Genomic DNA, 55,908 nt, shown 5'->3' on the forward strand with positions numbered 1-55,908 from the left:
TATAGAGGAAAACAGAGCCAAGAGTCAGAGAAAGACAGATTAAGAAAATATCATGTTGAGTATCTGGTCCATCTGAAGTTCTATCCATTTTTATGTTTAAATTAGTTCAGCAGGATTTCAGCAACTTACAACCAAAAGAATCCCAACCACTATGTCTCCTCAGGGATCAGAACCTAGGGTGGAGAAATGGTCACGTGTATTTGGAAAAATCCCCACAGATAATTCTGGTATACCCATTAAGAGTGGACAGGTTTTGGGGACAGGAAATGGGAATATTACTTTTTCTCATGAGACTATTTCTAGTTGAAATGATGCTAGTTGAGGAAACATGGCCAAAGTCACATCACTACAATACAATAAACCCCTTCTGAGCCTGATTCTGTCTTCTTTTAGAAGAAAAAATAATATACTTTTTAAAAAGTAAAGGCACACATCACTTAGTATGACTTTGCTGACAGAGACAGTGCATTGAATTTGCTTCATTTTATCATTCAGGGATATCTGGCTTTTATTGACACAAAAGCCAGACAGAAATTTGAAGAGCTATTTTTCACACAATGTTTTCTCCACAGATACAAGCACTGACCACGATCTAATAAGAGCAAGTTTATGAAAACATAAGCAATTTCCTAGAGGCCAAAATCCCTCTAGGTTCCTCAGTAAGAACACATGTATATCACAGACCATGACTCCAGCTGTCTTCCGTGCTGGAGCTGGGGATGCTGCTGTGGCGTCTGCTCACTTTCCCTTAGTCATCTGCCTGCCTCTCTCTTGGTGGGCTCAGCTGCCTCTAATGGCAGGATCACCTAGATTTTTGTCTCACCTCTTCTAGACATTTACAGACAACCTCAGCTCTCACAGGGATGAGGTGATGGTGTGTAGGCAGTTTTCTGCTTAACCTGATCAATGACTGCAGGTCCTACACAGTACACCACTTGTGAAATATTTCCCATCTTAACAGAATGGAGGGGTCAGATGCAGGCTGGCAGGGCAGGCTTGCTGACTGTGTGTACACAGGCAAGTTACTAACCTCATTGACAAAACGGAGGTGTTACAAAAGACTACCTCCTGGGAAAGTCAGAAGGCTTATAGTAAATCTACAAACCCACTCTGTGATGATCATTATTTACATTTTACAGATGAAACTGATTCACTTGCCCGAGGTCATAAAACTAGTAAGTATCCACATTGAGATGCAAATCCAGGTCTGCCTGAGTCTAAAATACATGCTGTAAACCACTATATCCATTGCTCCAAAGAAAGAAATATTGTGGACACCAAGAGGATAAACCTATAGGAAAAAAACAGGAAAACATGGGTCATGTTTCACTTCTCCTTTAGATCGCTATAGAAACTAGTTTCTCCTCTTTTATTTTTTTTTCATGTTGCAAATAAGAAATTTAGAAATCAGCCTGTGGTGCATAAATCCTTAAAGGATTTTTTTTTTTTTTTATATCACCTATCATAGTGCTTTGCACACAGTACGTGTTCAATCAGCATTCAATGAAATTGAGCTTATTGTGTCCATGGGTGTAAATAATAATCAATAACCTTAGGCTACTGGGGACACTCCAGGTTCCTAAGTGGAGTATCTATGTGGCAGTTTACAGGGTTCTGAATTTTTCATATATATTTAGTCTTTAAGCACTTCATAGCATGGTATCACTGCTGGATACAATCTGAATGAATCTTACTTAACTTTGCTTCTTAACCGACTATATGACTGTGAGCAAGTTACTTAGCTCTTTTAAGATTCCGCTTTCTTATTTGTTAAACAATACTATTATTATAGAATTACAGAGGATGGACTGATAATATAGATAAAGCACTTAATCTAGTGCTTCTGCCCGTGTCCTCCTGACTCATAGCAAGCGCTTAGTAAATGCCACCTATTATTATAATTAAGTTAAAATATTGAAGAATATTTCCTATGTTAAATTTTTTTGAATATGTGTGAGGAGATGGGATCAAGAGACTGAAGGACAGAAAACAGCTGTCCTGGTGATGTAGGACAGGGCAAATTTCCTGGAGTGGGGGGAGGTGGAGGGGACAAGCGCTGCACTGAGAGGAGAGGGTCCTTTGGCAAAGAGTATAGAAAGAAATCAACACACATGCCAAAGTTAGAGTCGAAAGGAAGGTTTATTGGAGAAGGGGTAACACTCCACAGACAGAATGTGTTCTCCTCTCAAAGGCAGAGAATGAGAGAGACTAAGAGAGACTCAGAGGGACAGAGAAAATAGAGAGAGACAGGACAGTGAGAGAGAGTAAAGGCACTGAGAGGGACCTAGAGAAAGACGGTGAGAGGGACCCCGAGTGTTCCAGAATTCAGTTTATATATCATTCTTTAGTTCCTATGAATTACAGTTTAAAGATTTTGTTTACCCATTTTCTTTGATATGGACATACAGTGAAGAAGGGGACAGGGAAGAGTATGTAGAGTCAAAAGGTAAGACTATGTAGCTGTGAAAAGCCTGCTTGCAGTTCCCAGCCTTTAACCTATAGGTCCCCCATGGTTTTAGCCATAAGGAATGAATGATTTTATGTGTAGGGCAGCCACTTAAAGACTCTGTTTTGCCTGTTTCCTCTTCACTGGCATGGGAAATGGATTGTTAGCAATCCTGGCAGAAATATTCCTTGGTTCTGCAGGTGTCCTCCTGGCCTGGCTGCAGAGCTGATCAGCATATTGCAGTCTCTGAATGTAGCTTGATTTAACACTTTAGTTCTCTTGCCTCTTCCCTACATTATTGGGATCTGGCACTGTTAAGAGGACTGATTTCTGGAACACAGTTTTGCTGGGAATTATTAAGAGCTTCATCTGAGATAATGCTACCTACCCCCTGAGTCATCTTTGAGTAGTGTTGACCATGGATGTGGATCCCTCTCTGGGTATAAAAATTTCAAAGGGCATAGACTTCCTGAAAGTGTGCTTATCCAGAATTCAGTCTGTTATAATTAGATTCATGAACTTCCAGGCATAAACATGATATTATAATGACAGCATAATGAAGCTGAGGTTGTGGGCAGGTTAGGGAAGTATCTTCTATGCACCCATCTGTGGCCAGATTAAACCAACTATAGATTATGGCCCTTCTGTCCTTTGTCTTTGGGGACCCAGGAGGGATTCCCTAACTACCAATAGGGTGTTCTTTGGGCAGTCTCTGTGCTGGGCCCCTATTCCTTTGTTCCACTGTCGCTCATGTCTGACTAGTTACCTAACAGTATCAAGCTTCTTGCCCTTTGGGTCTCCATAGATTAATTAAATTAGTTCACATCCTTTAGTTTTGTGGACCAGGTTTTAGGTAGATCTGCAGTGTGTTTTAATAAGGATTTACTCGGAAAATAAACTGTGTCTCTTTCACCTTCCACCCTACCCTGGTTACCCCTGGGAAGCAGATGGGCCTGGGCAGGCCTTTGTTGGGCCGAGATGTGGCTGCTTCTCATATATATATCTATATAGATATAGATATAGATATGCAAACAAAAAGGCTGAAGCTGCTAGGCTTAAAGCTATTTCATTTCTACTAACTTTATAAACTTTCTACAAAGTAGGACTGTTCTAAGGCATGGAGGGTGGGGTGAGATAGAAGAATCCTAGATGGCTAGGATATAGCTCTGACCCTCAGAGCTGTATAACTTGGTGGAAAGAGATGGATATATCAATTGCTAACCATAATGCAAGGCAGAACGAATTATGAGCCTTGTTCATGGTAAAAGTAATGAGCTGAGGAAGCCAGAGAAAGGAGAAATCCCATGTAAGTGGTTGGAGGTGAAGGACTAAGATTTTAAAAGGTAGAAGAGTAGGGAAAGCATTATAGGTGGCTGGAGCAACCTGGGCACAGAAGCGTATGCTTAGGTAAATAGGGATTGTCAAATTGTGTGGGTAACTAGGATGCGGGTGAAGCAGATGATGCAAGAATAGGAGGAAAAGTTGGGCCACATTTTGAATTCCACCTGCAGGACTTTATAGGGCCATTTTAGGTCTTCTTAGATTTGTGGTGTCCCTGGATGCCCCATGCCCTTGATAGCGATCATATTAAAATGCATCTACATCCCACAATAAGACTGATATATAACTGTAAGAACTAAGATAAATGACTTGAGTGCTCATTGACTAGTTCACTGTACCTATAGATGTGGTCCTAGGACCAGTGTCAGTCCAGGAAGAGTTTGGAATCAGTTTGGAGTGAGATAAGTATAGAATTTGATAGGAAACATTTAGAAACTTTTATAGCAGTTTCACATGGCCTCAATAACTGAACACGTGATCATTTCTTCTAGTAATTCGTTTTTATTCTAATTTTCAAAAATATTGGTCCACAATACAAATGGAAATACATTGGTCTAAAATATACTGGAGATATTTTTAATCTCTATGGTTCAAAATTTTTTTATACATTGGGAATTTCTTTTTAAGTTGAGAAGTTCTGATCTAGTTGAATAATATTACTTTTATAAGAAATTTGAGGTCAGAGATGATAGAGGAAGGAATTGATGAACTTGAAGATAGAATCATTGAAATGATATAGTCTGATTGACAGAGAGGAAAGAGATTGAAATATCTAATACTCACCATCATATCTACAATATAGTACATTGTGCCTTAATATTCTGATTTAGTAGAAGATAATTTTGTGGCAAGTACAGAAATCCGCTCAAACTAACCAAAAACAAAACAAAATGTGTGTGTGTGTGTGTGTGTGTGTGTGTGTGTGTGCGCGCGCGCGTGTGTGTGGTGGCGGGGGGATTGCTATTAGAAGGCTACAGAAGCACCTCAAGGAATTCAAAGACAGGAAGTGACATTGACTCTAATGAGAGATGGAACAGGAAATGGAATCAAGGCTGCTTCTCCTTCCTCTTCCCTCTCCCACCCGTTTTTCTCTTTCCCTCTGTAGTGGATGCTGTGTTGCACTGCCAAGATCCTTATTAGGAATACAGGATTTATTTTCCAGCTACTGCCAGAAGATGTGCTTCTGCTGTCTGCCCTCTTTGGCGGTATAAAGGCCAGGTCTCCTTGCTCTAATTTGGGACAACTGAGAAGAGATAATTGAGAAGGGACAACCTATTGGGTTGCTTTGATTGAAAATGTATCACAGCTCAGCTGCTTTCTTTGCCATATTCTACTCCCTTCTCCTTCCTTCCAGGTGTTACTCTCAAGGGTACTCCCTTATGAAGGTTTGTACATTAACTTCTCAGAGTCTGGTTCTCAGGTGGTCCAACCTGGGTCACCATACCTCTGAATCTTCTTTCTACTCTCCCTCCTTTACTTCCTTTTTATCCCGCCTTCTCTCCCCGTCTCCTGCCCTTCTTCCTTTCCTCTTTCCCTCCTTCTCCTTTTCTTCTTCCTTCTCTTTCTTTTCTCTCTCTCAGTCTCTCCCTCAGACTACATAGTTTCTCGCCCCTGCTTCTTTCTGAACTTCTACTTCATTCTCTTCTCACTTTTGAGCCTAACTTCCTCTGCTTTTCTGGTACATGGATCATCAGGGCTGCCTCCAAAATGGTGTCTTCAGCTCCTCCATCACCATTACTGTGGCTTATGTTGATGGTATCCCATCCATATGCCCTTTACTAGGCTTATGCATCCATCCTGCATCTGATGTGGGTGCTGTTTAATAAGAGCTCACTTTTGTACCCTTCTCTGGAGGATTGTCCTTAGCCAACTAGATCCTTCTCCACTGGAGATGACTGAGAAGTTACACCTCACAGTTTTTGGTCAATGACTGTCAGATGAGGGGGGATAATAGTCCATCCTCCTCACCTCAAGACAGAACACACTCTGTGGTACGATTGATGTTCTAGAGTTCCCCATGGGATTAGGCTAAAGCCAGACTTCTCCTGAAATGACATCTTGGCATAGCACTTTCCCTTGCCCTGTGTTCCTCTCCCTGCCTGTTAGATGTAGAGAGAGAACACTCCCTCTGTAAATACTGCTGCTTTAAGAGAACCTGATTTAAGATCATCACCTTACAAAATCTGGTGCCTGCAGCTAATGACATAGCCTCTGCTGTCCTAATTCCAAATGTCCAGAAGGAAGAACTGGATTGGCTTATGCTGAGCCCAGCCCAGCTTCTGGGTTGAACACCTGGATCAGGAGTTCACTCCAGGTCAGATCCATCTGTGATTAAAGAGGGGGCAGAGTTATACAGTATAAGGTAAATGAGGAGTACAGGGAGAGAGGGCAATTTGCAGAAAAGACTGGTCAGTTCCTGCAAAAGTGGACCCTACTATATGCCCTCCTCCTCATTCTTTTACAAATTTATTTTCTCAGTCAACCTGATCACTCCTCATCTCTCTCACATTTACAATCCCAGGTTTGAAATGAAGGGGGAAGTTTTGAAAGTTAACACCATATGATGGACAAAAGACAACCTAGTATCAGGAGGCCTGGATTGAGGCCTATTTCACATCTCTGAGTCTCAGGTTTAAGGTAAATTAGAGAGTTGGTTTGCTAACTTAAATCGTCAGTGCTTCTCTGAAAACAAACAGGGAAGAATCTAGGTTTTTAAACTCTGCATCCTTGAACTCAGCACAGTGCCTAGCACAGAGTAAGAATATTGATAACATATTGAAAACAGTATATAGCCTTTAAAAATGAAATGACAATGAATTACATTATGACAATATGGTAGAGTGTGACCCCAAAGAAGGTGATATTCTGGATGTAGAACCCATTGGCAATACCTAGCACTTGGTGAGTGCTGATTTGTGCCACTTCTGTGTTAATCACTTCAAGTGCTATTCCCATTACTTCTGTGGTGTGACAAGTCACCCCCAAACTTAGCTGTTTAAAATAACCATTTTATTATGCTTATGAATTCTATGGGTCAGGAATTTGGGCAGGACATCATGGGGATGACTTGTCTCTGCTCCATAATGTCCAGGGCCTCATCTGGGAAGATTAATGGCTGGTGGTGACTTGACAGCTGGGACCTGAAATCACCTGGAGGCGTCACTCACATGACTGATGATTAATGCTGGTTGTTGGCTGGGATCTCAGCTGGGGCTGTTGACCAGACCTTGGGCTTCCTCACAGAATGGTTGGCTTCAGGCTGGTAGGACTTCTTACATGACAGCTCAGGCTCCAAAAGTGGGTGTTCCAGTTCACAAGGCGGAAGCTTCATCCTTTTTATAACCCAGCCTCGAAAGTCAAACTGCATCATTTCCTCCACATTCTATTGGTTACAAGCCCATCCAAATTTACAAACAGGGTAATTAGGCACCACTTCTCCATGGGGTGGGGACAAGGCTCTCATAGAGCATGTGGGATAGGACATATTATGCCATATTTTGAAAGTTCGATCAGCCACATGTGCATTATCTCATTGAATTCTTCCACTGTCCTTGGAGTAGGCATTATTGTTCCTTTACAGATGAAGAAACTGAGGCTCAGTGAGCTTAAGTAACTTGTCTCTAGACAAAGCCAGTACACGACAAGGCTGGACTTAAACACAGTCTGTACAAAGCAGATGTTCTCCAGCAGCATATACGCTGCTTACAGGAAATGCAAACTGACAAAAGTAAGACATCGAAGGCCAGTTCCCCCTATGGGCAGGATCAGGAATGAGTAAGCCTTCTTCTTCTCCCCTATAACCCTGATGCCAGTTAATATCTTCCCCATATTGTAAAGGAGTCTGGTTCCTGTTCATAACTCCTTAAGGCATTGCTTCCCTGAATCTATGCAACTACTGTGTGTGTTTGATGCCAAAAGTTTGCCAGATATGTGCTGACATAAGGGTTGCTGTTTCCCTATTTACCCCTAACAAGTCATTTGGCAAAAGACTCTGGAGAACAATGAACTGGAGGGAGATCTGATCCCTTTTGTAAAGGCAGCACACAGAACCAATTTGTGCCGGGAATATCTTTTCTGCCATGATCCCCTTTTGAAATATATCTTCCCTAAAGTTCAAACAAGAACCACTTCTTATAGGAAGTCATCTCTGATGCTCCCTTGATACTTACAATTGGAACATTCAGATGATACTGGGTACTTACTGCTCACTCTGTTCTGTCCTGACCGCCAAATGAGTCTTCTATAGCCCCAGACGGCAAGGACCACGCCCTACTCTTCCTCAGGTCTCCTCCCTCCACCACAGGAATGATACCGTTTTTATTAAGTACTCAATAAATATTGACTGACTACATTAAAGGTCCTCATAAACATTGTTATATTATTACAGGAGGACAAATGTGCACCTTCAAAAGCATTTTTAAGAGCCTACTGTATCACAGGCATTGTGGTAGCTGCTAATGACCCTTGTAATCCAGGAGCAGGAATTTAGAAATTAAAATATGAGCCTCCTGGGCACTCTGCGGTGTGTAATAACATATCAAAATTGCTGTCTAGAAGTGAAGCATCCTTGGTTGGATTAAGAGGACTTCCTTTCCACTCCGTTTGAAGCAAGTACTATAAGGTTACAATCTCTATCAGCTGTCAGATGATTCTAGAGTCAGACATTTACAAAGTCACTGAATAGCACTTTTGGAATCCAAAATCTTGCCTTTAGCTTCTCCGATAAGTTGTCTGAATGATGGTTGTAGCTGGAGCTATCAGACAGAAAAGGATGGGTCTTACTGTTCTTTATCTCAAACTAGTCTTCTTGTAATAAGCAAATTTCTCTTCTCTTCTTTTAATTTGTCACCGCTTTACCTCAAAGTGTTCTTAAAAGCCACGACCTTTGGAAACACCTTTGAATGTTCAAAATCAGCTGATAAACCTGTTCATAAATTATGGAGAATTAATACCAGTGTTTCATCTTCACTCATTATTCACACCATAAATTCTTTATTCAAATATAATCCTATTGTATAACATTATTTCCTCAACACACCATCATCAAGGAAAAATAATTCCTGCAAATAATTACCTTTGGGTTATGAAAGAAAATGTAAACATTTTATTTGGCAGTTGTTTCTGAACACATGAATAAATAAATGGAAAAGTACATATTAATATTTCTTTTTGGAGTAACAGATATCATGAAACGCTTATTTACACATCTTCACTGCAAAGAACAGTTACACAATTCAATTTTGCCTTATAAAAGGTAAATTCCCACACCACTGGACTGGACAGTTAAGGATGGAGACACTGGTAGTGCTTGGTTCTAGCAGTCTCAATGTGTGAAAGGCATTCATTTGCAAGTGTGATAAGAAGAGTCATCATGCATTGAATTCATCCGGACCACATACTGTAGAAAGTTTCTGATGGCAGCCACAGAATTTGTGTGTCATGCGCTTAAGTCAACTATGACATGTTTGTAAATCTGTGTATTTCCCTTAAAACTGGAAGCAAAAAGAAAATTACGCTTATTAATGGACACACGTGTGAATGATCTTGGTGCCTGAACATTTAATTCCTGAAATTTCACAAATTTGGCTTTCTCTGCATCCCAGTTATACACTTGAGTAAAAGAATAATCACTTCCGAGAATTGCATATTGATAGTTATTGATCTGAAGAGGCTGGAACACCATGGATCCTCGTGATGGCATCCTCTGAATATCCTGAAACGAGGAGCCTCCCCATTTCATTACTTTGGAATCACCAATGAATCTTGTCAAGCAAATGTACACGTCACCTTTCACTGAGAAGTGCTTTACAGCATATACATCCTCCATGTTAGGGATGTCAGTTTGGTTAATGAATAATTGTGTTGCTTTGTTCCATTGATAAATTACAGGACGCTGGGAACTACTGGACAAGATTAAATGAGGCGTTCTGAGTGCCTGGGGTGTTCTGGCTATTTCTAGATATTCCACATCAGTGTCCCTGTACCAGGCATGTAAGGATTGATGGGAGTAGAATCCATTTCCATTCCATTTGTAAATGGTAGTAAAACCAGCTTTTGAACTGTCAGCAACAACAAAGTACCAGTTGTTTTCAATCTTGAATGTTTCAATGTCATTGGGTTTTCGGATTTTGAGAATTTCAATATCCTGGATCTTTATGAATTTATTTGCAAAACTGTCTCGCTTATAGATGTGAGAACCACCAAACAGCTGGGCCACGATAACATAGAGCTGAGTTTCAATGACTATAGGCTTGCATACTACTGTGGACGTGCCTGGGAAAAGACAAATGAGAAATTAGTTGGATGGCCATCCTCTTTTGGAGGGTGCAAACATGCAAGCTGAGGCCAGATAACTTCCACCAAAGTCAGCCTGAAATAAGAGATTTTCTTGTTTGATTAGGCAAAGCCAATCTCCAAGACCTAATGGCATCAGGAGCCTGAAGTTCTGTATCTTTTTGCTTCACGGAGCCTTGTCACCAACAATTGAGTTGTCATGTCATATCCAACCTGCACTAGATGTTTAAGGCACATGGTAACAGCCTGAATTTTCTTTAACTTGCAGCAAAAAAGCGTTGCTCTCCTGACATATCATGAGTTAATCATTGTAATTGTAGTGAAAATGGGTATTTATGGAGCACCTACTATGTGCTTTGCCAAACCATCTCATCAAAAATTTCTGACAAGCTTAAGAGATAAGTATTATTTCCCTTCCTTTTGCAGATGAGCAGACTGAAGCTTAGAGAGGTTAGGAGACAAAGTTAGGATTCAAACCCAGGCCTGCCAACATCGCTATGCTTTTCACCCAACCTGGGGTGGGGTGGTATTCCAGGACTTCCAGCTCAGGATAGGATCGTACAAGTTTCTAGAACAATCCCACAAAGTTTTGAGTGGTTTGTTCTAAGTATGAAATGCTTCTTGTTCTAGAATAACTGATTTTCCTCTGAGAAAGTGATGCCACTTGTTATTTTTCTGAAGCTTTAGGTCACTGGTGGCAGAAGAAAAGGGAAGGAAGAGCAATCCTTGAGAAAAGTGAAAGGGGTTCAGCCATAGGCGATGCTCCTGAATGTTACTTTGGGAAATCTCAGAGAACAATATGAGACCTGTTGGTGGCCTAGCTCAGTATACTTTTGGTAATAGTTTAATATTTATTAATCAATTTTGATATCCTAGAGGGAGCTTGGCTCTAGGAAATCCAAAGAAAGGCAGAGTAAATCTAGGTCCCAGGCCTTTCCCGACTGCAGCTTAGGGGCCTCTGGGGCAGTAAGTTCTGAATCCACTCTTTCTACTAATTGGCTCCACCCATAGGTAAAATTATTCTATTTATGAGCCTTTTCAGGACTCAACTGATTGTGTGACTTTGGGAAAACCATTTATCTTCTCAGGGATTTAGTTTTCTCTTTTGTACAATGAGGGTTGGGATTAAATCAGGAGTAGCCACTAGATTTCAGCCATGTACCCATGTGGATTGACTGACTGATTGTGACTGCCTGGAGAAATGTGTTGAGGAGGGTTCTTTGGCCACATCTGTACTCAGCAGGAAAGAGCACCGTGATAGATTAGTAAAGTCTATCTAGGGTGAGGGAGGGGATAGTGACCACATACGTGACATCTATTTGTCATCCTAGGCTAGCTGGTGCCCTCTGAAAGTCTGCAGATATATTCATTTCTCTTTTAAGTGCTCATCTAAAGATTCATTCAAAGCAATTGATAAACTGTACACAGGTAAGAAGAAGCTGATTTAGACTGCACAAGGTTCTGCAGCAATCCATTGGAAACTGAAGGGGGTTTAGGGAGAAAGGGAAGTATAGCCTTCCTCTTTGAGAAAGAAGGAATTTAGAAGGGTCTCAATTTGGAGGGGATTTCTTCATCTGGGCATCTCAGTCTCAAGCAAGCCCTAAGCCTGTCTTGATCCTTCCATCAACGGGGCTGATGACCATCAACAAAATCTAATTAGGACCCTCCCAGTCTTGTCTAACAGACCTTTTATGGGGATGTTTGAATGATTTCAGGAGAAAATTCAAAGGTGTTAGAAAATAAAGTGGATATAAACATTTCAGAGGGAGCCCCATGTTCTAATTTATGACAATTTTTTTTTAAAGTTGTTGAAATGAGAAAGAAGCTTTAGAGATCACCTGACTAAAAAGTTTTCATGGAAAAAAAATTGGCTTCCATTGTCAGATTAAATGCAAAAAATACTAGAAAGAGGCTTGTTATCTCACTACAGGACTTCTCGGAGCTTCTAATGTGTACTTTCATGAATCTCTGAGAGGAGATACAGTTCACAGATTTGTTGGACCACAAAACCCTTTTTGTCAAAAGACATACATTAACATTTTGTAGAAGTAATGTTTGCACAACAGAGTTTGAGATTTATTGATCTAGAATAACCTCCTAATTTTATAGTTAAGAAAAGGAGGGGGCCCAGTGAGAGTGAGTGGCTTGCCCAGTTTGTTTGTGGCAGAACCTGGATTAGAACTCATAATTCCAGTCCAATACTTTTTTTCTGAGAAAAATAATCCATCTTTTATTGCATATTTACTAAGCTAGATCCTATGCTAAATTTCTTGGATATATGATTGCATCATCTTATAAAAGCCCTGTGAGTTAGGAATTATTATTCTGATTTTATATGTGAGGAAATTAAGACAGGAAAACATCCCAGGTCACTTAGTAAATGGTAGAGTTGGGACTCAAAAGCCTCTAAGCCTGCCCAAAGTAATCCCACATGTCATTCATCTTATTCTGTTGCCTTTGATTCAAGCAGCTTAACTTTCCACTCAAGATGCAGTTAGGCTTTTCATACCTGTAATGTTGTCATAATTCCGGAAGGTCTTTTCTACATGGTCCCATTCGAGGAAAATGCATTTTCCAGTAAAAGGCTGAGCAATGACTACATATTCATCGTTCATATAAGAAAATGTGTCTATGGACAGTGATTGATAAGGCAGGTCTTGAGACTTTGCAAATTCTACAAAAATAGGAAATGATGATGAGTAACGGTGTGCTAAAGCCTTGTTCCTTGGCTGGATCTCAAATGTCTATAACAAATACATTTATTTTAGAGAAATGGGAAAATGGCATTTTTACTTTCTTTTAAACACATAAAGTTTTAATGGTTCACAATAATTTAAGAATTAAATTGTCCAGTTGGTTTTTTAGATATTAAAAATATCAGTTTCTGAACGCACAAAAAACATAGCCCTTATTTTCACTGTATGAGGTCAAATGATTTAGAATACATTACCTGTAATGATACAATCAAAATCCTTGGAGGAGAGACTATTGATTTTGCGCTTCTTGTATTCTGGAGGGCCTTCACAGTAGATGTCTTCAACAGTTGCATTGGTGTGGCCTAGCCATTCCACCAGCCACTTCAGTTTACAGTCACAATTAAATGAATTCCCTCTCAGATCCCTGAAAGACAAACTTCAGCTGCTTTTGCTCTATGAGGGTCCTACCTACACGAGTGTGACTTCTGTTTCAACAATTAACATGTACAGAATGACCTATAATCTACCTTGAACTTGACTGATTCACTTTGGGCTCAGAGAGTTACCACAGTGCACCCCTGAAGGCCACCCCAGTCAACGGAACCTCATAACTTACTCCAACTTAAATTCAAAGCTAGTTCAGTCTAGAGGTATGCCATCCACAGAAATATAATGTGAACCACATATGAAATTTAAAATTTTCTACAGGCACATTAAAAAGGTAAAGAGAAAAGATGAAATTAATTTTAATACTATATTTTCTTTTACTCAAATCATATAAAATACTATCATCTTGACATGTAGTCAGCATAAAAATTATTAATGAGATATTTTACATTCTTTTTTTATACTAAGTCTTTGAAGTCTAATGTGTATTTTATATTTATAGCATATCTCAATTCGGATACTAAATTTTCATCAGAAATACCTGATTTGGTTTTAGATTTAATGAACTCTCCAGTTGAAAAAAATAGATTCTCATATCCGAGTTGTTGCAAACAGACTTAAAAGTTTTCGACAATTGAACCAAGAATCTGTTTTTAAATTTAAATTTAGTTTTTTACCTCATTTAAAAAAAATGAAGTAAAATTTACAAGTCAGTTTCTCAATTACATTAGGAATGCATTTCAAATGCTCAGTGACCACATGTGTGGCCACCACATTGGACAGCGCAGGTCTAGAGGAGAGCATGTAATGACTATTGTTTCATATTTAATTAAATCGAGTGAGCTATTTGCTTTCCTTTTTCCTCACAGACATAATTAATTCTGACCTTAGTCCATGGTCTACAAATGCAATTTTAATAGGAAATGACTGCGACACAGTAGAGTTAATGCAGACATACAATAGCTCATGTTCATAATAAACTATACAGCATAGGTAGTTTAAATTTCCACATATGATCCCAGCTCATCAAGTTCTCTGTTTATTTGTATTGCTTTTGTTCAGAAATTCTATCTCCTTTTCTAAAACCTTTCTTCATCATGCAAAATTCCTAGGATAGGTACTCCTACTCTTTACAGAGTACACGAATAATTTTTAAATGTTGAAGCATTAAAAAATTTTTTAGGGGACACATTCAAGAAAACCAAGAAATCCACTAAAAGGCAATTTGGTATGGATCTTTTTATTTCTTAGATAATTCTTGACTTGGGCATATCAGAGTAGGCCCAAGAGGCCAAACCCATTATGAGATTCTTTGGAGAGACCAAGCCAATTTCAAGTATTTTATTTTATTTTATTTTATTGTTAGTATGAAGTACAGGCTGACACAAGGTTGAGTCAGAGGGTCCCCAAATAAGCTGTATCCCCAAGTCTGCGATAGAGTATCATCTAACTTCTAAGACATTCCTAAGACTGACCTCATCTCCCAAGAATACTCTGACCCAGAATAATGAGTGTCAACTTTTCTGGGTTATTGTAAACCAGAGCAGATAACTGTGATCTGTTCAAGACTTTCTTGGAAGTGTCCTGATCCTAGTACTCTCTTGAAAATAAACCATCATTCAGGAATTGGGGCAATAGGCATGGAGGAGGGGCTGGGGGAATACTACAAGAAACAAAGAAAGTTTTTCATTAGCTTACTGATTTGAAGTTAAATACTGGCTTTATGAGAAAATACTTGACTCTGAATTTTTTGTTATTAGAGAAAAGTTGTTTTGAATATATATTCTAAAGCAAAGTACCTGAATAATAAGAAGTCTTTTGTTTTGATATATTCTTTCCATTTGTTCTAGTATTCTACCTTATAGCATTTAAATACCTTTCTAATGTACTGTAAGGCACTTAATGAAGCTAAATTGCTTTTGAGAGGGTTAGGCATTATTACTTGCTTTGCTTACAGCAAAATATACAAATTCCTTACAAAGATCTTTCACTCTGAGGCTTAAAAGTCAAAGTTTGAAAGCTCTTTTGTTTGAAAAGGGGTCAAAAATAATTAAGTTTATTCTCTTCCTGGGGTTTAAGCCAAATTCCTGGGGATTAAGCCTAGATTGTTGTTCAGTCTAATGAGAGAAAAGGCAAACTTTTCTCCCTTCCCCCACTTCCTGCTTCATTTCTCTGTTGACTGACCAACCCATGGGTGTAACCTTTCATCTTTATTCTGTCAGTTTCCCAGACTCCTTTATGTTTTTTCTTTGTAGTCTCATTTCCTGGACCTCATGAGAAAAAAAGCATCTTGAAATTTCTATCTGGGTCTCCTCTTCTCACCCCCTCAAAGTCCCTTATGACATTCCCTCCCATGCAGACACATACTTTGTCAAAGGAATGCCTGGACACTACATTCTCAGAATTTCCAGTGGTAAATATCATAGAAAACTTAAATATTAGTCCAAGTAATTTTAAAATTTCAGCCAATTTAAGTTCTAAAATTCTAATTTAATTTTAAAGCCAATTAAAAATTCTAATCATCAATACCAAGCTTCTTCGTTAGCTACTATGAATTAATTAATTAATCATAGGTCCTCTTACACATTTGTTAAAGAATCCAGGCCTTTGAAAATATCTTTTGGGAGTGTCTGAAGATTGTTGTTTGCAAGGCTCCTGGGGAAAAAAAAAGAGTGATGTAAACTGTAGTCATAAAATTTTAAAAAATGCATTTTATGGTAAAGCTTAGTTATGAGTCCCTTTCACTTTTCCCAGACTATGCTAAATTACTTGCAGTACTGTTCTTCTTCTTCTAAGATACTAACCAGATTCCTGATATTGTATTTTCAATTCCTGGTCTCTTTGCTTCAACATTCATTCAAGGTTTATGGCACGTCATATAACATGGTTAAAACTCACACACACCTGCACATATACACATGCACACACATGTACAACACCAACAACAAAATGATGCCTGGGAATTGATCTTTCTGTTTAGAACAGATATGAGATTCACACTCAGGCATTCAGCCTAGGGGATGTCTTCCAAAGGGTGACTAACTAAATGGTGACAGTGTCCATCTCCAAATGCTTTCTCCCCTCACACTTAGGCTGCCCCTTCTCCTCCTTCCCTTCTCATTTGCTCCAGAGAGCAGATAAACCTCCAACTGATAGTACCAATGCCCCAGAGTTTGAGGGTCTGCCTGATCTATTGCTTCACCAGCACATCCTTTCTTCTTACCAAAGTACATGCCCCCCTTTTCTCCATTTTTTTTCCATTGTAGTTCCATTCATTCCACCTCAGAAAATAGCTTTCTCATAAATACCCATCCATCCATCCATCCATCCATCCATCCATCCATCCATCCATCCATCCATCCATCCTCTTTAATCATCTCCTTTCCCTTTCTTCCAGTTCTTGCCCTGTTATCACAGGAATGGTTTTCTCTTTCTCTTTCTCTTTCTACATGTTCTTCTATGAATCACTAGAATGATTCTAATCAAGGTTAACGAGTAGAAAATAGTCCTGACAATATGAAGGAAAGGGAAGTGTTGTTTATACTGCAAAAATGTGGACATAACAAAGACTGGTGCTATCTGATGGGGAAAGGTTGTAGGTACTGATAATTTTCAATCTTTAACAGCACTGTACATATACATGTTATATACTTTTCTTAGGAGTGTTTTTTTATCCACGATAAAAATAAAAACTAAAACTAAAACTAAAAGCCTATGCTGTCGGTCTCCAAAGCTCTTGAAAATCCAAATTCCCTTTAAAACACTCTCGAAAGTCTTTTATGTCTTCTACTTCTTTTAATTAATACGAGATTTCTCAAGTGTAAACATTCAAGACTTTTAAAACTGTTTTTGAATTACTTTTGTTATTTTTCTAAGTTTTAGAAATTGCTACTAGATTGGAAAACTTTTTTCAATGAATCTTGGCACATAAGAATGGGAGCTGAATCACAATGTCTCTGTCTCAATGGCAGTCCATTTTGTGAAGAATGGCTTTGGAGTCATTCTGAGCTTGGTTTGAATCCTGAGTCTACTACTTTTTGGCTGTGTGACTTCGGTTATATATCTTCTCTGACACTCAGATTTTTCATTTTTAAGTGAAGGTAATACCTCACGTTATAAGATTGTTAGGCAAAATAAATGAGATGACTCAAGATGGTATCTGAGTATCTGGGCTACTCACAGTAAAGGGCAGCTAGGGATAGGAAGCAGGGAAAAGAAGGAAAAGGGCTTCTGCCTATTCATTGTGCAAGAAACAGCATTGAGAAAACTGACCGTATGAATGAACTGCTATGAATGTGCACCTATACAGTCATGATAAAATGCTGCTAAGGAAGACTATTCAAGAATGTCTTATAATTCATTTTCCTGTCTGGTGGTTGAAATAAGAGATTTCATGGTGTCTTGGACCAGTCCAGAGTCACTCTCAAGTCATGTGTCTCAATCTAGCATGATGTATCTTAACAGTTCTCATGCTAACTTCTCCTCAGTGGACATCTCTCCCTCAGAAACTAGCACAAATTGCAATTGGCTGCAGAGCATAAGCTTGAAGTAGGCTGGGTCATAGGAGAGTGGGCATGAAATGATGAAACAGTCAATCCTTGAATTACTGCTGCCACTAGGGTTGCACAAGAAGAGGCATCTTGTTTGTGCTGTTGCCCAATGTGGTTCTTTCAAACAATGGTCGAATCTGGAAGTTCTACTTCCTGACCAAAGGATTAGAGCTTGAGGCTTCACATACCCAATATAAAGGCTAACCGCAGAAATAGCTGGTGAGATGGTCAGAAATACAGACTCAGCTATGAGACAGAGAGATTGTAATTTTACATGACAAGGCGAAGGACTTACAGTTCAACAGAACTGGGGGAGGCTGCCTGATGGGTGGTAGAATGAGGCATTATGCTTCTTGTGACAGGGAGGCTCTCACCCAAAGAACCAGAGGGTGGGATAGGCAGTGAAGTATGAGGGTGCCAGAGGGAAAAATGGCAGATGGATTAACTGCACTCATTGAGAACCCTTCCCTGTTTGACTACCAAAATTAAATCAAACACTGACTCACAATGGACTGATTCTCAAGGAGGTAGGATGGAGCTTCACGTCCAGGTTTGGTGAGGGATAAGCATGAGAAGGCTGCCTGAACTCATAAAAGAAGCAGAAACAAGAAGTAAGACTCGGAAATAAGACAGAGAGTTCTGAATGTCCGAAACCCAGGAATTAAGTTTAGACAGTTTAGATTCTCCCCTGTGTCTCTGGGAGATCTCAGTGACATTGGGTTGCATTTGGAAAAGAAGAAAGCAGGCAACAGGGACTAGGGCAGAAAATGTCTTAGGAAAGGAATGTTGACAGAGCCTGGGAATTATTCTGCAAAAAATGTAACAGGGCTTTGATGTAAAGCAACCTTCCAGTGCAGGCTGGTGGGTATAGGGTGCAGGCTGCATAGGACATGTTAGAGCCCACAAAGTTAAGAAGAGAAGTATGACATGCCCCCATACATACCTTTTCTGTGGCCAGTTAGGAGTCATTACTAATTCCCAGTGAAGAGAAATTGGAAATCTTAGAGGCCTACTGTACAACCGGGGAAAGATTTAATCTAGTATTGCCTAAAGTAGCAAAGCATTGGAAATAGCCTACATGTCCATTAATAAGAGACTGTAAATAAACAATGGTTCATATTTAACATGAAACTTTTGCAGGAGATTTTTAAAAATGAGATTTATTTTTATGATTTGACATGAAATGCTGCCTAAGGGAAAAAAAGAAAATTGGAGAATAGCATGTAGAGTGTAATCCCACTGAGGTAGGGAGGTTATATGGCTATAGATGCATAAAGAAAAGTATGTAAGGAGATATAAAAACTATTGACCAAGGTTACATGTTGGGGTAGTTGGACTCTTTCATTTTTATCATGTATATATCTGGATTGTGAGATTTTTTTATTATTAAGCATGGATTATTATTTTAAATTCAGAAGAAAAAAGATAAAGTGAAAATTTAAAAGAACCCTATTAGAATCTATATGTGTAATGGTTCTGTTCAGTGAGGATTCAATCTAAATCAGTCATTTGGCTACATTCATAAGTTCCAAAGTAATGGGCTGAATTGCAAATAACTGTCACAGTCAGTACTTGGGGGCCTGGGTGGTCAGATGATGTCAACTTCTTTCATGGGATGAGCTTCAGGATGGAGCTGCCTTCTTTCTCACGAGATTCCAACATGGCTTCAGGCCCTCATCCTTTAGGAAAGTTTAGGACTACTGTGAGGCCAACCTTGGAGTCATCCCTGTGGGTTCTTTATATCAGCCCAAAGTCAGCTTTGAGGAGGGCCTGGAACCTCCAAAAACCATCATTGGCTTTTGGAGGCTTAAGAGGGATTCTGGCCCCTCTGAAGTTTGCTCAGAATTTGGTTCTTATGCAGAAAAGGTGCCTAGAATGAGATCTGGTTCTCTTAGGTTATTTAAACAGCTAGAGATATTGAGATAGCATTTCCAGGGTTAGGATTAGGGTTATTTTGGGGTCGTTGCTAGGATAATTTGATTCTTCAGATTCCATCTCTGAGTTTTGCCACTGGAAAGCAAAATGGAAATTCGAATCCATTAAATTTCCTCTGTTTCCTCTTTCCCTCTATTTGCCCTTCCTCCTTCGCAGAATAACAGTTTAATATTATCATTAGTTCCTTTTCCTCAATAGAAGCTCTGGTTGAAATATGTTCTGTGTCTTTTGTAAAACTGGTCATAGCTCTTATTTCCTACATCAGTTAGTGCAGTGGAGTAGCTGGGTCATCACTCTCAGAAGTGGCTTTGGCCAACTTAACTAAACCTCTCTAGGTTTCTGTCTCAACAGCTGCAAAACTGAATAGATAACATCAATTTTATTTATTGTGAAAATTAACACATGCAGCTACTAATATTTTTATATATACACCTTTTACATGGAAAAGTCTGTATCTGCAAGAGAATTTTTAAGCCTTATTTCAGATAATCAAGACCATGAAATTAATTTTTTTCTTTGATGTTGATAAAACCAATGATTCTTAATACCTAAGCACTTTCAAATACTCAATACAGGAGGCTAAGATCATCTATTTTTTCTGTCTTTTTGAGTAGAGAGAACTCAATGCCTTTGTATTCTTAAATGTCCCATCTTTTACTGATATATATCTATATCAATATCAATACATATAGCTATACATATTTTACTGATGTATATATACTCACACATGTATATAACATAAACATATATATGTATATACATACGTGTATATATACACATATATACATATATATGCATACATATATATACACACACACATATGTGTGATAACTTATTGTTTCTTCACTTCAAGACAATTTGGAAAGTGCAAAAAAATTTTTTTAAAATAAAACAGTACTTATCCTGGCATAGGCAACCACTATTAAGATTTTGTCTTATTTTCTTTCAATCATTAATATGGAGCCCATCTCATGGGGACATCAATGTAGAAAGCAAGTTATTTCCAGAGAGCCATGCTACCAGTCCCCAAGTCTTTAGACCTCCTTCTCTCTTTAGAATGTGATGGCATAAGAGTGTATGCCTGAACTGGTGTGGGAGGGCTCCTTCCTCTTCAAAAGTCTGTTAGCTGGGCGAGGGTGAAATTAGTGCTGGAATTTAAAATTAAATACGAGTACTATTAGGATTAAGAGGGGAAAATATTAGAAGGATGAGTGAAAGAGAGGCAAGAAGTCAGAAGTAGCGAAGAGTCATCAGGAAAAAGACTTTCTACATAGTTTAATTGAAGAGAAAACCAGGCTACTGCCTACGCTGACCCATTGCCTGGTAGCCTGGCTTCATATCTCCCTGGACTCAGCAGCAGAATGCAGTGCAAATAGCATAGACCAGGAATGACATATCTGGGTTTGAGCTCTGGCTGTTTCCCTTTCTACAAAGAGAATGAGCACTTGGTCAGAATGATCTCCAAGTTCTATTTTAGCTTTTAAACCGCACCTTTATACTTTTCACTGGGAGAAGCATATGGCTGTATCTTTAATAATAATAAAATGATAATAGAAGAGGTAATACTTTAAGCCACATAATTGAGTCAGAGAGTTTAACCACAGGTTTTTATAGGATGTAGGAGTGCACTGGAATATCTAATGGGTGGGTGGGTAGGACTGATTGAGAGAAGAGTGAAGACGAAGCAATGAGAGGTGAGAAAACATTTCATTAATGTTAATTTTTAAAGGATAGTTCTGTAGTAAGAACTGCAAGGATGTTTTCCTTACCACCGTATCCCCAGTGCCTGGCACAAAGTAAACCCTCAATAGATACTTTGAAATGAATGAATGAATGGGGCTGGCTGGAGTAGAGGAGAAGGGCACCAATCTAGACAAAGAAAAGAGCAGAGAATGGTTCTATTAGGTCCCTTGTACCAAGGCAGAGAGCTAGGGAGAAAAGTGCAAAGCCCTGTGAATTACCATGGGACCCACCCACATGTTATCACTGCTCACAGAGTGCCCTCCCTCCTCTTACCCTCACTGTAGTAATAATTCCAAAGCAACATGGAAGCTCTTTAAAGTGTGCCTTCAACTAAGCACCATGCCCTGGGTCCTAATTCAGAGTCCACCTAAGAAACATTTTTTAGGTGGAATACCTAGAAACACCTAGAAAACTGTTCAACTGAACATCTGGTTGCCTTGAGACCACCTGAGAAGATTCCAGCGTTCTCAATGACAGACAGTCTTTCCTTCCCAGCAGAGGTGATGACAATTCCTCTACTTTGGTGTTTTTATGGTTTACCTGAGAAAACCTCTGATTATGACTATGGAACCTACTGGAAAGTCTTCTCTCTAAGGCAGACCCAACTGGCTCAGACAGCACGTTTGTTTCAGTGCCACTGGGCTCTGCTGCTAAGAAAGCATCGCCCACGGCCATCTGGGGTGCTCCTAGCCGCCCCGCAGTGCGGATCCTCAGTTTGAGTTGGTATCTCACTGAATTTGTGGAGCTTCGAGTGCAGTTATTTTAATTTCATACAAAATGTTTAAAGGGCATAAATACACTGAAGCATTTGGAATCCTGATCGAGGGTCAATAGAGGTTTGACAGTGAGTTTTAGTTTATTCCTACATAATGGTGCTTATTGCGTATCAGGCTCTGTTCTAAGCACTTTACATATATTAACTCATTTACTTTCATGACAACCTTAGGATCTAGGTGCTCCTAAGAACCTTATTATCCCCACCCCCATTTTTACAGATGGTTACTATCACCCTCATTTTACACATAAGAAATCTGAGGCACAATGAGGCTAAGTGACCTGCCTGATGTCCCACAGCTGTTAAGGAGTAAAGCCAGGTTTCGAACTCAAGCAGTCGAGTGGCAGAGATCACCCTCTTAGCCACCATATCACACTGTCTCTTCACATGAGTGTCATTATGAGGGCTGAAACGAAGACATCCCACCTGACTGAATGGGAACACATAAGCACTCTGAGTTTGGGAACTGCCATATATGCCTTTTGTACTCCCGCAGTGCTCAGCAACCAGTAGGTAGGTGCTCCATAACACGTGTGGATTGATGACAATCTTTTCCAAATATTTTTATACACACATGCAAACAATCCTGCTTCCATTGATCCTCAACCACAGTGATACTTATATGATGGCCAAGGGAATCATTACTGAAAAGCTAGTATTAACAGAAGTGAATACATAATTAATGTTGAGAGATTTGATCATTATTGGCCGTAAACTATTTTCATTCATGTTTTCCCTGATTTCAAAAATAATACGTGGTCATCAGAAAAATCAAAACCTTTCTTAAACATATAAACTATTCAAACATTTAAGTCAATCATGTATAACATTAGGACAGTAAATCAAAGTAGTCAAGAAAAGGTCCCAGGATTTGACTTGTTTTGTACAGACTTAAATATAAGGAACTCTCCCTTTACTGAGGGTTAGTTTGAGGGAGAGGGAGTCTATATAGTAGCTTTTAAGTTGTCTGTAAATGTCTCTTTACAAGGTAAATCTACTGAGATATATGTTTAAGAAAGTTACATAAGTTTATTGCTTCTTTAGGAACTAACTGAATTTATGTAAATTCTCATGTAGGTCCCTTGGAGCAACTTTAATGTTAGGCCAAAGTGGGAACCAGTTGGATCTAAAAGTATATGTGCAATCCCAACTGTTTACATTTCAAGACCAAGGTGAGGGTGTGGCTCCTGTTTACAGGATCTTTTCTAGCCATACTTGTTCCTCAAATCATGTCCCATGGAAGGATCCAGCCAGCTCAATAGAAGTTTTCTGGTTCTGCTACAACTGACATATGGGGAGAGGGCTAGATGGCTCATTAAAGACCTCGGGAAACTTCTGGCTTTACCTCTTACTAAAGCAGGGAGCAGCTTAAACCCAGGGTGGACCTTCATGTTCTCATTTGTCATCAGTGCTAGAGCTACTGTCCTGTCTCTCTCTTATGTTCACCAGGAGACTATAATGAAGTCAAGAATATGAAAAAGCTTTGTAAACACTTCCTGCAGCATATGCGGTTTCAAGGGCGAAGTTTCCTTGCTGCTCGAACATTTTCTTTGGGAAGAATTGGTCTGAGTTGGAGAAAAATGCAATTTGAAACCTAAAATCTTAAAAAGGGAGTTAATGGCTCAAACAAATGTCAGATTTAATTGTAAGTGGTAATTAACTGAGAAGTCAGAGGAACATTTGGATTTCAAATCCTCCCTATTCATCTCTCCTTGAAAGGAAAAAAGAAAAGAAGAAAAGAAAAAAGGGAAGGAAGGAAGTAAAGAAGGAAGAAAGGAAAGAAAGAAAGAAGGAAGGAAAGAGGAAATTAGAAAAGAGCATAACTAGAAAGGAGAACATAACTTGGCGACAAAGACATTCAGTGAGAAAATATTTGTTTGTCTAATTCCTCTTGCTAAACTGAGCTCCTTCAGGTTGGAACTGGATCTTATTCATCTTTGTGTGGCACATACTAGAGACTATTTAGGATAAACCATATGGCATTTTCATTTTTGTAGATCAGAAACAGTCTAATATTGGCAATGCCATATGAGTCAACCCCTAAGTGTTAGATAAAGATGGAAGAGATCTAAGGGTCATATTCACTCAGTCAGTTTTAACCTATTCCCATAACACCTCCTTCCCACATCCAGGACCCAGTCAGAGATGTGGGACTTCCCTTTCACTGTCAGTTTGACCCTCAGATTCATGCCTCATTCTTTGCAGGCTGCCTTTGGTGTTCTTTTGAGCTTAAAAACTTCTAGATATTAAGCACATGCTGTACCAGTGTCCCTTTCTTATAGTCTTCATACCTCTAAAGAAGGAGCCTCATTATAACCCAATTTAAATTCTCATATTTAAATTCCAATTTCATTTGATAGATATAATAGGCTTTAGTCAAACAAATGGATGTTCTTCACTAAAGTGTTGTATATGTATTTTTCCTTTCTCCCTTTTCTTCCTCCCATTGCCCCCCTTCCTCAACCTTCCTCCTCCTCTTTCCTCTTGCCTGCCTGCTCTCCTGCCTGCCTTTGGATGACGTAGGCCTTTAGGCTGGTGAGGGGATACACTTGCGTGAACTAAGGAGCATGGCAAAGCTTATATGATGGTCCCAGAGAGGATACCTGGGTCTTACATCCTTCCTTCAGCCCCTCATGATGCTGAGAACAGAGGCTATGTTGAATGGAATTTATGTGAAACAGGAAGATCTCCAAATTAAGGTCATGAACTTCCATTTCTCCTTCTGTATATTTGTTTCTTTCATTTACTTTTGTCTGAAAAATTAGGTTTGGCAGTGTTTGGCTCTGTGACAAAATGGTATAACATTCATATCATCACAGTATTTTCTGCTTTCCATTATGTCATTGACATGCAGAGCAGCACTGCAAATGCTGTTTTTATCATAATAACTATATACAGAAGCTTTGGAAGGTATTGTGATTTTATAAAACACATTTGGCCATCAGTTCCCCTTGCTGCGAATCCAAACAGCAGTAGAGACAGGGCCTGGTAGAGGTAGCATGATGACCACATAGATGCACTAGAATGTAGGCTCAAAGGTCAAGTATTCTTGTCTGCTTCGTTCCTTGCTGCATCCTGGGGCCTAGAACAGATCTGGGAATGAGGTATTGTGAAGGAATAGGTTAAAGGTGAAAGAATGACACTTAAATGTCCTGCACCTTTACTTAATACCAATAAGACACGTATTAGGCACTGAGAAATGGAAGCTGAGTGGCTGAAGAGCCATTGCAGTTTAACTATTGAGTTCACGTTATCGTAACTCCACAACTACACAGTTCACTAATCATATATCCCCTCAGAGCCTCTGTTTCTTCGTTTCTAAAGAAGAGATTATTTTATCTATCTGGCAAAATTGTCGAGAAGATTAAATAAAAATTCAGGTAAAGCAAAATGACCAACATAATAGGTACTTAAGACATTTTAGTGCCTTTTCTTTCCATGCCCTTCTAGTTTCCTTCATGATGCATCTGTGCGTATGTGTGTACGTGTGTGTGTGTGTATCTGTAGCGGGGCAGGGGAGGCTAGGAGAAACAAGTTATTTGGTTCATGTTGTTCAGGGTTCCTCAAACTCGGCTCAGCACTATGCCATTTTAGTCTGGATAATTCTCTGTCGTGGGGGCTATCCTGTGCATTGCAGGGTGTCTAGAAGTACCAGTGCCCTCCCCCTACTAGATGCCAGTTACACCCCCCAGTTCTGACAACCAAACATGTCTCTAGCTATTGCCGAATGTTCCCTAAGAGGCAAAATTGCCCCCTTTTAAGAACAAATGACTCTAATAACCCATCGAATAATTAAATATTTCATTTATAAACAGGCTGCTCTGGTACTGTGTAGACATTACTATGGTTATAGTATATATTTAAATGTATATAAAGTCAGGGCCTATACAGAAAAAGAAAAACAGCAAATATCAGATGAAGCTATACAGTCAACCCATGATTATCCATGAAGTGAGTAATGATGTAAATAATATGAAAGTTATTTCAGTCACACAATTTCCCTGCATTTGATTGTTTTCCTAATTATGGTTAGTTTAGACTAATCATATTAATAGTAATCAATTTCCTGGACACACACTGGCTGATGACCGGAAGAGATGGCAAGTGTGCATAGAAAGAAATCATTTGGATTTCTTACATTTTCATAATTGCTATAAAGTGTACACTTTAACTACAGGTTACCCAACTGCACTGTCCATTGGCAAACTTAAAAAGCAATAGCAACATTTATACTTACAGGTGAATTAAAGACTTTAGTCCCCGGAAGGTATGTCTTGAAATGGACTTGATATTGTTGTTTTCTATGAATCTGCAATAGGTTATAATATTTTTGTCAGACAGCTGTAGGAATCTGAGAGTACTTGTCCTGAATCATGATATTAAAAAAAAAAAGTTTTCTTTTTTTACTTACAAATACTCTAAATGTGGAAGACCAATAAAAGCATCATCGCTGATCACATCAAAGGAGTTTGATGTGAATAACCTGCCCAGAAAAAGTACACAATGAAAACAATTAAACTGACAGATTGTTAATTTTTACTGCTTTATCTCTCAGAGAAATGAGTGGGAGTTGTGTATGAAAGAATGTCTGGATGTCTGCCTTCTACGGTGTTATTTATTCAGGTAATTTTTGTACCTTTTTTTATCCACAATTATCTCCTCATTAAATGCTTATCAAGGAAGGGGGTTTCATGCCCCCCTTCTCACAGTGATGGATGTCACATACCCTGGGTAACATTCTGAGATACAATCAGGCAATGTGACAGCAAAATCAACATATTGCACGTCTTCATGAAAAAGATACAACAGAATCCCTTTGCTCTAAAAACTTCTGGAACATTCTGACCAGCCCAAACAATGGTGCTTTATGGTTTTAAGCCTGAGAAACCTAGAAAAGTTAGCTCCATGCCCAGTTGTGCTGTGATGCCTCATAGTAAATAAGCCATTGGCACTGGCTCAGTGAACATCAACTAATGTCGTTTGAAAATAAAATGGGCTGAAGATAGGAAACAGTGAGGCTTAGGAAGAGTCTTAGATTTATTTTATTACTAAATAGTCAAAAATAACCCTAACTTGAACAAATTTATTTGTAATTCCAAAATGCACAGGGATTTGGTTTCAAAATTACTGATGCAAAAGAACATTAACCAGCAGTTCCCACACCCTGTTGAACTCCTCAGAGAACTTGCCAGTTTTCTGAATGGGAGGCTTAAAAGAGGTGGTCATAGTTTAAGTAATACAAAGCAGTTTTGTTTTTGTTTTTGTTTTAGCGTGAGCATCAATTTATGAAACCCTTTAGATAAAGTGTTGATATAAGCTGAAAATAAGCTTTTAAATGTACTGATGACAAATATATAATGGATTCAAATGACATTCAGTCTGCATGTTAAAGTTCTTGTGTGGGGGAACCTCATATTCTACCTGTAACTCTTGTCCCAAATGTGACCATGATCATGGACCAGACCAGATGTTTGACATAATTTGACAATTTATGTCTCATAATACTGTGTAATTGCACTATGAAAAGTACGATATTCTGTTATAACTTTTTGGACTTTTACTTTTGAAGTCTAGGGATTAAAAATAACTGCCACTAATTAGCTTAGTGACTCCCTCTCTCTGAGTCACTGCTAGCCAAGGAAATTAAAGCTAGGAGATTTCACTTTCTAAACATTTGTGAATGACTTATTTGATACCTGAGATTTCTTCAAAATAATCAGGGGGAGGGTCAGCAGTGGGTTAGAGATGAATTGAGTATAACATGATAATTTTTGAAGCTGAAAGATGAGTACATGGGAGTCAATTTTATTATCTCTACTTATGTACATGCTTGAAATTTTCTATAAAAATGGGAGGGAAGCATGAACCAAACTAAATGTGGTGATCTATTGCATTTATTCCTAGGCTATTAATCCTGAAGTAAGGTTGTATTCTTTTCTGTCCATCCTCCCTCCAGTGTCATAGCTTTATACTCAAGTAATTCACTACGCTCTGAAAAGTCAACACTAATGAATAGTCATACTTAGTAGATGCCCATAGTTATTAAAACAGATTCAAAGTTTTATGATTTTAGCCACAATTGCCTTTTAGTAATTGCTTCTTCTTCATGGTTTTGAAAAACAAGAAAATTGCTCAGCCTTACTCCAAAGTAAGCTAACACCCCCAAATTTCTTGAGGCTCCAAATTTTCATTTCATTCTCTATAGACAGCAAGAAGGATGGAGAGCATGAACTAAGGCAAAAATAAATACAGAGAAATAGTCCATGCTCACTGGTTTGTGAACTGTCCCATGGTTGAACCAAGGACTTCATAATCATGTACTTCAAGTCGCCAGAAAAAAAAAATAGCCTCTCTCACTAGTTCCCTTTATGTTGAATCAGATGCAAATCAGAGTGGGCAATCAATATTAGTGGGCAGAACTAGCCCACGCATGTCAGGGAAATAAAATACAAGATTTCCATTAGAATTTTTATCTGCTTGTTCATTGCTTATCCTTAGCACCTGTCATAGTGCCTGTCCCATAGTGGATACTGAATAAATATTTGTTAAATGAAAAGGAATTCACTTTACATTAAATTATGGTTGTTACTACATAACTAAATTGAATGTTCCTTGGAGCAAGGATTTATCCTTATTTGCTTTTGTGTCCCTATCCCCAAGCACAGTTCCTGGCTGAATAATGTTTGTTGAGCTAGATTCCAAGGATTAAAACTTGTCATTAAAACTACAACTACAGGCAAAAATACGAATGAAACTCATAAATTTAAGTCAAGGGACAGAAGCCAGAACACAATAAAGTATATCCTAAATGATTTTACTTATATAAGGAATAAAACCCAGCAAAAGTAATTTATGACAGCAGAAGTCAGGATAGCAGTTACCCTGGGAGGCGAGTAGTGACTGGAAGGGGGCACAAGGGGAGTCTTCATGGTAAAGGTAATGTTTTTTTTCTGGGTGCTGGTTACAAGGTTGTTCAACTTAGAGAAAATGATGGTTGGGCAGGGAGGGTAAATAGGCAGAGCACAGAGGATTTTTAGTGCAGCGAAAATACTCTGTACGATACCATAATGATGGATACACATCCTTATATATTTGTTTCAAACCCATAGATTATAAAGGACCAAGAGTGAGCCCCAATATTAACTATAGACTCTAGGCGATAATGTATATAACAAAGGTACCATTCTAGTGGGGATGTTGGTAATGGAAGAGGCTATACTTGGGTCAGGGTAGGGTATGTATGGGAGATTTCTGTGCCTTCTCAATTTTGCTGTGAACCTAAAACTGCCCTAAAAAATAAATTCTTGATTTTTAAAAATGGAGATTTATACTTAGGATGTGTGCTTCTTTATATTGTATTTCAATAAAAAGGTTTCTTATGAAAGCTAAAAAGTTTCTTTGGCTGAGATAATGTTGAATATCTTAGTCCCTCAACTCCAAATTCAATTGTAGTTTTCTGTGGACAAGGATTCCATGGACAAGGATTTGTAAAATTATACATATGTTCTAAATACAATTTATTTATATAATGGGGTATTTTATTATCCTATGTAAAGCTAAAAAGACTTCAAAAGCTCATGCTGCATAAAGTAGTGAAACTGTGATCTTTAATTTTTAATGGATTCCTCTAAACATGTCTGATTTCAATATTATGACTTGTTATGAGCCAGATATGTTAAAGAATCCCACAGTCCCTGTTAAGGGAAACTGTTCCCATTCCACCCCATCTTCATATACAGCAGACCCGAGTGGCCACGTTTTATGCCATACAACCTCTGTCCCTCTCCTCAGATTATTAGGGCAAGAAGGACTCAGCTTCTTACCCAGAGTAGATTTTGAGGTCAGTCAGCATGGCATGGCCCAATTAGCCTGGCTGAAAAAAGTGAGTTGGTCTAACGACGAGTCCTTTTGGGGGAATGGTGGGAGGCGCGGATTTAGAATCAGCAAACTGAAATGGAGTCAACTGGCAGAGGAGCTGAAGGAGAAAGGACGCCTTAGGGTTGAGTTAGATCCATAAGAGGCAAAGATGAGTGCAAGGCACACTTAGGAGAGAGCAGAATATGGAAGAGACATGTAAGTAAAAGAGAAGTGTGTATAAAAGCTGAGCAAGGAGCCTTCTAGATCTGAGTTGGATCCTAAGCCAGTGCTTCCTAATCTCAATCATACTTGCAATGACCTGGAGAGCTTTAAAAAGACTGGTACCCAGTTTTTACCTTCAGGAATTCTGGTTACATTCCATACCTGGGGTGTGGCCTGGGCATAGGGATATTTAAAAGCTCCCCAGGTTGCTCTTATATGCAACCAGGGCTGCATATAGTAAGCTTTCTAGTTAGTTACAATAGCCCCCCTTTACCTGTGGTGACTGAGAATCTCTGCTCCTTGCAGCAAGTCTGGCTTGAGCAGTTGCTGTGGTACATACAGATACTGTCGATTGTCCTGTCCCCGTAATTACGTGTAGCAAATATATAATGGGTTCAAATGACATTCAGTCTGCATGTTAAAGTTCTTGTGTGGGGGAACCTCATATTCTACCTGTAACTCTTGTCCCAAATGTGACCATGATCATGGACCAGACCAGATGTTTGACATAATTTGACAATTTATGTCTCATAATACTGTGTAATTGCACTATGAAAAGTACGATATTCTGTTATAACTTTTTGGACTTTTACTTTTGAAGTCTAGGGATTAAAAATAACTGCCACTAATTAGCTTAGTGACTCCCTCTCTCTGAGTCACTGCTAGCCAAGGAAATTAAAGCTAGGAGATTTCACTTTCTAAACATTTGTGAATGACTTATTTGATACCTGAGATTTCTTCAAAATAATCAGGGGGAGGGTCAGCAGTGGGTTAGAGATGAATTGAGTATAACATGATAATTTTTGAAGCTGAAAGATGAGTACATGGGAGTCAATTTTATTATCTCTACTTATGTACATGCTTGAAATTTTCTATAAAAATGGGAGGGAAGCATGAACCAAACTAAATGTGGTGATCTATTGCATTTATTCCTAGGCTATTAATCCTGAAGTAAGGTTGTATTCTTTTCTGTCCATCCTCCCTCCAGTGTCATAGCTTTATACTCAAGTAATTCACTACGCTCTGAAAAGTCAACACTAATGAATAGTCATACTTAGTAGATGCCCATAGTTATTAAAACAGATTCAAAGTTTTATGATTTTAGCCACAATTGCCTTTTAGTAATTGCTTCTTCTTCATGGTTTTGAAAAACAAGAAAATTGCTCAGCCTTACTCCAAAGTAAGCTAACACCCCCAAATTTCTTGAGGCTCCAAATTTTCATTTCATTCTCTATAGACAGCAAGAAGGATGGAGAGCATGAACTAAGGCAAAAATAAATACAGAGAAATAGTCCATGCTCACTGGTTTGTGAACTGTCCCATGGTTGAACCAAGGACTTCATAATCATGTACTTCAAGTCGCCAGAAAAAAAAAATAGCCTCTCTCACTAGTTCCCTTTATGTTGAATCAGATGCAAATCAGAGTGGGCAATCAATATTAGTGGGCAGAACTAGCCCACGCATGTCAGGGAAATAAAATACAAGATTTCCATTAGAATTTTTATCTGCTTGTTCATTGCTTATCCTTAGCACCTGTCATAGTGCCTGTCCCATAGTGGATACTGAATAAATATTTGTTAAATGAAAAGGAATTCACTTTACATTAAATTATGGTTGTTACTACATAACTAAATTGAATGTTCCTTGGAGCAAGGATTTATCCTTATTTGCTTTTGTGTCCCTATCCCCAAGCACAGTTCCTGGCTGAATAATGTTTGTTGAGCTAGATTCCAAGGATTAAAACTTGTCATTAAAACTACAACTACAGGCAAAAATACGAATGAAACTCATAAATTTAAGTCAAGGGACAGAAGCCAGAACACAATAAAGTATATCCTAAATGATTTTACTTATATAAGGAATAAAACCCAGCAAAAGTAATTTATGACAGCAGAAGTCAGGATAGCAGTTACCCTGGGAGGCGAGTAGTGACTGGAAGGGGGCACAAGGGGAGTCTTCGTGGTAAAGGTAATGTTTTTTTTCTGGGTGCTGGTTACAAGGTTGTTCAACTTAGAGAAAATGATGGTTGGGCAGGGAGGGTAAATAGGCAGAGCACAGAGGATTTTTAGTGCAGCGAAAATACTCTGTACGATACCATAATGATGGATACACATCCTTATATAGTTGTCCAAACCCATAGATTATAAAGGACCAAGAGTGAGCCCCAATATTAACTATAGGACCAAGAGTGAGCCCCAATATTAACTATAGACTCTAGGCGATAATGTATATAACAAAGGTACCACTCTAGTGGGGATGTTGGTAATGGAAGAGGCTATACTTGGGTCAGGGTAGGGTATGTATGGGAGATTTCTGTGCCTTCTCAATTTTGCTGTGAACCTAAAACTGCCCTAAAAAATAAATTCTTGATTTTTAAAAATGGAGATTTATACTTAGGATGTGTGCTTCTTTATATTGTATTTCAATAAAAAGGTTTCTTATGAAAGCTAAAAAGTTTCTTTGGCTGAGATAATGTTGAATATCTTAGTCCCTCAACTCCAAATTCAATTGTAGTTTTCTGTGGACAAGGATTCCATGGACAAGGATTTGTAAAATTATACATATGTTCTAAATACAATTTATTTATATAATGGGGTATTTTATTATCCTATGTAAAGCTAAAAAGACTTCAAAAGCTCATGCTGCATAAAGTAGTGAAACTCTGATCCTTAATTTTTAATGGATTCCTCTAAACATGTCTGATTTCAATATTATGACTTGTTATGAGCCAGATATGTTAAAGAATCCCACAGTCCCTGTTAAGGGAAACTGTTCCCATTCCACCCCATCTTCATATACAGCAGACCCGAGTGGCCACGTTTTATGCCATACAACCTCTGTCCCTCTCCTCAGATTATTAGGGCAAGAAGGACTCAGCTTCTTACCCAGAGTAGATTTTGAGGTCAGTCAGCATGGCATGGCCCAATTAGCCTGGCTGAAAAAAGTGAGTTGGTCTAACGACGAGTCCTTTTGGGGGAATGGTGGGGGGCGCGGATTTAGAATCAGCAAACTGAAATGGAGTCAACTGGCAGAGGAGCTGAAGGAGAAAGGACGCCTTAGGGTTGAGTTAGATCCATAAGAGGCAAAGATGAGTGCAAGGCACACTTAGGAGAGAGCAGAATATGGAAGAGACATGTAAGCAAAAGAGAAGTGTGTATAAAAGCTGAGCAAGGAGCCTTCTAGATCTGAGTTGGATCCTAAGCCAGTGCTTCCTAATCTCAATCATACTTGCAATGACCTGGAGAGCTTTAAAAAGACTGGTACCCAGTTTTTACCTTCAGGAATTCTGGTTACATTCCATACCTGGGGTGTGGCCTGGGCATAGGGATATTTAAAAGCTCCCCAGGTTGCTCTTATATGCAACCAGGGCTGCATATAGTAAGCTTTCTAGTTAGTTACAATAGCCCCCCTTTACCTGTGGTGACTGAGAATCTCTGCTCCTTGCAACAAGTCTGGCTTGAGCAGTTGCTGTGGTACATACAGATACTGTCGATTGTCCTGTCCCCGTAATTACGTGTAGCAAGAGTCTGTGATAATATGACTAGGATTGGACACCTCTCCTTATAATAGCAGCATCATGGAGGGGTTGGTGGGGACCAATGTACTTTCTGAATGAACTTGTTACCCTGAGCCACAAATCAGAGATCTGGACCCCACAGACTTGCCAAGTAGCCATTTTGCAGGGTTGTGTAGAGATGATGTAGAATTTGCCCTCTGCCCCTGGTCCTGTGGGAACATTTGAGGTCTCTTCCTTTCTCTATTCTTAAGAAAGGAAAAAGCCAAGATTTTTTTCCCTAGAATTTGGGGTGGAGGTGGACACAGGGATGTGCCGTGACCTATTGGTACACAAGGGCTGTGTACTTATGTCCCTTAGCTATCAAACTCGTGAGTGCAGTAAGGGTCTGTGGGAGGAATGGGGAGAATTTTTTTCCTTTGCTATCAAGAGAGTATGTATTTCTTCACCAAGAGGGAGATTTAGGAAGACCATATTTATCAGCTATCAATTCCAGGCAGGGAATAACTCATTCATTAAATGATGATTGTTGTCATTATTATATCTTACATTTCATAGACTCCTGCTGGATTATCTGATTTGGTCTTTGCAAGAACTCTGAGTGGTAGAGCATGTGTTAATATCTGTTTGACACGAGGAAACTGTGGCCCAGAGGGCTGTTAAATTAAAAGCTTTATTCAAGGTCATGAAGCCCAAGGTTCCTGGTCTACTGCCCTCTTCATATACCAGGTGGCCTTCACTTTAGGACCTGGATCACAGAATGACATAGTATCCACATTCTGGCAGACGACCATAACAACACAGCTCAGCTCATAGAGATTTAAGAAATTGAATTAAATAATAATCTCTTTTTTGAGGAATTAATTAATATAACTAGTCTCAAAGTCACATTAAGAGCATGCCAACCTGTATTTTTTTCCAAGCAAAAATTTTAATAATTTGAATGTAGTTTGGTGTATTCTGCTTATGAATACTATGTGCTCATTGTAGAAATTCTGGAAAACAATGGAAAGCTTAAAGAAGAAAATAAAGATATCCATAATCATACTACACAAAGATATTGATATGTATATATATGATACATATATATTTATATATTGGGATATATATTGATCTGTGTCCTACTTTTCATATACTTATTTTATGGACAACTTCTCATAATAAATTTTCAATAACATAATTTTAACAGATGAGTTTTGTGTTATTATATCATGATTTAACTTTTCAATTGTTGATTCCAGCTTTCATTATTATAAACAGTACCAGAACCATCTTCTTATACAAATATTCTTTTCATATCTCTAATTATTTCTTTAGGATGGACTTGGGATAGATTTCTAAAAGTAACAGTATTGAATTATAGATGGTTTTTAAGTCTCTAGTTCTTTATTGCTAACTTGTACAAAATTACATGTTCAACTCCAAGTATAGAAATGCCTATTTTACCACATCCTCACCAACATTTAGTATTATCATTTTTGTTTCTTTTTCTATGAAATTATGTCCTTTGCCATTTTTGTGCTTTCTAAGCAATTTTTGTTTATTAATAACATTACCTATTTTATCTGATGCTAAGTGTTTTTCCTACTGATTATGATTATCATTTTATTCATGATTTTTAACACATAGAAGTTTTACATTAAAAAATATGAACACAAATTTTCATTTAGAATGAAATGAAACAAAAACATTATAAATATTGCAAGGATGTCAAATACCACAAAATCATAATATTCGGCATAATTGTTAATAATTAACTGTTTAACAAAATATATCAACTTCCACTGTGTATTTTTTTCCTTTTATTCTTAAAATATTCTGTTCTACCTAGAAATCAACAAAATATGACCTACACCTATCCCCTTTTTAACTTTTTTTTTTACATTTAACTCTTTAATACATTTGAGACTCAATTTTATGTATGATGTGAGGTGAGATGTTGCCTCGATTCTTTCTTAAATATTTATCCAAATTTACCGAAAGCCTTTTGTTGAATAATTAATGCCTTCCCCATTTATGAGTATTGCTTCCTTCACATTTTTGCTATTTTAATTGTTTTTCCAAGAATCAAATCTTGAATTTATTTAGTACTCCCACTGTTTCCTAATTATTATTTTCTCTGTTTATTATTTATTTTCTCTTGATTTTCTTAGGATATTTATTGAGTTTTGTGCTCAACTCATATATTTTTATTCTTTCTGATTTAAAATGAAAGCACTTAAAAATATGACTTTAACTCTGTGTAAAGCATCCTGTAAGATGGATAGATAATAACTGTTCACAATTGCATATTTGATTTCAACAATTATTTAAAGTAATATTCTTAAAATTCCCTGTTGATAATAGATTTTTTTTAAAAGCTTCCATGATTTTATTATTGATATTGCATTGGGATAGGTCTCATGTCTTCATAAGCAATAAATTAAGGCCATAAAGGGGCTCCTGGTTGAACTGAAAAGTAGGACCAGCAGAATTTAATTGAAAAAGAGCAGAAAAGTAAGCAACAGGGTTAGCGTGGAGCCCAGTGTTCTGAGGGAGCCTGGAGCAGGTAACGGAAGTAAAGGAAGGTGCAAAGGATCAGAAAATGAAGACGTAGCTTCCTTAGCGGGAGGTCAACGCTAAGCCTGCCCAATATCCAGCTGAGAGGCCAGAGATGGGGTCTAGAAGAGCAAAAGGACTGGGCAAGCACATGTGTCAATGCCAAGGCTGATGGGCCACTGAAGTGATTTCCTGCCCTGCTTTTAACCTCTTCTAGGGACCAAAGGGAGCACTCCAAACATGGAATCAGGAAGCCAGGGTCTTAATTCCCACATGGCCATAAATCCTCTGTGTGGCCTTGAACATGTCATTTCTCCTCTCTATATTATCAAATCAGAAGTCTAGACTAGATAATTTTTCTGGTCACTTCTAGCTTGAAAGATGTATGAGTCTATGCTTGTAACACTGTGAGCTTCGTTCATGGAAGAATAGGTGTGGGCTCCACATGGGGAGCAGGATGTGACCAGAGGGCAGGTGTGTAGTAACACCTGGGAGGAGTAACCCTGCTGAGAAAATCTCCCCTTGTTTCAAACTAGATTGCTCATGTGGTCATGCCAGGGCCCCATGGCTCTAACGACATCTACTTCTCCAGCCACCTGTGATATCTTGACTGCCATCAAAATTGTCATTGGTTCATGGGTAGCCTGTATCCTGTTTTCCAGTCCAGAGCAAATTCTCTTGGCTATGGAGAGGAGATGATTTAGAAGGCTCTTCCATACAATAAAGATTCTGGATGAAGAAGAGAAGAGTGAGCAGCCAGCACCCAGTTGTCACTTGGAGACTGCACTGATTAGATATAAAACAGAGAATCTGGTTTCTAAGCTTGCAGCTGCCACTTGTTATGCACATGATGCATTAAGTAGGTGAATCTATTTAATCATGTTAAAATAAGAATTATAATAACAAAGTGACTTCCTGGAAGATTCTAAGAATTACAGGAGATAAACTATATGAACATATCTCTAATGCTTCTGCCAAAGAATATCCAAGCCAAGATCATAGACATAACATGTCAGGGCTAGAAGAGGCTCTAAACCTAGTAAAAGACTTTAGTTTTACTGCTAGGGAAACAGGTCCAGAGAGGCTGTCACCTGCCCAAGAGAACTGTTATTGGCATCCCCCAGGGAATTAGGCACCCATGGGCATTGTGTGTAAACACGGGTATGCACTTCCAGGTACATATATGTGTCTGTACGTTTATATATGCACATATATATATAGATGAGAGAGCAAGACACACAGCTTACAGCTGTTGGAAGATTTGGGGTTACAGCTGGAGAGCTGACCAACTTGTTTAGAGCTGCCTTTGCTTAAATGATTCAGACTGTGGTTGTTACTAATATTCTCCTTTTTCCAAAAGAATGGGGCTGGTTGAATGATAATTAATAATAGGCAGATGACTCATGTTAGTTAAATGCACACGTTCTAGGTGCATGTGTCATGTGAATAATTTGAATAATTTACATTTGAATATTTTTAAATATGCTTTCAAGATAGGAAAGCATTAAAATGGGAAGCATCACACATGAGCACATTATTTCATAATTCTCTTTGATTCTGATCCTTGAAAAACATTTTCAGTGTAATTCAGCTGATCCTTAAGTAGACTACCACCTCTTCAACCTGGGGAATAACCTTACTTTAGCTCCACATAAATGAGTAGGGAAGCACCTCAGAGAGACATGTAGTTCAAGTCCTCTTTTCACAAGTGAAGAAAGCAAGGCCTGCAGAAGTTAAGTGACTTACCCAAGGTCACATCTTTTGTCAGCAGCGGGGCCAGGATGAGAATATAGGTGTTAGATTTGCAAGGGTTCCCCTGGGAATATTCTCAGCATGCACATCAGCAAAGATTTGAGCATGGACCTACCCCTTTGGTTTTATAGTTCTATTATCTCTCATCCCAGGACAGTCAAACTTTTCCTTTCTAGGAGCTGGTGTAACTAGTAAACAGCCCATCTCCCAGTGTCATTTACAAATTCAGTCCGTATCTTCCTGGTCCTGAAATACTAAGAAAGGACTTAAATTTTATCTAAAGCCTATTCTGTGCCAAGCCTCATCTTTAGCAGCTTGCCATCTATTAACTCATTTCAATCTTCAAATGAACACTATAATGAAGGTTTCATGTCCTCCACCTGAAATATAATGAACACTGAGGTGAGAGAGGTAAAGCTTATAACCTTCAGAGCTGGGATTCTGTGCTCAGGCGTGCTCTTCCCACTGGTGCTGGTAATGGTCACAGGCAAGGCTGTGCTTCCTCTTTTTAGTCTCACCAGATCAGCCCAGTATCTGCTGCAAATCTAGAACAGCCTTGCCCAGTAGTCCCAGAGTATATTCCCTGCAATAAAAGGCCTTTAGGGGTCAAGAGGTTTTGCATGAACAAAAAAAAAAACAAAACAAAACAAAATGAATTTGGGAAAAGTAGGTAAGTGAAGTTAATTGAGGTTCTTAATTACATGAATCTTTTTATCTTTAAATAAATTGAGACTCTTCAAAAAGGAATTAAATATGCAGTTTTCCAACCATATTGACCCTTTTATCATTGAGCTTTACATAAAATGAATATTCTATGGGACATACCCAGGGAAATGCTGGTTTAGCCCTTGGGGAAATAACTGTGAGCGAACCTGCTCAAAAAAACAAAACAAAACAAAACAAAAAAACAATGAGATTGGAAATTTAAGCTCAGGGGCCTTTTTCCTGTTGAATGGGCTGCCAGTGATAATCTACTTCCTCTGATAGAGGGAGCATCCACTGGGAGGTCCCCAAAGAAGCAGCGTGTGCCAAGCTTGATCAGGTAGATAACCTGGTGGTGAGGCTTGAGTCCCAGATATCACACTTAGTGAATCCACACTAACAGAATTCTCTGACTTACACCTTTTGGTGTAACCTATATGCATATAGATGGTTTAAGGCAGTGGTCCCCCACCTTTTTGGCACCAGGCACCGGTGATTCTATGAGAATCTAATGCCTCATGATATGAGATGGAGCTGAGGCAGTGCTGCTAGCGCTGGGGAGCAGCTGCAAATACAGATGGAGCTACACTCACTGGCTTGCATGTCACTCTCTTCCTGCTGTGTGGCCTGGTTCCTAATAGGGGCTGGGCACCCCTGGTTTAAGGTATCTTTAAAGATGGGTTTCTTCCTACCTGCCTAAGCTCTGCTAGCAAGCCTTTCTAGAATAGGTGAGGTCTAAATAATTAAGCTAAAAAATAAAATGACTATCAAAGGCATAGATTCCCTAAGTATAGTCCACAGACCCATTATTCTATGGGATGTTAACAAAAGTGAAATCACTAAAATAAGTCCAAAGCTTTTTCCATGCCAAGGCACATTGTGAATAGCCAAGTGGGGACAGACTATGCAGTTTCTCAAATTATGTGAGCACAGAAGCCTTTTCTTGACAAGTGTTTCACAGGACAGAAGTTTAGAAAACATTGGCTTAAGGTATAACTTTAAAGTAAATAAGTCTTTTTTCTTTTGCTGTTTTCTTCTCTCTCTCTCTCTCTCTCTCTCTCTCTCTCTCTCTCTCTCACCTCCCCCACCCCCCCTCTCAAGCAAGGGGACCAGAGCTTACACATACAAATGAGAGCTGAATCCTAGGGGAGCTAGATGTTCTTGCCAGTAATTATTCCACTCTTTCAAAGGCCTTTTGAAACTTCTTTTCAGTAATTGTCTCCAGGAATCAGGACACATCCCCTGAATACCCTCATTAATGGCAAACGTTGACTCTCTGAGAGGGAATTTGATTTTGGGAACAAGACCATGCAAAATCAATTCAAGCTCAATGATTCATGTTCAAGAGGAAGTAGACAGAAGTGGTTAAAAGTGAGAACGTGGATTTAAACCCCTGCTCTGCTACTTATTAGAGGTGTGACATTGAGGAGGTTACCTAACTCGTCTAGGACTCAGTGCTTCATCTGCAAAATGGAGATAATCATATCCCCTCACGGGGTTATTGAGATGGTGAAGTAGAAAATAAGATATATAAAGTGCTTAGCATCAAACAATATAAAAATGACAAATGCTCAAGGGGCTGTGAAGTACAGCATAGGGAATAATATTGTAATAAATATATATAGTGCCAGATAGGTACTAGACTAATTGGGGGGATAACTTCATAAATCATATAAAGCCTAAAAATGATGCTGCACACCTGAAACTAATATAAAATAATACTGAATGTTAACTCTAATTGAAAAAAAAAACAATTAAAAGTTTTTAAAAATAAAGAAAGAAATGAAACATACAAACAGAAATGATAAGTGCCCCCTAATGAAACTTCACCTGGTTTAATTGCATGGTTGTAAACTGGCAATGAAGATAATTCTCATATAAGGATCTAGCCATGGAAACACAGTTGGGAAGAATCTGTGACCTCCTAGAAAGAGTTCTCTGCAAGTCAAGAGTTCCTTGTACATAAAAATTTTAGTCTGTTTATTTTTTTTAAAGGCACATTTTACATAGGCAAACACCTGCCATCTCGCCAGGTAAAGGGATCCAACAATTCCTTTCCAATCCTTGCCCCATGGGAGGGAAACTGAAACATTGTTTTATTATCAGCCACCATGGGGAGGTCCTGGTATATTCCTAATGGACCTGCTTGGGAAATCGGAAATTCCATTACTTTTTAAATAATAACTTCATAATAGTCAATTTCATATTATGAAGCTTTTTCAATTAAAGATCTAATTTACTAGTTTGTTTGAATTGATATAATAAATTTTGTTCATTTACTTAAAAAGACCATTTGCTATATTATATTAAAGTAATTCTGTTTGTAAAATAGAATAAAGCACAATAGAATTTTAAGCTAGGAAGCTATCTTAGTTAATTGAATGTGGAGCTATCAAATACCAACTTATGTTTTATTTGGTTTTTATCCTCTTTCAGAATCTGTTTCCAGATTTCTGCCTTCCCCTGAAAATTAGGAAAATACAGCCCCATGTTCATGTACCGCATTCTCATCGACAATTATCTCTTGGAGCTGAGGATGTCATTTTTAGGTAAGACATGTCTTCTCTGATTTACTGCAGTCACTACCATTCCCTATAGTCATATACCCAACTGTTCCCTTCATTTACCTTATCACCCTCACCCCCATTGACATTTGAGTTTGATAATCATAATTTAATCTATCTCTAGTATTTTACACATATAACATCTAAGGCCCAGGAATATTTTGTGACCAACCCAAGGTCACACGGCCAATTAATTAGTGGCTGAACTGGATTTCAAATCCATGTCTCCTTTTACCATCCTATTGCAGAACCACTCATATGAAGACTGGTCAATTTTAACTATTTTAAATAAAACCTGGTGTGTTTTACAAACTGTGGTGCCAGTTGTTTTTTTCATGAGGAAGAAGTATGTTCTGCTTCCCTTCCCCCCCTCCCCCGCCCCTTCCCGGAAAGGTAAATAGTTCATGTTTTCTGTGAGAAGTATGTGAAGAAGAGATTTATTAGAAGGTTCCAATGGAGACCTATGTGTAGAACAAGGAAATTTTAAAGCTGAGATCATTGGCAAACCCAGCCTGTACATTCAGATGCTAATTCGATGTCATGGTCAATCGAATTAAAGTGATATTCAGATACTATAATAAAAGCTATTGAGTTACAGGAATTGTGCCCAGCACTTTACATGTATTGTTTCATTTAATCCTTACTGTAATTCTATGCACTAGGTACTATGGTTATTCACCATATTGTAGATGCAGATAACAAGGTTTGATTAAGCTTGCCTAAAATCACAGAACTAGTAAGCAGTAGAGTGGGTATCTGACCCCATGTTTATCTGACCACAAGAGCTGTCTTCTTTGCTACTTGCCACATTGCCAGCTTACTTGGGTTAGCTGTTTTGATATCACAGCTGTCATTGTATCACAGCCGCAATCATTTTGTAGCCTTTATCAGCCACAGATCAACGACTGGCAAGCATCGCCATCATCAACACTCAACTGAATACCATTTTGAACAAAATGAGAAAGCTTATCAAGACTACCTTACAATACTTTCAAATACAGACAAAATATAATTTACCTTTTTAGGGATCAGTGCCAGCTAGGAGCTGTCATATTAAGGAAGAGAGGGAGAGATGTCACTTGTCTTTGTGCCCGTTACAAAGCCCAGATTTGTGCCTGTAGCACAGTAGAACCCCCAAATTTATTTGCTGAAATGGGAAGGTTTTGATTTCATTTTGTAATTGCTTGTAGCTATACAATGAATAAATACTTGTTTTAGCTAAGCAAATATAAATAAATCAAAAGGGAAGTTATCTTTGTGTTAATGGAATTTTTTCAGCTTAATAATGCTTAACCAATATTTCCCTTTGGATGTCCTGTCAGACTGGAGAAGAGGGAATTCTATCCTACATAAGAGAGATATTAGTCAGCTCGGCAGTCAAATGGAGAACCTTGGAGCCTACATATGATTTTTTATATGTCAAAGGCCTAGAGACAGTTAAAATGAGACAAATGAGATTCAAGCAGTGAGTCTAAGGAAAGGCCTTGGATGTTTTGCCTTTTAAGTTCTGGCACACTGGAAATCTCTGTTGAAGAAGTTTGACATCCTAATGTCATAAGCAAATGTCTCTTCACGTTATTTTGGTTCAGCTCACTTTCCAGACCTCTACACTATTAGGTCTTGTGAAATCTAATAGGAAAAAACAAACATAAGAATGTGAACATGACCGAGACTATCTACTGATAGGAAAACAGGAGTGTTTAGTATAAAATCTATGAAAATATGGATTGAATTTAACAAATATATCGTAAGCAAGGTCTAGGGTTACCACATCCAGGCTCTTGTCTAGGACCTTAGCTATTGATGAAAGACACGGGCAGATGCAGCACAAATAGCTCTAATAAATGACAGGAAGTACCAAAGACATCACTAAAGTCCATAGAGCTTGAGAAAACAGAGGTCAGGGAATGAGGCACTTCAGTCTCTTTAGAGCTTGGGGTGCGCATGTGCGCGCATGCATGTGTGTGTGCGTGTGCGTGTGTATGTGAGAATCTTGTGGAAGATGACCCTGGACAAATAGCCAAATTCTCTTAATACCAACTCAGGTGTTCAGACTTTCTCTGTTTCTAGAGAACCATTAAATGCTTCCAAGCATGCAGGTGATAGGAGATCTGCGCTTCTGGAATGTAACACTAAAGGAGATGGGTAGGATAGGAACCAGAAGCAGGGAGACCAGAGCAGAAGCTCCCACAGTAGCCGTGAAACAGTGAATGCAGCCTCAGTTAGGGCTATGGTCCTGAAGTAAGGAGGAGGTGGCAGATTCTCCTGCTAGTTGAGAAGAGACGAGTCCAGTTGGAAGTAGACAGTGAGGGAGAAGGGGCAGGTAACCTCTAAGTTTCTTGCCTGAATAATTGAGAGGATATAATACGCTTTCAGAGAAAACATTTGTTGTACTGGGCTAGTTTCATAGTTACGACAAACTTTAATTCATTAAAAAGTTAAAAATCAGAGAAATGGATCATTGGATGAATTTTAGACAAAACAGCCTAGATAACTGAAATTATTACTTCTTGGTCCATTGTGGGGGCATCAGCTGGGCATAATCCAAAACATGCTCATCCATAACCAGCTAATAACTTGAAGCCCTCTTTGCTGATAGGTCGGGCTTGAGTAGTCATTGAAGATTGCTAAATTTTCCTTAAACTTGTAATACAAGGAGAAATAAAAAAAAGAGGCTGATCACTGTAAAGGCGAAATAGACCATGAATATTTTACCTTGGACTGATAATATTTTGAAGCACTAAATGATAAAAGCTTAGTAAGGATAGACTTATTATTTATCTTGTTCATGCTATTAGCTTTCACATTTTTTAGTTTTTTATTTCTTAAGAATTATGTACTTATGTGTTGATCATAGGTTAATAGAAGAAAGAATAATCCCCCCACCCACCGAGAGATCAGTTCTCTTGCTTCAAACAAGATAAAATCTCGTTAGAATAAATAGAATTTTTTCTGATCACACTGAATTCTTATATATAGTTTTTTTTTAGCATGATACTAAAACCAACCCTGTAATTTACTTCCTGCAAGTAGAACTCTCTTAAGGGTTGGAGGTATTCTTTTGATTAAAAATTTCATAAACACTTGGCAATGTGGCCACATTTTATACTCTTAAATTAGAATTTTACTTCAGTAATGAGCCTATATCATTGAGGATTTCAGTCTTTAATTGAGAAGGGCTGTAATGTGTGAAAACACATTTCTGTAAATTGCATTCACTATAAGCATCACTCCTCACAAAAAGCAAATTAGAATGAATAATTGTTCTCATTGGTTATGTTTCACATCCAGCCCTATGGAAAATATCAGTGAAATAGCATTTTTTTTTTTTTTGAGAAAGGTTTTGTTGTCATTTAAAACCATAAATGAGATATTTTTTTAAATATATGTTTTGTACAACTAACCTGATGAATTTTTATTAGGTAATTTTATCCTTTCTCCCCTCTACAGAGTGTGGACTTTTTGTTTTTCTTGTTCTCCAACACATACTGCCAAACGTGGCCTACCAGGATCTTTCCCTCAGACACTGTGTAACTTAAGGAGGAAACTTGTCTGTTTCCCTCAGTACCCTAGGCTGACATTTCAGAAAGTACTTCTCATCATGTATCTGCAGAAAGTCTGAAAAAGCATGTGGGGCCATAATGAAATGATCAGATTGTTAGGGTGGATAATGGGAGGGGGGCATTTCTTTTCCCATGTCAACAACAGGCAAGGACCTAACTGCCTTTGTACATCAATCAAGCAGAATAGATTCTGAAGTTTATCATTTTGCAGGATATGGCAGGTCAGTTTGGTAATCTGTGGTCACAAATGCCATTAGAATTCATTGTAACCCCCAAGCAATGGCTGGTATGATCCAGGCCTAATCTGATAGCAAAAGTCATACAACGGCAAATTCAGCCTCCTTGGTTATCTTGTTTTAATGGAGGATTGGCAGCCCACGTGCGGTTTTCAAAGCACGGGATGGTCCTGTCTTACAGAACTCTTTTTGTCTGTGAACCATCCATTCCCACCGCTTTTATGATTATGGCACAGTTGATATTTGGAGACTTAGCATTTATTTCCTCAGTGAAAATGTGCTAATAGATCCTTTCCTGAGGATGAGAGGAAACAGAAAATATTGGGCAGGGAGAATGGGGAGTAAAATGTTTAGGAAACAGGGTCCTAGAGATTAGAGACAAACTTTGACCCCTGACTATTTTGCATAAGATCAGCCCAGGCACAAATCTGCCATGTGGAGGTTAGCTAATACGAATTAAGTAACAACACACAGAGCAAGAATTACTCGCCTTTTTGTTATTTCTGAAATCTGAACTGCTTTTAGAAATAAGGGTTGGAATGTTCCATAGGAACTCGGAGCATGGGACACAGGGGCATGGCACACACTCAGTGTGGGCTATTTAAAAACCAGTTCCTTGGCTTCCCTCTGTGATTCTAAATACGTGTAATCACATTACCCTGCAGCAGCCGGGAACTATTTCTATAACATTGTCCAGCATTTGTGCTGCCGAGGCTGGGTCCATCCAGCAAAAACAAAGTGGAGATGTGCTAACCGATTAGGTTGATCAATCCAGGCTTTCTGTGTCACCACTAAAGTCCATCTAGTGTTAGAATATGAGCAGTATTTGTTGACTGACACTTCTCGAATTTTAAGGACTGATCTATTTATCTTGGGGGAGAGAAAGATGCCGTAGCTCATCAAAAGGATGCTTTTAAATGAGCCATTTATTTATTTAACAAATGAACAACATAAGCATAATTTATCACTTTCTCAGATACAACCAATTCTTATTCTATGGAATGGTCCCAGCACAGGAGACTTTGACTCTCTTCGTGCTAAAGACTCTGTCTTTTGTGAATTTGATGTACTAACACTACCCCTAATTATACCATTAGCTGTCAATCAAACACATAAATCCCTTAGGAATATTCTACTCAACTGTTAACCACTCTAAGACATTAGCTGGTAGAGGGACATTAGCCAACACTGTTATATAATGTCAGAACACCTGATCAGGCTTGTGAATTAATGGAATAGTCAAACCAGTTTTGTGATTTCACACAGACAAAACAATAAGATGATTTTTAAAAAGCTTTTTAGCTTTATGTAAAAAATTGAAAACCTACCATTTATAAAATGTGTGACGATTTGACTTTATGCCAAACATTTTATCTACTGAAATTTTATTTATCTCTGATAAAAACCCTTCAATGTGTCATTACTTCCATTTTACAGATGAGGAGATTGAGGTTCAGAGAGATTTAGTCATGCACAAGTTTACAAGTCTAGTTTCTAGTGAGTGGTGGGCGCGGGGGCGGGGGTGTGAAATTTACATAGAGTTCTCTCCATTTTCAAATCAATGCTGTTTACCTCTGTATATCTAACTTCAAACAGCCAAAACAGTCCATTAAGGCAAGAAAACAAAAACAAACAATCAAAAAGAACCCCCAAAACTTGGGTCCTAAATCATGTGGTTAAGATAACAAAAACTCAGCTGATCCACAGTTGGCTAATTCCCTCCTGGAAGCCTGTAACTACCACCCGTCTGTTGCCTGACACCTAAGTACCGGGAGACCTCTTGACCCCCATGTAGTCCTGCTCTGAAAACTAGCAGTCTAACAGCCAAACACACACATCAGAAAAAATTATACATGTGACATTATGCCTTTGGGGAGATCTGAGTCAAATATTATTTTTTGACTATTTTGAGACATAGACTGAATATGTGGTTCCCTTGTGACTAACTAAAAACACACAGCTAAGACTAATCCTTTGCACTATGCTATATTAATATTTTCTTTCCCTCCTTGTAAGGGGACTAGTTATAAATTAGACGAGATTAGAAAACAGTCTCTCCGGAATGAATCTTTTAAGGAATTACCTAGAAAGAACCCAGATTTTTTCCCCCCACATGGTAAAGCACACAGAGCAGCAGCCTGCCGCTGGTCCTGGGAGACAACATCTTGAGCGCATATGTTATTCCGGTTCTGTATTGACTAATTCAGAAACTCCAGGGCAAAATAACCAAAGTTCCTAAGTCAAAAATGAAAGTAAAATAGTGGAATGGAATTGGAATCACTGTTGTAACATTCCAACAACTTCGTAAATAGGCATGAAAGTAGACAGCATTACAGGTTAGCAAATTTACCATTGCAAGAATCAACCTGCACCATTGGTGTCAAGTCGCAAACAAACTCATTTACCTCTCACTTGACTGATATTCTTTTTCTTTCCAGAAATATAATCACATTTGACAAAATTAATATTGAGATTGTTTTACTAGAGGCTTATCCAAATATATGCTATATTAAAAATAGTCATGATATAAATATTTCTCACAAGAGCTGCAGCGATGGTGTGAATAAAAAACTCCCTTCTGAGATTTCAGTAAAACCAGATCTCACAAAGGATCTGAAAGAAAACAAACAAACGGACACACACAAAGACACACACACATACACACAGAACAAACCTTATGTTAATTCAGTTTGGCAAAACAGTCACTATTTTGACACTATTTTATGAAGTACGATACAGTTTCTTCCCAGATGAAGTAGGAGAAATGAATCTGCTACAGGTTTCTCATAATAATGTTCAGGGTGGGGGGGGGTGTCTAAGCATGTTCCATAGCAGCTAATAAAAATCAAAATTTCTAAATGCAGCAAAATGTTAGCACTGTCAAATGGCCAAGCGTGCAAGAGGAATCTCCCTCTCCATGCCCTTCTACCAATACATACAAAGCCCCAAATACACCGGCTGGAATTTTAAAATTATAAATCAGATAGCAAAATGCTTACGGGCCTTACAATGAGATAACATCAGGAGGAACGGTGCGTGGAATGGATCTGGCATTCTCACATAAAGCATTATCTTTGGTACAAGTACACACGGCAGGGCATTTTGGCTTCGCTGGTTTCTTCCCCTCAGTCAGCAAAAGCGCAGATAAGAGACATAGGAAATAAGCAATTCTTTTCAGAGGGATGCAGGCATTTCCCATCCTTTGGCTTCTCTCTGATTCCTTGCAGTCGAAAAAATCTCCCCAAACATGAACAGGGCTTCTGGAATTCAGCTGGTGATTGTCTTGCTCTGAGACCAGGTCATAGGAGTCCACCCTTTTCCTTTGCCTCTGTATCTCTGCTTCTCAAAACGGACCTGCAGCTGATTTGTGAGCTGCTCCTTGCTCCAGCAATGCACTGCTCGGGGAAGAGACCTGTGAGGTGCTGTGAGATGGGAGGGATCCAACTGCTGGAGGAGAGAGCCGACTTGCATCACCACGAAAACACTGAACACAGACCAGCCTTCGAAGGCAAAGTGAAGTGATGTAACAGAAAATAAACAGCTTCTGCTTGCACTGAGAGGCCCTTTAATTGTTACCAAAAATAGGACGGCATTATGTCTTATTAGTGAGTGGGTGGGCGGGTGGGTGGCAGCAGTCAGCTTGCATCGGATCTCGGCAATCTCAGAAACCTCTGGGAATTCGCTTTTCATGTGGCAAACAACCTAGTCAGAAAAACTGGCTTTGGAGCCAGCCCTGGCTGGAAAAATGAAGTTAAATGAAACTCTCTCCCTCCGCAGCATTTGGCTAAAACCTTCGTATTTCTTGCTGAGTCCACCTGACTGATGCCATCGTTGAAAGACAAATAACAACACATGGAGAATGTGACTTTCAGGGAACGAATGTGAGTAAATGCTTTTTTGACACTTATCAACTGTCATGAATTATTGGTTTTCATAATCTCCACCCCACAAATGTGTAAGACATTCTCTCCTTCCGTGATGAGGGAGGGAAATAGAAGCGCAGACTGCCCCTGTGTACAATCCACTCTCCTTGGCTTCTGGAACTCTCCCTTCTTTAGCAGTAGCATCAGAAACCTGGAAGGAATTCCCTGCCAGCAGGAGGCAGCCAGCTTTGGATTCTCAGGGCTCCAAAAAAGGCTCAGTTTAGCCTAGGAGGCTGAAATATGATGGGGGAAAATGCTGGACTAAGAGCCAGAGACCTGGCTTTGAGGTCCCAGTTCTGCCATGAACCAGCCAATGTTGTCTCTGGATCTATTCCCCTGTCTGTAAAATGGGGATGATGGTATAGATGTTCCATAAATATTATAAACATTAAAGCAAAATGGTAGGCTATGTTACTGTCGTATTTGATAGGAAAGGAGATGCACCTTTGGAGAAGGAAATTCATTTAAAGAAGAAAAAGAAGAGAGGCTCTAGCACTGGGGCAGGGCGGTATGGTCAAGAGAGTGAGAAGACTCTTAGGATGGAGAAAAAGGAGGAAAATAGATCCTTGGTCCTCTTACCGTGCTGAAGATGTCCATCGTCAAGCTGGCACAGTTGGCCAGGGAATGTCAATCTGTCCTTTCTTTTTCAGCTTCCTAGACTGAAAGTAGTAGAAGGATTATATGAGCACATGCGTGATTAGGACATAAATTCATTCCACATGGGAGCTTGATGCTTTGACGGTCTACCCTTTCCCTCTCATAGACTATCCCAGGCTTACTCCAATCACTTGTTTAATTCTCTGCAAGCTCTGTGAGGGGAGGGTAGTGGTAGTCATGCTCATTCTGATACTTGACTATTATTGTCTGATTACGCAGAAGACTGTAGGCTCCATGAAGGTAGAGACCCTGCTGGGAATTCAGTGCCTGGACAGCATCGTGCATGGAGTGAGCAACCCAGATGCCTCTGTGAGCAACCACAGAGCATAGAGACTATTCATGGTCAGGACATGCTCATCCAAAGAAACTTCAGATCACGCCATAGATTATAATAAAGGATTCTGGCAATTCCCTGAAGAAGTCACAGTGAGCTGATCTCCAAGATAAGGGGGAATGAAAAGAGAATTGGCGAGAACATTCCAGGTAGAGTCAACAGCATATTGCAAAGGTCTGGCCACAGCCTGGCCTTGACACAGGAGACCAATAGGAGACCTCTGGAGTGTTTTAGGCACAGGAGTGATATATAATCTGGATTGTGTTTCAAAAGAACCAGTAGATTATTATAATTAAGCCAGTTTTTGAGAGTTTATAAATATTTTTTTTACAGAAAAGAAAAAAATCTCAGTCTAAGAGAAGTAATGATTTTCGAATGGATTCTACTAATGCTTCACTGTCGAGGACTCTCTGGAGGGAGAGAATTATCATAGTGTTTTTAGAAACTGTGACCTACGGGCAAGCCCCACTTGGAACAGTAAAAGTGTCACTTAAAAGTTGGCTGCAAGTCAGATTTTTGTAAATTGGATCCCGCTTCAAGTACATAGTGGAAACTTGCACCATAAAATAATTATGTGGTGAAAATTTTATATAGAGTCATTTTTATTCAGTCAGCCACCCCCTAAATTATCTGACTTATAAATGATGCATTTTATAACTAGAAAATAAAGACCCCGAGAACTTTCAGGACCTCAGAATTCTTGGGTCTAATCCCCGCATGTTACAGATGGTAAAACTGAAGTACTGAAAGGTCACACAAACAGTGAGTAGCAGAGCCACCACTCTGCATGGGGTGACACTCTGGCAGATACTTGTTTAAACTGATGGGTGTAGTCAAACAAGATAATTCACTCCCTATATGTCACTTTCAAATGCATCAAATTATCAAGATTGCTTGATCAGCCCTTAGCTTTGGGCTCTGTGGACGCAGTCAAAGAAAGGGTGAGTGGTCTTTTAAACTTTCTGACTTGGTTAAGCTGAGAGGACGAATGAAAGAAGGAAAAGAATCATACCCATAATTATTCACTTTGCAGCTGTATTTATCTGGTGGTTCAGTTTGTCAGTTCAAGTGCGAAAAGGACCATGGTGGCGGGTGGGGGGTGGGGATGACTCTAAGGACAAATTACAATGGGCATTCTGAAAAGACAGTAACTTTTTCTTTTTCTACGGCATTTAAGTCCAGACTTGAATTCCCTATTCAATTAAAACACCCACTAAGATCAGGAATTTTAACCATGTAATGCAGAAAGCTGAAGGCCTTTTACGGAGGAGAAACTGCTTCCTGGCTCCAGAACTGGGTCTGAGGAGGTGGCTACAGAGAGGAGGGCAAGTTGCTATACTAAAGTCTTAAGGGATCTGGGGAGGGGGTTCTGTTGCTGATGAAGCTTTCCTTCTCAACCCCTCCTCCTCTTGAAGCCGTGGTAGGGTACAGAGAAGATGTGGAAAGCGGGAGAGTGGAAGCTTAGGGGTTTTCACCCACTTGGAGGTCTTTAGATAAAGTCTGGCAGCCTACCTGTGGATTACAGTGGGGGTCTTTGGGAGAGGGGCCTAGAAAAGATGAACTCAGAGCTGGAAGGAGGCCCAGGGAGGCTGGGAGGCCTGGCTGAGGCAGCTCATCCCTCAGCCCCAGCTGCAGAGGAGTGGCTGAGAGGGTCCAGGGCTGGCTCTGCACTTTGCCAGCCCTGTGACCATGGGCTAGCTATTTAACCTTTCAAGGCCAGTTTTCTCCTCTGTAAAATGAGGATAATGATAGTACATATCACATAGAATTATTGAGAGAATTAAATACAGTAATATATCTAAAGTGCTTATCAAGGGGTCTGATACATGCGAAAGATTTGTCATCATTATCATGACCATCGTCATTTCAACAGAACTTGAACTCTGAACGTGTGACCCCTGATAACTGGGAAGCAAGGTACTCAAATAAAGACAGGTTTCACTCAAGTCTATGCTCACTCTAGGAAGCAGGCACTTCTGGGCAAGGTGACAGAATGTGGGCTTTCTGAGACTCCATTCACATGGCAGAACCGGGGACACTTCTGGGAAAGAAAGATCTCACCAGTCTGGGTGAGAGAGTGACACCCAAACTTGGTCCAAGGACAAGGTACAGAGCACAGAAAAAGAAGATTGTTGTGAATACAGGATGGAAATTTTTTTCGGCCCCCTGCCCTTGAATGTGTATAAGTTAGAAGGAGTAAGAGAAATCTACTTTGGGATCCCTGTAACAAAGAGGGTTCTCTCTAGTTTGGTGGGCACTGTGGCAATGCATTTGAGTGCCAGGAGGAATGACACACAGAGCTGTAACACCAGAGCTGCGGTAAGATGCAGGACCAACAGCATCCCCATCCAGGCCCACAGCTCAGGCATCACCAAAGTCACTGGATTTTCCACCAAAGCCTATTTCATCTTAGTGGCCCAGCAGCAGTGATAGCCCCACAGACATCAGAGGAACTGGCAAACGATCCCAGCTGATAGCTGGAGCAGAACAGAAGGAAAATAAGGGATAGAGCGTGATGTTTGGGAGCACATGTGAGATGTTCCCCAGGCATCCTCAGAAACTGGAAGGGGTCTTTGTGGAGGGGCTGGCGATTCTGGGAGAGCCAATGAAAGCGGAGAGAGAGGAACAGACTGTGCTGTGATTCTGATTTCAGTTTTCCCCTCAGGCTGGTGTGGCCTAGGAAACACACATTATGCAAGTAAACAAATCGTTATTATGAGACTTTGAAAGATCCAGCTTGGCCCTTCCTCCTTTTACAAACACTCAGACATGCAAACTGGTGTCAGTTTAAGCAGCTTTCTCAATAGAGCAGGGTTTTTGAAGCTCGTAGTCAGATGCATTTGTGAGTTGCAAAATCAATCTGGTGTAAGCAAATTGTATAAGCAAAATTTTAAAGAATGGAATAGTTTTGAATCCAAAATTGGACTGTATTGCACCTATAGGGGTAACTATTGCCTTGTGAAACTTCTGTTTCCATTCTGTGTGAGTGCGTGAGTGTGTGTGTGTGTGTGTGTGTGTGTGTGTGTGTGTGCGTGTGTGTGCAGGATTGTCATGTAAAACGTTTCTTACAATTGGTTTATGAAAGAAAGAAAGAAAGAAAGAAAGAAAGAAAGAAAGAAAGAAAGAAAGAAAGAAAGAAAAATAAAAAAAGGAAGACTGCATTAGAGGATGCCAAATATCTTCACCCATCCAGGAGTCCATGAAATGTTGATCTCAATTTCAATAAATTTCACTTACTGATTGAGGGCAGCAGTTAGACATGTTGGAATATCCTCTCTGTTATTTACTAGCTGTGTGGCCTTGGGCAACTTGCTTAGCTTCTCTGTGCCTCATTTTCTATATCGATAAAGTAGAAGTAATACCATCTTTGCACTGTCGATATTAGGATTACTGATAATGTACACAAAAGGCATGTCACAAAGAAGGCATTCAACTACTGATAACTACCAAAATTAGGTGGAAAGGAGAGAGGGGGCAATGAGCAGAGGACCAGATCTTAAAGATTACTTGGAATTAATGTGTCACTTAGGACCTTTGGGTAGAAAGTGACAGATATTGACCCTGCTAACCTAAACACACAAAAAAACCTTATTGCCATGGTGATAGAATGACTCACAGAATCCAAGGAAGGTCTGTCCAAGCAAGCTTCAGAAATGGAGAAACCTGTGAGAGCTTGGGGATCTAGGCTGCAGGAGCTAATGGGCAATGTCCTCAGGTGGATCCACTCCAAGTAGTTCTTATTCCCATGTTCCTCCCCAGAGGAGAGAATTCAATGGACTGAGCTGGGTCAGGTGCCTGCCTAATTGCCATGGGAAGGCAGGGAACCTTGGTGGCAATCCCACCAAGAGTGCACACAGTAGGAGAGGGGTGATGTCCCAAAGGAAACTTTGGGCTACTCCCAGAAGCAGAAAGGATGATGCTAGACAGGCAAAACCAAGGGACACTGACCATGGGACATGTGCCACAGTCTGTTAGCTAATAGCGTTTCCTTCCCCAATCCAACATCATGATTTTAAAAAGAGATGACCAGAGGGCAATTTAGATAAATAGATGTGGATAATTTCCCTTAGGACAGCTAAACTCTTATGTTCTGACTGTGGTATAGGGATTTTCAACTCTTATGGACCAAGGGAATAGAACTTTGGCCAAGAGAGAAATTGAGAAGGCAATAATAATGAAAGCTGACGCTTATAGAATGCAAATTATGTGCCAGTTACTGTTCTAAGCACTTTATATATATTAATTCATTTAATCCTCATAACAATCTCATGAGCTAGATATCATTATTATTATTATTTCCTCTATAGAAAAGGAAACGTAGGCCTAGGAGGTTAAGTAGCTTGCCCAAGGTCCTGCAGCTAGTGAACAGTTGCACTGGGATCTGACCCAGGCATTCTAACTCTCATCGTAACCACTAGACACTGCCTCTCTTAAGGTCTGTGTGGCATGTAGGGTACTAGGCACCTCTGTGGAGGCCCATAGCGCTTCACTGGCAAGGCACTGCTACACTACAATTCCCAGCATGCAAGTGGGCTATCATCTTAACCCCTGCCTCACCAAAAGTTCCTTATTTTCTAGTGTAATAATTTTTTAATGGCAAATGTGGCAAAATCTGGTCTCCCTAAAGGATAATTATGCAATTGAGGCATGAATGAAGATGTAAGCGAGGATAGAAGAGAAGGTAATTTCTAGGTTAAAATATCCTCTGCATTCTTTAGTATTCAAAGGAAGATATTGCAAATTGCCATGGGAAAGAGTTTTTTAACTTAGAAATGCATACTGTGAAAACATCAATAAGGTGTTATAAAGCACCCATTCTCAAACTTGGCTGCACTTTAGAATCACTTGGAGAATTTTTAAAAAATCCTTAATGCTTGGGTCACATCCTTAGAGGTTCTGATTTAATGGTCTGGAGTATGACCTAGACATCGAGACTTTAAAAAGTTGCATGAAGTTCTAAAGTAGGGCAAAATTTGAGAACCCTGGTTTTAAAGGCGGGAAATACTCAGGTGGGGTCATAAAGATTAATCAAATTGTGACTAGCTAGCTCAAAGGAGCTTTTAAGAAAAAAGAAAGGAGACAGAACAAACCCTAAAGAAGTGGTTCTCAGCTCTGACTGCATATTAGGATCACCTGGGAAATGTTTTAAAAAACACAGCTACCCGGTCCTCGCCCCAGACCAATTGAATTAATATCTCTGGGGATGTATTCTAATCCTGAAGCAAGCCCAGAACAGTGATTCTCAAAATCTATTCCCAGATCAGCTGCAGCAGCATCACCTGGGAACTTGTTAGAGATGCAAATCCTTGGACCCCACCTCAGACAAATAGAAACAGATACTCCGGGGGGGGGGGGGGGCTCAGTGATTTGTGTTTTTACAAGGCTTCCAGGTGATTCTGATGCACTCTCAAGTTTTGAGAACCACAGCCCTAGGATATGGACTGCATGGAGGCAGGAACCCAGTGTTAGGCACAGAGAATGTGATTTTGTTAGTCTGTTACATCAATGGCCCCCAATGAACCGTATCTCCCTGTATTCATGCCTTACTATCTCCTCCACTGGGAGATTGGCTGGCCTTCTTTAACCAATAAAATATGGCAGAAGTAGTGCTATGCCAGTTCCAGGCCAGAGCCTTAAGAAAATTGAGCAGCTTCCACTTTTCCACTTTTAGGAGCCCTGAGGTGTCATGCAAGAAGTCAGTCTCCTTGTGAAGAGACTACATAGAGAGTTAAAAATCCCAAGTCTACATAAAGAGACCCAGCTACTCCATCATCCAGGCTGAGTTAAGCCCCAAATGGATCTGCCGGGTGAATACAGCCACAAGAGTGACCACTAACAAGGCAAGGCAAGAGGAAGAAACTCCCAGCTGAGCCCAGACC

The 55,908-nt window shown here is 39.3% G+C and overlaps 1 protein-coding gene across 1 annotated transcript; it reads right to left on the reverse strand.

Annotated features, from left to right (window-relative positions):
- Positions 1 to 8,870: 8,870 nt before the first annotated feature.
- LGI1 (leucine rich glioma inactivated 1) lies at positions 8,871 to 48,586 on the reverse strand. Its single transcript, XM_011361546.2, is given in 10 exon segments — positions 8,871 to 10,060; positions 12,591 to 12,755; positions 13,032 to 13,201; positions 15,748 to 15,819; positions 26,405 to 26,476; positions 26,579 to 26,650; positions 47,657 to 47,728; positions 48,124 to 48,417; positions 48,419 to 48,466; positions 48,468 to 48,586. Coding segments are annotated over 10 exon segments (1,920 nt in total). The 3' UTR covers positions 8,871 to 9,224.
- Between the last annotated feature and the right edge of the window lie 7,322 nt (positions 48,587 to 55,908).

Source organism: Pteropus vampyrus, unplaced genomic scaffold (assembly GCF_000151845.1).
Source record: "Pteropus vampyrus isolate Shadow unplaced genomic scaffold, Pvam_2.0 Scaffold68, whole genome shotgun sequence".
In the NCBI taxonomy this organism is placed as follows: Eukaryota; Metazoa; Chordata; class Mammalia; order Chiroptera; family Pteropodidae; genus Pteropus; species Pteropus vampyrus.